This window comes from Echeneis naucrates, chromosome 2 (genome assembly GCF_900963305.1).
Source record: "Echeneis naucrates chromosome 2, fEcheNa1.1, whole genome shotgun sequence".
Classification (NCBI taxonomy): Eukaryota; Metazoa; Chordata; class Actinopteri; order Carangiformes; family Echeneidae; genus Echeneis; species Echeneis naucrates.
In genome coordinates, this window is record NC_042512.1 from 12,385,453 (window position 1) to 12,438,184 (window position 52,732).

The following is a 52,732-nucleotide window of genomic DNA, read 5'->3' on the forward strand; positions in this document are numbered from 1 at the left end:
AATCAGATAAAGCTCGGCCAAAAGATATCTGTAAATAAGGATTTTTAGCAGATTTAAAGGTTGATTTGAGGATTAACATTTCACCCCACAGTTTTCAGAATCATAATACAGATCAAATGTGACATTATTGACCGGAGACTCAGAGTAAATGTTCGATTTGACCAGTTCGTGTCAGTCAATGGTGCCCCATCCTCTTTAAGCATTAATAAAATTTGAACCTATTTAAATTTAGAAAAATTCACCCCTGCAGTTGAATCAGGAGCGACTAACAAGAGGGAGAAAATGAAATTTGCACCTAAAACGTGGCAGGAAGTCAATCGTAATGGAAGGTGGCGGTGGTGTGAATGAAAAGGAAACCTTTGATCGGAGATGGTGAACAGCTTACATGTTATTGGCTGGAGGCCGCAGCATTCGAAGGCATGTGCAAGCTGAGAGTCCTCTGGAGCTACATTTATCATGAAATAGGTAAATTAGCAATAGAGATGCAAAACCATTTTTACAGTCATGCCCCCCCCCTCAAAAAAAAAAAAAAAAAATCATCTGCTGAGGAAGTTTTGGAAACTACAAATAAGTCGCACCTCTTTTCTCCCAAATTCAAAAGTCCTTTTGTTTCACTTGTTCAGTAACTCCCCCCCAAAAAAAAGGAAATGTAACTTATTTCCTTTCACTTCTGCGCGAATAAACATCACTGCTGAAGGAGCAGCGTCATGGTACTTTGTCCAAAGATGTAATTAAAATATTGATCACGGATCCAGGTATTGGTTTGCAGTCACTTTTCATTAGTTGCAGTTGTTTTCACTGCTGTGACTGCAGCTCCCTTCAGCTTCGAGCTGAAAATGAACATAACCACCATATTGTAAACAGATAAAAGGTAGAAGATAGAAGGTAAATGCACCACAGAAATAAGTCATTATCAGCACGGGCACATCACGCTGCGTCCTCTCTCATATATTGTTGGGCAGTTGAGCGGCCTTGCTGGAATTGTACCCCTGGCTTTACCAGAGGATGTTGCACTCCACCATCCACAGTGATGCACAATTACTCCTTCAATATGATGCCACACAAAGACGATTTGGAGAGATGGAGAATCTGATGAAAGGCATTGAACAGGAATTAAATCATGTTTTCCACACCATAGGTTCAGAAAATGGTGCTTGAGACACTGGAGAGCCCAGTGGCAGATTCCAATCTGTGGGCTGAAATTGGAAATGAACAGCAGTCCCGTCTCCATTCTGACAGCCTCGTGTCAATAAAAGTCAGTTTCCCTCCATTGCTTCCCATCGCTGACCACAAAGGGACTTTTTGTCGGCTGCAGCCAAGAGCCACCGGACAGCTAATGTACTAACATGGAGAAAGGGGTGATTGCATTTACAAGGAGGAAGATTTGAACGATTAATCCGAGCATACAGACGGAGGGAGGAAAACAAAATCTTTCCAACCTCCACCTGTGCCCATAAGTGCTATATTATAGCGCAGTGAATTGGTCGTTTTCTGCTTTGAGAGTGAACAGCACACGCCAGCTCCCCGTGCAGAGCAGATCATATAGTGTGATTTATGGTTCTGGAGTGAATTATGGAAACACTGACCTTCCCTTTACATCCCATCAAACAGATAACTGGCCAGTAAGTTGCTGTTATGATAGGAGGGGGGGGGGGCAGATGAGGAGGGGGGGGGCACACTGTCACGCCTGTTTACATGTCCTGTTGCAGCTGAATGGCAAATAGGACTAGATTCGTATCGGCCGCTGCCTTGATATATGAATAGGAGTCAGAGATTTGAGTTTCTGGTGCGTGACGTTTTCCAACATGCCCACACGTTTGCAGCTGCGCCACTCACTCCCCCGGCCTTGGCCGTACAAAATAACATTAATGGTCGTAGCTCCCATTTTTCTTTTCCAACAGAATGTCATGACAATACCATCTCTGAGATTTTTTTTTTTTTTTTTGGTTAAAAAAAGAAAAAAAAAAAAAAACCTTCATCTCCCCCACCTTTGTTTGCACTTACAATTTGCATATCAAAGAAATCCCATTGGGACCTGCTTTGCATATTTACATCTGATTAGTAACTTTAAATGAACATGTCAAAAATGGTCGAGTTTTCTTTTTTGAATGTGCGAGGACTACCTAGCTTGTATAATTAGTGCCAGCACATGTAACATAGCCAAAAAACAAAACAAGCTGATTTCAAACAGCACAAGAGGCACCTTTTATATTGCCTTTCATTAGGCATACTCAAATATTCCTGTCTCACCTTGGACCTCCAGGCTTGCTAAATGATAACTCCCTTCGAATGATAAAGACAAAAATATGTATTGTATGTTTGTGGTAATATTTCTTTGCAATGACATTAGGTCTTGTAAATTCTATCAGTTTGCTTCTGATGGGAATATTTTTAGATGTACGGAGGAAGAGCTTGAAAAGAGAACGGCTGGGTTCAAGGTCAGTTAGTTCTGTGACAAAAACAATCTGTCTGCTTACCGTCATATAGTTCAAAGTCACAATAGGGTAAAGTGATATTCTGTCTTCTTCCCTGACAGCAGACTATGTCTCAATGCTGACATGTTATTCGTCTCGTTCTGGAGACCAGGAGTGAGATCTAAAACCAAATTTAAACATTTTATTTTCCCTGCTTTGTCACATGTGGGAGAAATGGGAGGGACAGACTCGGGGGCCTGTGTCTTCTTATTTCCACCAAGTTAAAACTTGACATGTTTGACGTCTTGTCCATATGTGTGTGTGTGTGTGTTTGTGCGTGGCAGTATGAGGAATTTAAACCAAACTTTGTCCCTGCTGAAACTTCTTAGATGGATGAGCTCACCTGCAGGCGAGTGTGTGCACATGGTGAGCTGAAAAATGATCTGAGTGTGTGATTATTAATTGGAGTCTATTTTGATTCAGTATTCCACGCTGCATATCGTCATGGGTCCCTCAGTGGGATTGTGTCTGCGTAGCGGTGTGTTAGGGTGGTGGTGGGGGCAGAGGCGGGCGGAGGGGGGGGCAGTCTGGAAGGCTGTGCCGTTTGGAGCAAGGCTCGCCAGCCGCACATCGGCATACCAATGAGTGGGGTTAAGAAGGCACGGCTCCTCGTGGAGACGCCGTTCCTTCTGCAGACCCAATCCGCCAAGTCTCCACAGACCTATTTCCAAAAGCTGCTCCTAATGTGGGCCCGTGTCAATCACCCCCACAGACACCCCCCCCCCCCCACCTTAACCACTCTCCTGTCCATATGAAATAGTCCGACATTAGGAACCAGGGGAGAGCACCTCACTGTCAAGGAGTCCTCATGTATTCTAATGCAATTCAAAAGCGACGGGTAGTTAAGAGGAGGACAGTTGCCGGTTGTTACGCCCGCTTACTGGAAGCACTTCCTCCTTGTCTTTCAAAGAGTTGGATTTCGACATGTAAGAATTCGGCTTTCTTTTGTCTCCGTTTGTTTGTTTAGGAAGAGTCATACTGTGCAGGCAGGGAGAGGCTTTAACAGAGGAAGCGTTGTTCTGTCAGCGAGTGGACGGGGGCTAGATATTGGATCTCGCAGTGACATGTTTACGTGACAACATCATTTGACAGCTTTGACACTCCATAGACAAACACCTTCAAAAGAGTCAACAGTATACCCGCTCAAAAAATATAGGGATGCCTTTCTGCTGTACACTAAGCTGACGGGCTAATTTTTGTTGTTGTTCTTCCAGACTTTGAGCTTTGAGTGTATTTCAAACATCATCAGGGCGTTATTTGGCAGCTCCATCTGCAACACTTCCACTTCTGCTTTTTGACTCCTGGTGGAAGCCACATGATTAATATTGATTGTAGCCAAAAAGAGAAAGTTGTGGTATTTACAAAGACAAATGAGCAAAAATTCAAATGAAAATTGCTCTTCCTTTTCATTTAACCTTCATCAAGGAGTTAGAATTTCTATCTATTGTTTTGTGGATATATGCAAAGTTATGCAAGCATTAAATGCCAGATTAGCACTGATTACCCAAACGCCTCGTAAACACAACAAGAAATCAGATCTGGTGGCAGAATAAAAACTTTTTCAACCTTTTTAAAAGAAAGGCATGTGGATGTTTTATCTCATGTCTCAATGCTTTCCAACTTCCTCACAAGTTGAAAGTGAAGCTGTAAGGGGCTGTGAAAGCGCCCCCACCATCACCTCCCCCCAGAATGGAGAGTTTTCTGCCTTTTTTTTTTTTTAAATTTCAGGTATAGAGATTTATTTATTTTGTCTCAAGCTGAATTTTTATGTTCCTGTTGGATTGAGTCTCTTGTTTGCTGAAATCTTCTCAGTCTTTAACTTGGCCGATAAAAATTGGATTATTTCTGAGTCAAGGAAGGAAGGAAGTGCAAGGAAATATTTGTACAGCTGTTTTTTGTTTTTGTTTATTTATTTATTTATTTATTTTTTTTATCTGAAGGTTCAGGGAGTTTTTAGACATCACTCAAAGAGCAGGAAACTGTGTATTTATTATCGACTTTGTTAGCCATGAGCTCAAGAGTATATAAAGCAACAGGACAGTGTATTTGGGATTGAGGCCAAATGAAGCAGTCACCCATTGCAGCAGGCGTATTGATATGTTTTCATAGTTTCCGGACAACAATGGCGTTTATGGAAGTGAGAAATAAACCATATCAGGCTCCCAGTGCGTATTATTGACTCTCCTAAAAATCTAAAATATCACCAGACTAAACCTTTGCTGTTAATGTTGGAGGATCATCCTTTCTGTCCTCTATCGACTCCAAATTTATTGCAGCCAGTCTCATTCTGCAACTAACGCATTATCCCGCAGTAAGGAGTCATGCTGCGATGCCACGGAAGCATGCGGCACTGAAGATGACCAAGGATCCAATCTCCTCAGGGGTCAGAGTACATGAAGCCTCCACGGCTGGCCCAATAGCACCATGCTTGGCTGAGTGCGGCCCATGCTGGGCCCGAGGTGTAGTAGCAAGTCCACGGGACGTGAGGCAGGATGAGTAAACCACAGGGATCTGAGTGGATTTACTCTCCTGTCAGCATCCCCTTTTTTGGTCAACAGTGGTGCTATTGTGTGCTCAATGTTTTATCAGCAACACGGAGACAAAAGGGGGATGAGGGGAGACAAAAAAATGAAGACGCGTAGAGAAAGGTGCTCACAGATAGGAAGCAACAAGGACACACTTCTAAAAAAAAGACTGGCTCTTTGTCACATGGAAAACATTAAATTCAAAGCCATTAAGAAAAAAAAATGATCAAGTCTCTCAAGTGCAGTTTTTCGTTAATTTAAACTGATGTACAATTCTTCTCCAAACTTAATTTAGTCAATGTGAAAAGAAGCCGATAACCCAATTAATTGTGAAGATGTATGTTTATGTAGAGAGTGTGGATTTCTTTCAAATCAATTCATTTAAGGTGCAAAATGTTGAAGGCTGTCCCTTAGAAAGTGTCTCTCTGCTCTGAAAATTACTGCGAGAATATGCAGTCACAATATTTATTGTCCTAAACAAGACGTTTGAGAGCGTTCACAGCTAAATAAAACATCGCATTAGCACTAATCTATCTGGTCTGCACCAGAGTCTTTGAGAATTTTTGTGGACGGGTCACGGGAAGATCAAGATTTTCCCTTTGAGGACACGGCTTTGAAAATGCTACTTCTTTATGGTGGCAAAACCTGAAATACTCTCACAGTGTCTGGAGAAACTGTGCTGCAGCTCAACAGTGACAGCTGTAATGAACAATTCAGATAGTTGTTTGTGCCTGCTGCTGGTGTATGATTTATTGAGAAGCATCTGACTTGGACTACCTTTTTGTCCTCACCTTTATTGGCTCATTCGGAGTTACATCATTCATTTCCAGTGAATTAAAGTCACTATGTTTCTATGGTTGTTTTCCTTTAGATGCTTTTTTTTTTTTTTTTTCTTTTGGATACAAATCTTTCAGAAAGTGCCTGTCAGGTACTAAATCAGCCGTAAGAGATGCAAATACATCTCAAACAGGCTTTGTTTCACTGTTTAAAGCAGACACAGAGCGGCTGTTATTTCTCCTTTGACATAAACTGGTGGAATCAGACTGCTCGTACTGTTTTCTCCTGATAATGAACCAATTAAAGTTGGGATACAGTACAATGCACTACTGTTCCACGGCCTTTATTTTATTAATTATCATAGTAACTGGCTAAGAAGACGTTGATTAGTAAAAAGTTTAAATACGGGACTATTCAAAAATTATTGGGGGTCAAGAAAGAGGGAAGTTGTGTATTTTCTTTTTTGCCAAACAACACCTCAGATTTATGTTTCATCAACAGTGTCGAGTTCATTTAGTTAGCAAGGGGAGTTTATGTTGTTGTTGTTCTATATGGGAGTCATTGTCAAGTTGTCTTTGAGTCATTTCCAACATTCAGAGATCAGTTATTCTTGCAGCACCGTACACGCAGATGTGTGTAGACGCTGAAGGAAATTTGTTGTCGTTCCCACACAGTTAATGAAATGCCACCAAAATCCCAACAGGCCTGTGTGCAACATCCAAATTGCAGGAGCGCCATCACCGGCACCATCCATCAAAGATCACATCATAATCTTTCAGTTTTTTATTTTTTTTTCTTCAATGAGAGTAGAATGCAAACGAAAAATCACAATATTGGCCAAAATTATAAACGTTATTTTGAAAATCCTGCAGTCGTTAATGAGCTAATGGCACTTGTATTTAAATGCTGCAGAGATCGAGTCGTAGGATTGTTAGTGTGTGTGTGTGTGTGTGTGTGAGAGAGGCTGCTGACTGGAGTGGAGTTAGCAGAAGAGCTGTGAATATAGCAGTACAATGTGGAGCACTTGAGGCTGTTTGTCAGTAAATAAATGCAACGACTCCTCAGGACCCGAGTCGTCTCCCTCGTGCTTCTCAACCACAGTCGTGACGGCGAGCCAGACACTATTAACAATGCTGAGGCAGAGCAGCAGGACGCAGGAAAGAGATTTTCAGCAGCACAAAATTGCGAGACAAGTCAGGACCTGAATTTATTTTCATGAAAAGTCTGAGCCATATTCTTGTTGCGCAGTAAAAGTCACCACATGCTACGCCAACAGTGGAAATGTTTTATTTTATTTATTTAGCATCAGCCACCCTCCCAGCCGCAGCAAATTTTCCACCACTCCCTCATTTCACCTTACAGACAACTATTTTTCAATTGTGGACATTTTGAAGAAGTTCATTCTCACATGACGGGACCTTGAATTTCACTTAATTCACTTAAGCTAACGCCTTTTTTTTTTTTTTCTTCTTCTTCTTCATTTTTTTTAAACATTGCATTTATCATTACTGTGGGAAGACTGACGGTATGTGTGCTTTTAAAATTAATGACAGAAGCACTCTGACTTTTAGTCCATCTAAAATTTTCATTAAATTTCATTATTCAGCTGTCTCTGTGGCCCTGAATTAATAAACTCCAGGTATCATATCATGAATTCATATTACATATGAGACAGATAGAGCAAGGTATGCTGCCTTTTCTCCTTTACAATATTCTAAAAAACATACAATTAAAACTAAGTTGAAAACAGTTTCTTGAGTGTGGAACTTTGGCCGTTGCCCTGAAAACAGACAGTGAGTAGAAGGGGAAGACGGCATCTGCTCGCGTGTTCGGGTGCCGTTTGTGTAGCTGGTGTTATCAACATGTATCACTCAATTTAGATGGAAATGTGCATGTTTATATAGAAGAGTGCATGTGTGATGGTCTAAACATTTGTCCTCAGGGGCTGAACACCCATGAAAAACAGTTTTGTTTTTTTTTTTTTTTTATGATGATGTTTGGGCTCAAAACTTGTTCCAAAAGAAAGTGTCAGGCTCTCCATTGCAGCTGGTAGTCTCTCTCTCCCCCTCCCTCTCTACAATGGCAGGATTGGAGCCGAGTGTGTTGGTGGTGGGAGGTCAGGTGTTTTTTATTATTTTATTATTTATTTATTAGTCCCTGATCGCCATCAGTCACATTCAAGCTGCTGTTGTGTACCGCTGTGTGTCTGTGTGTTAGCTCAGGTAGCATTGATACTGTTTTGTTTTTTTCCCTCCAACATCTCTGGTCTGCCGAGCAGATCTGACTCAGGGCTCACCAGTCAGCCATTACCTTCCCCAGCCGTGAGCGTCCCCTGTACCAGTCTCAAATCCGCGTCCCCCGGCCCCAGCTCTGACCTTATTATGGGTAAACTCCCTTTGATTCACACTCCTTAAGTTGGACGTTTCTCTGACTTAGCCCCAGAACAGACAGTTGCACAGAGAAGAGTGAAAAGATTTTTACAAACAAAAAAGAAAACCTTGACTTTACCTTGAGTGTGTGTGTGTGTGTGTGTGTGTCTGCGCGTGCGACCCACTTCCTCTCTCCAACTCGCTCACCTTCATACCTGACGTGACTCCCACTGATTCCACTCTTTACCAGCTCCTTCCAGGCGCTCCCAGGTCCAGGCCCTGTCTCTGATCCTCCATCTGTTGACGACACCCCTACCCCAGCTTTCCCTCCACCTCAGTCCAATCCAGATACCAGAACTACAGACCAGAACCTGTTTGTGTTTCAGCCTTAGCATGGCCAACACAAGTCAACCACAAATTGCGGTACTAATTAGATGCCAAATGATAATGTGGGGGGGGTCAGGACCCTGTGAAAATGGAAAAAAAATAAGCGCTACGGTTAACTATATTCTTTCACTTTGCTGCGTTTGTTTTGTTCTGTTGTTTTGGTTTTTTTTTTCCCCTGCAGTACAAAAACGGTTGTGGTTATATTCCCTCGACTTAACGTGCTTAAATTCCATCCTTTTCATTTGTGCCAGTGCAGTGCGATAACACCGTGCAAATGCCAGTAATGTTGCAATTAAGTGAAACCACTTGAATTTAAGATTTGATAAGCAGCAGCAGCTGCTGAACTTGAGAATTTATGTATTTATTTATTTATTTGTCTTCGCTAAAGTTAAGTTTGAACGAAGAGGCGCGTTCAGGCTCAGCAGACTAAAACAAAGTGGGACTCAGACCAAATTATTTCTGGCATACTGTCAAAAAGGAAAAAAAAAAAGAACACCTTGTTTGCTGTGTTTCTTTCTTTCTCTCTTTTTTTTTTTTTTTAAACATAAAACATCTGTATTGTTAAAAGGTTTTTAGATGCTATTGCATATTGGACGGAAAGAGCTGCGATGTTTTGCCAGAACTCTAAAAGCATTCGCAGACAAAAATGGGCAATTTGCGCTGAATACTGTTCTTTCTCTGTGATAATTTTGCAGCGGAGGAAAAAAGATTTTGAAAGGCAGATTCCTGCTGCGTGTCGGGTTCATGTTTGTTTACCCTAAGTGTGATGGTGCCGGGGTTAAAGCTACTTTTAGGCTGCCTGGAGAACCATGGCTGAACACCTGTTAATAGCGCCACGCTTTACTTTAAAGTGAGGTTTTACATCGGAGAGAATCATGTCTGAGGAAACACTTCCTTTCACTGCATCTCTCCCAGACTAGGAACTTTCCACCCGAAACCCGTGACAGCCGAGATGGATGTAAAATTTGTGCAAGATAAAGAAGAAGCAAGAGAGCAAAGTCGAAGCTTTTTTTTGTTGTTGTTGTTTTTTGATCTAGACACTGTTTTGGACAGTTTTTTTTTTGTTTTTTGTTTTTTTTTTTTGCTGTGGGGAGAGGCAAACTCAGGAAACATCCTCCACACAGACAGGTGAAAAAAGTCATTAACTGCATTCAGAGAAAGCCTTTTATCTTTCTGCTCTGAATGTAAACGGACTCTGCGCTCTGCCTGGCCTTCAAATGGATTGCTGCCAAATCTGACGCTGATCGCTGCGTCTCTTCTACTTTTCCTACCGCGCTCATTTCACCAGGAGATAAATGCAGTACTGACAGATGTGCTTACTGTAATTCATGCCGACGATTTTTCAACTTTTGTTGTCCTGCCGGTGAGCAGCAACGTGCGAGCCTGGGAATTCGGTGAAGTTCAGGTCCTTCTTTAACGTCACAAGACAAACTTTCTTACGAGCTGTTTCTCTGTACGGTTTCATGGTCTTTTTATAGCTGCCCTCAGGTTCCTCCTGATGCCCCCGATCTGGGCAGGAAGGACTTAAAACCTCCAGTGCCAGCTTTACAAGGGGCGCGGGGTCATAGGAGGAGTTGGTGCCCTAATTATTTCTGTTTGTGTTGTTTTAGAGTTGTCTTGTTAGTGCAACAGTAAATCAAACTACATCATATGGAGTTTGGCTCAAACAGGGAGTCCTGTTTGAGTAAATATTTGAACATTGTCTGTTTAAGCTCCAAAACCTAGATTACAAGTGTAATTATTTGTGTCGAATTTGCAAAGTTCTCTCGAAGGATGATCATTGGAAATCTGAAACTCCAGTTCAAACGGTCTGTGCTTGTCGCAGAGAAGAGGACAAACATGAAGATAATGGAGGCAAATGTAACTAATTGTCATATAACCTCAGACTTGGGAGGGGCGGGCGTGAAAGTGTCTCAATAATGGCAGCTAATTTGCCTCGTATTGTGCTTTCTTGATGGGTTCAAATTGAATGAGTCAGGATCCATTCTGGCGTAATGTGAAAGCTGGGGCAGCGGTTCACACCCGAGACATTCAAGGTCGAGCCTTCCCAAATGAAGGGTTGACGGCCGAGTGCAGAGATTTAAAGTAAGGCGGCTGAGTCAATGGATGGTGGCGTTTCAGATTTGGCACCGTATACACGTAACCTTGAATTATTGTCGTTGTTTTGTTTTGTTTTTTCTCTCCCCATATCTGCATCGGAAGCTTTTCAGCCCTTCTCAAAAAAAATATATTCTTCTTTTTGTCAGCCACATTAATGGCACAATCAGCCTGAAAGAAATTGCAGTCACAAATTATTCATTGTAATCCTCCATTTTAGGACTCTGATGCCTCTAATTGGGCTTTTATGATTTACAAACTCTATCTTCCTTTCTCTTGGTTTTTATTTTTTCTATTTTTTTTCCCCCTCTGGCGTTTGTTTTTCTTCCTTCCCGCCATGGTGCGGAGTGACATTGAGCCTCTCCCTGTCGGGGTGCTCTCTTGTCTCACTCCAGTGCACATTTTCACTGTCCCCTCTCCTCCTCCCCCAGACAATGAGCTTTTGACTGAATACATTATCTGAGCTGTTGTCTTGTTTGTTGTTGCTTTAGCATCCAAGAAAAAGAGATGAATTATTAATGACGACAGACAAAAAAAAAAAAAAAGAGAGAGAGAGAGAGAGAGGAGCATTTAAAAAAAAATAAAACAAACTCCTGTATTTTTTTGGAATGCTGCTGTGAGCTGAGGCTCCGTCAAGAGGCCTCCGAGTACAACTATAAAATATTTTATAACGCAACCTGATTTACAGTGCAATATCTCTGTATGCATCACAAGCCAATAAAGCACGTGGCGCTTCCTCCAATATAGGTACAGTGAAATAAACCGAAGCTATACAAGGACGTAACCAGAATGAGTTGAATCAGCTCTGGATGAGCTCTGTGTATTTTAAGACTGGGGAAAAATAGACAGCCGTTCACATTCTTGTTGCTGTTGATTGATTATAAGAGTAAAAAGCAGTCTGGACATCATTTACATTCTCACCATCCACGTATTCTACAGCTACTGTCGTATTTAAACCACACAAAAGTCATTATTCCTCATTTAAGATGCGATTCAATATGTTAATGTCAGTTTTACCTCCTTGGGTGACAAAAGCCTGAAATAAATGTTTATTTTTAACTCCAGACCGTTGAATATTCAGCCATAATCACCAAACTGAGGCCACGATAGGTGGAGTGCAGTTGTATGATAAAACAGAAATCAGACCTCAAAGTAGGAAGAATAAATAAACGCATTCCTGGACACATCAGTAAAAACTGAAACTACAAATTATGATGTGTTGTGTTGTGTATATAAAACCTTTTTTGAAATATGCATAATAATTTTTTTGTCACATAAAATATTTTTTAGCTGCATCCTCTATTTAATTGTACATTATCTGTAATTATAAGGAGCAGGAGATGGACTGTGTTAGGTCTGAGCAAGTTTACTTTAAGTATGTGTCTATAATCAAGTCTGACATGAGTTCAAGATTTATCATCCTCTGCTTCCCTAAAACTAAATTTTTAACAAAATTAAAAAAAAAAATGCGTTCCCTAATTTACGCTGATTCATAGTCCAATTTATATTTCCTTCCCCTTTTAAAATGCTCTTTCACATGCTCCTGATCCTTAACGGGAATCAATCAGTGTGTCATCACCCTTGAAAATAGTAAGCTTTATTTTGAAGTAAATGAGAGTTTGACATACAGAAAATATAAGGTGCAATTTCACATCTTCGCATCTTTCACACCTCAATATAAAAAGACTTGACGACGTGTGAAAAATTTATTCGCAGCACAATTAAAATCTGCATAGAGATGCCGAAATAAAAGCAACAACCTGAGCAGGCTTCGACTGTTCTGGACTTATGTCTTAATTACCGCCATCAAAGTTGGTGTGCTTCTCCAGCCCGTCTTCATCGGGCTGCTCTTAAACAGGGATGACTGTGCCCCCTCTTGGTTACACATCAGCACTGCATTGCTATTCAAAGGCTCCATCGTGAGCAAGTTCTCAGAGGGACTACAGCCAACCGGTGTGGTCATTAGAGTGATTAGGCCCGAGCAGCGAGAGTCAAACGTATTCGGGTGTCAGGTTGGCAGATCGCAGACAGGAAACGCATTATTTAGCATTAAAGCTGCTTGTTTGTTGCGGTTCAGATCAAAGCAGCAGCCCAAGCGGTGACAAATGAAGCACGGTGATTGTGTCAGTTTGTCATCACGTTGAGTCAGAGATGTTGGAACATTCATCACAGAGAAAAGCTGCACTTTTTCTTTTTGCCCCCCTCTCTCTCTCTCTCTCAGGATTCAGTGATAAGGGATGAATGAAGAAAAATGACAGCGAGATAGGGTCTGTCCACTATCTATCACAGAGCAACAGGGACCGTCGACTGCATGTTCCACCGACAGACGCTGCCTCGGCTTTTGTTCCTCGCTGCTTATTTTATATAGCGCCGCTGAGCGCCATGAATCAAACTGGCTTGACTTTGCGGTTTGTGTCAAAAAGGTTGAACTGTGTCCTTTAACGTACCAGCAACGGTGAATCATGATTTAAAAGGCTTCGGCTCAAGTACAGAATCCGGATACGTGATTGATTTTAACGCGGCAGCTCAGTTTTGGATATCTATTTTTTCCTGCAGTTGGTATTTATAGCTCCTCTTTTAGTCCTTCTTCCCTCAACCGGGGAAAAGAAAGGCCTCCCCGTTTGGAGTTTACAGGATCAAAGAAGAGGTAAATATCATTTCCATAACATTTGAACCAGTTAACCACCAGCACAATGCAGAGAAACACTACTGTAAGCGCCTGACAACGCCAATGAGGCAGGAACTGTGTGATTTGCCGCTCCGCCAAAGAGGATGGAAACTAGCGCAAACATGGAGGGGGTGAAGGGGTCACCTGTGCTCTCCTTGCATCACTTTCCAAGAAGCCCCTCCAGCGCTGGTGGTGTTTTAGGCAGCCGTAGCTCACTTTGGGGGGAGGCCCGGTGGATGCCATTCCCCAAGGTGAATGGAAAGAATAGCATTAAGCTGCACCACTCTGCCTGGGGACGATTACATCGCTTTTGGTGATTCATCTATTGATTATTTCTGCCCAAGCATTGAGGTGCCATGTAAACACACATATATTAGTGGTTTGCGATGCACATGTGCGCCCCCCAACACACATGCGGACGCGGTGGATGCAGCGAAGCCCCCCCCAGCTCCGGGCCTTCTTGCCGTTTTATAATCATAATCCTGACTTCTGCCAGCTTGTGGGCATCTTCTCACCTCCAGGCAGATACATCTGATGGATTACTAAATAGAGATGAATGAAAAGATGAAGGAATAAATGAATGATAAATGTGCATTACCGCTGTTTGTGTGGGCCAGCTTTTGTGTTATTGATTCAAGCTTTTTCTTTGTGTGTGTGTGTGTGTGTGTGTGTGTGTGTTCAGTAGGCTGAAGCATGTGCAAAATCATATTGTTCTGCTTATTCTGTGCAAAAAGCCAAATCAGAATTTTTCTAATGGAGGATCTGAAGGCATCTCTGTACGATCAGATATTTGAGACAACAGAGGACTAAGTCTGTTCGGTGATGTAAATATATGTTAACATTTTGTGTGCTTTATCTTGATCTAACAGAAAGCTCTCAGGGACTTGATGTAAAAGGCCACTGGGAGAGATTATATGTCTCCAGTGTCTTCATATTCATCTTTAATCTTAATGCCAGTTATACATCCACCTCCCTCCAGGCCGGCTCCGAGCAGCTTTACATGGTAGCCTTGACTCATTATCGGAGGGGCTTGGAACACTTTTTTGGGGGTTAAGTAATAAGCGGAACCCTGGAAATGTACAGCACGCCAGGGAGGTCATCTCCACAATCTGACTGATGAGTTAGCAGAAGCACAGGAGATGAACATATTCTGTCAGTGAGACTGCCATGTTTTTACTTAAAAAAAAAAAAAAAGTCTCATTTCAGGCGGAAATGACAGAAAATGTGTGTAAATACCTTTATAGGAGAATGTCCTTCATCTCGTGGTCGAGGTCAACGTGATAAAAGTGCAGAGATGTTTATGGAGCAACATAGTTGCTGTGTGATTCCCATCTGAAAGGACAGTTAATGTTTCTTCTGTCCAAGACTAAATAAATGTAACCACATTAGTATAAATCACTGTAACCATGACAACAAAGGTGATCTGATGCTGAGAGAAAAAGCACCTATTTTAACCCGAACCATCTTGTCCTGAATCTAACCATGTAAACACAATCAAACCGTGATCACGTTATAGTCACCATGGTGACAAAGGTAGCTAAACCATCATCTTTACTACTGTAGCCATGGCAACCAAGATGCACTATGGCCAGAGAGTATGTCATTAATGTAACAACAAGAGGAATCGAAATGTATTTTTCAACGTTTATCTATGCTGTGTCATTTCTTAATTAATCTGGATTTATATATATATATATTATGGGATGGAACATTGTTGAGATTGGTTTGGGTTAGCTTCTCTTGTTCTTCATCTCACACAGTCAAAAGGCCCATTTGTCTGACTTTGTGCAGTTCCACTTTTCTTTTTTAAACATTAAATAAACATTAGCGTCAGCGGCCACACAGCCCATGTTTGCTCAGGGATGAGCGTTTTACCGGCAGTGACTCGCTGAGTGATCATGCATTCACGCCACGGCCGCCTCATTCATGTGTTTGAACCAGGATGTGCTCAGGTGACTGAAGTGTCCTCCAGGATTTCAGCTCCTGTTTGCTCGTTCGCGTCACTATCCAGCTCGTTTCCTGAGACCATAATCAACAAAAACCTCGCTTTGTGCCGACATCTGTTGTTATTCAAAGGTTCATCGGTGCTGAAAGCATTTCTGCGCCAGGTGCTGGATCATAAACGCACACGACAGAGTAGCATTTCAATGTAATGCTGCAGTACGAATCCGGCTCTCTTCTGTCTGTATAATCATGAACATTACTGCTCAGGTTGAAATTCAACCTTTCACTGCTCAGGAAGGATAATGCCAGAGTTGTCCCTTACATTGGATATCATTGCTTTGGGCAGGAAAAGAGCTTCTCTCCTGTGTGTGTGTGTGTTTCTTTTTCCACATGCTTTTTTTTTTTTTTTTTTTAATGTTAGATGTGCTTCTCTCCCTTAGGGGCGGTAATGGCATTCTCCATGACAACGGCAGTGTGACACGGCTGTGCCCTTGAGGGCCGGGCACCCCCTCTGGGGGGAGCGCTGCAGAAACACGACAGGGTCAACGGTCACCTCCCATCATCCACCAGCAAACCCGTCCTCCTCTCCCTCCCTCAGGTAGAGCAAGGAATGTTTGAGAGAGAGAGAGAGAAAGAAAAAGTCTTGAAGCGAGCCCACTCAGTCCAGGCCTGGCAAACAAGGAGGTTTAGCCACAGGCGGTTCTGGCTAGGTCTCTACCTCGCATAGCTCCTTGCAGTTTCTCCAAGGCCAGGGCTGGATCAATATGTATAGTAGTGCGGATTCTTTTGGCACCCAAGTATAGCTATGCAGTATTGCCTTGAGGTCTGGGTCCGTTAAAGACATAACAGTGTGTGCATGTGAGCAAAGTGGACTGAGTTTACTCAGGAAGGTATTGAAATGCTTGGCAAAAAACTGAAGCCTCCAACAAGGAGATTTTTCATTTTCTCTCAGGATATGCAGGAAATTTTCATGTCCCTTTTTAAATACTGCATTAAATGTTTTTTTATCCTGCCCTTCATATAGATATTGATTAGATACAGACAGAGATGGCCTTGAGGAAAAATCCTGAGACACTTTTGAAAGTTCAGCGTTGGAATCGTGTTTTATATGATATTATTCATGGCTTCCTAAGCAAATAAGAAATAGTTGTAGCTATTATTTCTTTAAAAATCCTGAAAAAGAAATTGTCACTTGTGATGAATCCAGAATCCGGAATTTATGGGATGAAAAAGCAGCTCAAACTGGTTTGATGTCAGTTTAAAGACAGTGCTCTTCTGCCACCTGGTGACAAAAAAGTAAACCAGTCGGAAATATTTTTAGGATTTTTACTGATTTTTCTTCATGTGTGAAACCATAAAAAGAAAAAAGTGCATACTCAGGGAGAAGATAAACTCCAGCACAAACATAGAATAAGCGTGTTGCTTTTGTGTTACATTTAACAGAAAAAAACAGCTCTGACGTCAGTGTTGTGTAGCCTTGGCACATGTTGAATGAAGAGTTCAAGGGAAGTATAGAAAAAACAGGACGCTGTCAGATCAACAACTCATGTCCTGTACATTTGGCCTCCTCCTCAACAGAAAATGTTTACGTTCAAACAGCGAACATAAAGTCAAAAACAGTGGCAAGTCAGTTGCTTCTTAGTTGAAGAAAGTGATTGAGATAAATATTTTGAGGTCCCGTGTTGAGGGTGATGTCCTCAGTCTTTCAGACGCAGAGGACACTCAGGCACCTACAGCAGGACAGAATCAGATATTTTTAATCTACAGGGAGGAGTTAACCAGTGACACAGTCAGATTAGTGTTAAAAACTGTGTCCCGTCGGAAAAATGTGATTATTAAGAGTCCAGAATCTAAATTTGAATCCTCTGCACTTACCGTACTGATATGTGGACCTGGGCGGCGAGGGGAGCGTGTTGTGTGGATCGCCGGGGCTCTGTGGGCCGAGGGCTTTCTGACTGCGGAGACGTGACCTCTGCACGGCCAGCGCCACCGCCTGAGCAAACCTGGAGGGCCCGATGCTCGTCTTGTCCCGAGGCGCCGGTGCCGCTGAAGCCGACTCGTCCTGATGGCCGAATCCATTGCAGGCGGGGCTTACTGGTTCAGAAGCCGGCAGAGAGGAAGTGTTGCCGTCTTCCTGAGCCTCCTCCCTGACCTCCACGTCCTCACTGAAGAAGACAGGTGGAGGAGGGGGAGGGAAACTGTCCTCTTCTTCCAACTCCTCCTCCTCAACCTCCTTGTGGTCAGTGTCCGGGCCACACTGGTCCACGTCTGTGGGCCTGTGGAGAAACTCTGAGTCGACCTGACCATCATCACTGCAGCCTGACAGTCCAGCTGCTGCCACCTCAGATCTGACTTCAGATTCATCTTCATCTTCTCTCTGCCCTTCATCAGTGTCTCTGTCCTCAGACAGAGGTGACTCTGGACAGGACCGACCTCTATCATGTGGCGGTGGTGGAGAGTCTGGTCCATCAGGAGCCTGGATCTCCTGACAGGGCAAAGGTGTTTCAGTCTCGGCTCCGTCTCCATCAGGGGGGTACGAATCCTCCTCTTCCTCAGGAGAAGCCTCAGTCTCTGGGTTTTTTTCTTCTGTTGCCCAGCACTGGTCGGGGACATCCTCACTGGGTTCTGGGTCATTGGACGTATACTTCTTAGAGGGAATCACTTTGAACGTGGTCATTCCTTTCTTCTGAAGAGGATCCTCCCACTCGGGGTCGGTGGGGAGGTTGGACTTCACAACAGACTCGAGTTCCACACAGAAGCCCCTGTTTTCTGGACTCTTTGGAGTCATGGACGCGAAGGGGACGCTGGATAACTTTGAGAAAGTGGCCGAGCTCCTCAAATGCCTGACCAGAGTTCCTTTGGAGATGGAGGATGTCAGGATTTTGGCAAGAGCACAGCGGGCGTCCGATAAGTCCTTCCCTCGAAACGAGGGTAGATACGGATCGAATGATGGACGTGAGGAGGATGAGGATGAAGGCGTTTGTGATGGATGAGGTGATGAAGATGAGGACACCGATAGGCTTCCAGAGTCTGACTCATCACTTTCTCTCAGCTCCTCCGGTGTGATCGGAGAGTCTGCCGTCCCTGGAGAGACAGGAGACAGTAAAATGGACACAGTTTTTCAAATTCAGGATCTATACAGAAAGACAGAAGAACAGAGGCAAATCTGTTGTATTAAATTATCTTTCAATTTATTTTTAATTTAAAGAGATGCAGAAAGATAGATCAAAGGCATTTAATATAAAAGTTAGTGTTACATTTAGATCCAATGAACATTTATTACAAAAAAGCTTGTAAACTTGTCATCTAGAGTTTTGCTTTTAAAGCATGAACATTAAAAGTTTAAATATAAACCAAAACATTAGTGTAAAATCAGTACAGTCACAGCTATAGATTATAAAAAAGGTGATTATGGGAAGAAAACATTTATTGTTGTATCCACCAAATGTGACGATTCATTTCTGAAATATGACTATTGAATCAAAGGCACAGCAATTAGGCTACAAGATCCGATCAATGGGAGGAAAAAGAGACAAGAAAAGCAGTGAAGCTGGACAAAACCTGTGACGAAGAGCAGAAAACTAATCAGACACAGGACACATAAATAGGATTAAAGTTCAGCAGGCCACAGTGAGACACATCCATAGAAGCAACTAAGACGGGAAGGAGGAAGAGGCCGACACAGGAGGAGGGAAGGAGGCAGCAGCAGCAGCCCTCAGTCAGAGTCTGTAAGCAGGGAGGAGAGAGAGCTCGGCTTTAGGGCAGCGACTGTCACTCAGAAACTTTCCTTATCAAAAAAAAAAAAAACAAAACTTCCCGTTTAAAATGGAAGCTTTTACATTTTCCAACTTTGGCACATGCTGACTGTGGAAGTGTAGGAGGAGCAGGGGTGTGTTTAATGATCAGCAACTCTTGGCTGGGAGTTGTTTTTCCAGCCTGGAAGTGACAACGACTCAGCAGGGAGTGAACTAAGACACCAACACTGCCGAGGGCATCTAAATCAGATAATCACATCCCTCTCAGAAAAGAGAAAGTGCTTTCAAACTTCATTTTCTTTTAAGGCATTTTGCAACGAAGCATTCTTCACATAATTATGGTTTCCTAATAACCTGAGTCTTATAACAGAATGACCATAGTCCTTTCAGCCGATCAGTGAAAAGGAGCCCCACTCAGAGAGAAGCTGAGTCCAGGAGATAAAAGCATGTCAGACAGACTCGTACAGGCGAATGAGAGCTTGCACAATAAAAGGATTTATCTTCGAACACACTGAAGCCAATCTGTTGTATGAACAAGACTGTGGGTCACTTTAATTGCCCTGAACAGGGTTAAATTGTTCGTGCTGATAAAGGCGGTGTTTTGTGCTGGATTTAACTGCTAAACCTAATATGTGATGGTATTCGCTTTGACATTTTAATCTTGATTTAACTTCAATCTCCTGACCCTGACTGAGGCTGGAAGGATCGGCAGATAAAAGAATCCCCCCCCCCCACCCGCCTCCCTTTCCACTCCAAACCCGTTTGATTTGAACTGAAATACTGTAAAAGGTCAATTGGGATTATTCTACAAGCAATTTTTCATCTGCCGCTTCAACTGCGGCCACCAGATGGCAAACTAAGCAGGAAGTGGGATCGGGCAGCATTTATTCAGCTCATCTTATTATCAATAAAAAGGTCATCGATGAAGACTTTACCTTTCACCTGCGTGTCTTCCAGCAGCTCCGGGTGTGTGTTCACACAGGGAGGCGGGGGAGGGGCCCTCTTCTTCGTAGTCTTTAAGGTCAAGTCTGCCGAGGTCTCCTGAGACAGAGTTATCCTGTTATTTTCCACGTTTCGTTGGGGGAAGAACAGGAAGGAAAAAGAAAGAAAAGTAGGAAAGAGGCTCGTACCTGCGGCCCTCTGAGAAGGCAGCTGCTGAGGTTGGCGGGGACGCTCTGTGAAGCACCCATGGGTGGCTGGGGGGCTCGTCTCTTCTTGGGCACATCAGCTGCCTGAGCGCTGGAGGAGCGAACATCCTGCAGCTTCATACCTGCTGCCTCCTGCTTATCCAGACCCGGAAACATCGGTCCACTTGTTGCTTCGCCCTACGAGGACAGAGATCTGATCAGACACGGGCAGACCGTATTTACCCGTCTTTGTTTACGTAAACCCGCCGCAAACGGGACGCAACAAACTTCCCACAGGCCGCGAACGCACCGTCTCGTGGCTTTTCTTCCTTCTTCTGAATAAGCAGAGTAACCCTGCGTTCTTCTTCTCCTTCTCCTTCTCTGGCAGGTCTAATGTAAAATGTGAAATACAGCAGTCAGTTCATGACAGCAGCGAAATCAGAAGAGAGGGTCCCCGTCCCCATGGCGTACCTGCATCGGGTGTCTTGCTTTGGGGCCGATGGTCAGCAGCGGTGTCTTTGGCGAACACTTCCCTCAGCCCGTGGTCGTTTAAGGTCTTGGTCAAGTCCAGTGGCTCTTTGGACTGAGGCTCTCTCAGTAAGACGGTCGTTTCTACTTTAAACTCACACTTGTCACACACCACTGGCAGGAGCAGCTCAAGGGGCACCCTGGGACTCACCCGCACCACGGCCTTATGGGATTTATTGTAGTTGATCAATAGACGCACAGTTGCCTGCAAAGACAAAAGACTTAAAGATGTATTCTTCGTAAAATGTTGTGTGTTCCAGTCTGATAGATAACAGAACCGTAAAATGTTTCTTATTTTTTAACCACCTCTGGCATGTACGGCCTCCTGTTCTTTTCCTCCACCCCTCTGGGCTTCAGCACAATCTTCTCAGCTTCCAGAGAGCCAATCGGAGAGTTCGGCTTGAAGCTGACGACGTTCTTGTTCGGTGAGAGAACCTCGACGGTGTAGTCTGATGGATTCAGGTGGTAAGTTGCACAAAGTGTCACCAGTAAATCCATCACTGGTTTGCTGGGGAAAGGAGAAGACCGATGCTCATTCCAGGGGGGGGGGGGACAAAAAGTACATGGACATGCTCAATAAAAGGAAAATATGGCCCACCTTCCAGGCACCAGGGTGTTTTTCTCCAGCCCCCCCGGCAGGACCACAGACAGAGAGCGATCCCTCTCCAGTGGATTCTCCTGCTCATCCATCTCAAAAGCACCTGAAGCGAGCTGAGGGACCAAACCAGGATCTGCGGCCGTTCCACTGTCAGGTGAACCTCCTGAGAGCAAACAAGCAAGAGATTTATATGTTATATGTCATACATTTGTTTGAAACATTGCAGAGGGCTGAAGGTCTGACGTTCACCCCCGTGCTGTAAAAATCTATGATTCACTGTGAGGCTGCAACTGCCGACAGATTATTTCCTCTATTAAACCGATAACATCAGAACAGTCCAGAGAAGAGTACTGGGATTTTTGTTTAAATGCAAATATATTCAGTCTCTTATCAGCGCAGATGGAAATATGACATTTATGAATGTGATTTACTAGAATTCTTCACTTTTGCATTAAAAGGTTAGACTTTTTTTTTTTAACGCAGCCTGTTTGAGGAATTTATCACTCGAATTAACTCAGATTTAGTCAAGCAGACGTTGAATGAGTTTAACTTTAAGGCATTTGTTGATTTCAAGCCTCTAAAATGCTAAAGTGTGACGAATCTAAAGTTTAGCGGAGGAGCCTCGGTCTCCAACGGGACACAAGACAACACAAATGCAACACAACTCTGACAAACGGATTTGCGATTCCAGATTAGTTGTTGTCCGGTTTTCTCGGGCTGGTGTCGGCCCTCACCTTTGACCCCCACCCCCCCCCGGTCCTTCTCACACTTTGATCCGTCGACGCCCTCCGTCTATTTTCGGCGGCGCGTCCCCGCGAAACAGCTGCGGGGATCTGCTTATCAACACGCGCGTGCGCGTGCCCGCCCCGGCGCGAGCGCGCACGTACAAACAAAACCTAAATTCACTTGTCAGTTTACCTGCAATCAGCCAAATGAAATTGGAAGAATGAATGTTACATGAACAAACTGCAATCAGAATGAAAATGTATTTAATGTGTATAAATGACTGCTGTTTAGCTGTGAAACCTTTTCACTTACTTTGGTAACACTAAATATTATGCAACATAAATCCATCTCCTCCTCCAGTAGATTGTCTATTAATTCCTACTGTCCTCTCATTTGTCCGGTTCAATAACAATATAATAAATGAATGATTTCTCGCTGCGCTGGTTGTCATACATTGGATGAACTCAATGATGGAAGCGTAAAACGTCGCCTTGGTGCAGGCCAGAGATCCGTCCAGGCAGTAATGCTCAGTCCCAAAGAAGCTTACAGTTTCTCCTGGAAGGGGGATTAGTCCCTCCATGTTCAGAGACGCTTCATCCAGTACACACTCAGGCATCTGTGGTTGTTGAATGTTGCACTGACCTGTGTCTGCAGACTGTTTCCATTCTCCTTCAGCTCTTCTCTGTTGGGCGGCGGGAGGAGAGGGGATGAGGAAGGAGGACTGAGGGTTCTTTCCTCTGCGATCCCTGTTTAGCAGAGCAGGCTGCCACACCTACAGGGCCTGCCCAGTCATGTGACCGCACTTTGCATCGCCTGTGTGTGTGTGTGTGTGTGTGTGTGTGTGCACTTTGTGGGTGGGGATCTACAAGGATATTAACATTGTAACCAGTCTGCAAAGTGAAACCTCCTCTCCAAACACATCCACGTGTAAATAATACACCAGTTAATTTGTACAGTTGAATGAAACTTGCACTCAGCGGTGGGTCCACATTTAAACTCATTCCTCTGCCCTGACAGCCACAGTTTGGCTCCAAAGGAACACCACTTTCTTTCCAACTACTGATCTCTCGCATCTTCTCGTGTAACCAGCCGAATGAAACAAGTTGAGGTCTTGACGCATTCAGCTTCACTTCAGTTCTTTTTTTTTTTTTTTTTTTTTTAGCGGATTTAGTGGCTTTTCAGAGATAACGTCTGGTGTCCCGTGAATGAATCAGATCGATGTTATCTGTGCAGCTCGGGATTCATCTGCATGCCGTCCGTGAGCAGAGACAGGCAGTTAGGTGGGAGTTTTAATCAAATGAAGCGCAGGGAACACGTGTCCACACCGACTGTAATCTTGTAATCTCATTGTGAAGTCTGTCAGCGGACACTCAACGAGCATAACTGTGTGGCTGTCTCGGTTAATGAACTTCTTTTGGTGACTAACCGATGAACAGAAAGCCTGTTAGTCACACACACACTTTGTGTTAGCACAGCTTGAACTCCAACATCAGATCAGCAGGTAGAAGGTGTTAAACGGAGGCAGATTCACTTCAGGCCTATATGGCACAGATTCCTCAGCTACAGCTGACGAGCTTCATGTTTCCCGTCGAAGGAAATTGAAATGGCAACAACGTGATTTCATTTCCCAGTGATATCCTCTGTTAACATTCACGCTGGCTCCTGTAAACCACGTTTTTGAATAGAATCACGTAAACTCAGGAAGTGTTGGGGTTTTTTGTTTTTTTTAATCACCTGGCACTGCATATTCTGAGAAATAACCCGTCCGGGTTTATCTGTGTTGCACAGCTTTTCTTCTGTTGTCCTGCAGGCTGAAGAAAGCTCCTAAATTCATCACCCATCTTCTAATGAAACACGCAGCTGCCAGAGAGGATGACGGCAGACCCGTTCACTCTGCGGAGGATCACCGAGGAGGCTGACCATTTTGTTTGAATCCTTCCCACAATAAACCCGAAAAATCCGGTAAATATAGTCAAGCAATCTCATTGTGATCATGGACTCTTACACTTGTGTTGACGTTGCATCTGCAGCTATGAAAAAAGAAAATTTTACAGATCTTTCTAAGGAAAAATATCCTATTTTGTTAATCCTTCAGACCTTTGTGTTGGATTCCTAATGAATAATATTTTATTAACATATATTGAAGCAGGTAAAGTTGAATTTCCAACATGGATAAAGTCAGTGAAACAAACTGAGAGTATTATCCATTACACACAGTATATACTGATCAAAAGCATAATTATGGTCTTTGTAGCTTATCAGGAAAATACAGTGAATAATAGCTATCATTTTCTGCCTAGGCGGAGGACATTGAAACTGAATCAAAATGCGAAGATGAACCTAATATTTTTGCATATCATCTGCAAATCGTGTGTAGATTAGTCAGTTTGCAACTCAAAGCTAAAGGGCGTTTACAGGCAGGTGTTATTCAGCACATCAAACCAACCAAAGGAGGCAGAGCTTGTGTTTCTCCTGGCCTTTGGGTGATATCGCTCTCTCTCATGTACAGTTCCGATGAAGAAACGAACAAACTTATGAGAAAGTTCAGCCTTTAAAAGTGTGTTTTCATCTGTGTTGGCATGTTGAAGTGAAACTTCCTGCGCTTGTGTGAGAGTGACATGCAACATTGAGCTCAAGGGTGTGTCTCTGACTCTCTCTGTGGTCAACTCTCATTTTCATTTCCCCCCCACAGAGTTTACTGAACCATTCAAATCGCATCCATAAATTTATAGGACGCACTTTTTACGACGCGCAAACTTCAGTTGGCTGTTGTGATGCTCGTTGTGATGACCTGTCGCCTGTTGTGTTACTGTGACTTCAGGGCTCAACCACAGAGGTAACAGTGCGTGGGTGTCATTTCAGCCTTTGTCCAGCAGATGGCATGAATTCACAAGAAAAACTGGGCACGGACTCTCCTCCAATGTGGTCTCCACGTGAGCTCAACTTCCTGTCACCTTAACGTCCACATGAACTAAATCCTGACTTTGACATTAATGTCATCCTTTTAAAAAATAAAAATAAAAAATCTCTAAGATAAAAGTATTAAACTTGCCCTTATGTTAAGTCAAGACCTGGCCTTTTATTAGTATGAACATGCATCTCATAGATTCAGAAATCTTACAGTCAGTAATAGATGAATTTAACTTCTAAAAATACAATAGACTATAGCTGGGGCTCCATTATTATCACCTTTAACTTGGATATCATTTAGGACCTAAAATAAGTTGAAGGTGAAGCCCATGTCGTGTATGTTCGAATAATCCCATTAGTCCAATAGAAAGTAAATAATTTACATTTAAACCGGACACAAATTCAGATTTCATTTGGATAAATACGATAGATTATTATATCAAAGGCGGAGCGGCTACCAAAATAACAGAGCTGTGAACTTTTAAATCAAAGCAGAGCTGTTTCAGGAGAACTCATGAGTGTGCCGTTTTCTTTGGAACAACAGGTTGGCTGTGTGTGATCCATCCAGGCCATCTTGCGACAGTCGCAGCTCTGAGGACATTCACTCCCAGCCTGCGATGCCTCACCAACCGGAAGCGCGGATTGATTTCTCCATGGCAATCACGGGCAGCTAAAAAAAAAAAAAAAAGGAAGGAGAAGAAGAAGAAGGGGGGGTAGAGGGAAAAAAAAAACCCTGAAGAAATTCAAAGTAGGCTTATTATGTGATAATCCGCCATCCGTCGGACGGGATTTTTCAGCCGGAGACGGTTTTAGACCTTGATCTGGCAGAGAGGCTGAGAATAAAGGATTGTTGTTCCGGAGATGAGATCTACCTTCAAGGTCTCCACCTGCTGAGCACCCCGATGGTGGTGAGTCTGAATCTTTTGGACAAGCTTCACATTTAACCAAACACACAGAGCAGCTGGAACCCAGTCATAGAAGTATTTTTGTTTTACACCAAAGCAGAACAACAAGGATCATTATATCTTCTTTTTTCTTTTTTTTTTTTTTTTTAAGTAATTTATCTCCGCTAATGGCGCGTAAAAGGCGCAGCGGGTCGTATTTTTGGACGTATTCGCCAAAATTGTTTGAACGGACAGAGCGCCGTTTCCCTTCATTTCCAAACAATCAAAAATACATAGAAATAACCTCAAATCAAATAGGATTTCTTTAGCCCCCCCCCCCATCCACTCCGACCCCCTTCGACCCCTTGGCAGGGAATAACCCTCATAATTACAGGCCTTTGGTGTGACATGTTCACTGAAATGACCAATTAAAAAGGGTTTGGAGTTAAACCAGGCGATCTGAGTAAATAAAAGATTTTATTCTGTTTGTAGGGGTGGTGTTCCCAGCAGAGACACACACATCTGGGGAGGACACGCCCAGACTCACTGAGACCCATTCACAGGTTTCTGTTGTGAACCTGTTACATCACTGAGCTTCGACACGCTTCTGGCGTCCTCATTAGAGTGTGTTGTTGCTCCAGGATTTGAAAGTGACTGCTAATCAAAGCGATGACGGTCCCGCACAGTTCGGGGACCAGAGGTTGAGCATCACTGGTTTCTAGGGGATGCAACTGGGAGGCTGTCTGTGTGCGTACGTGTGTGTGTGTTAATTTGGCTTCGCTGCCGATCAGCCAGTACGATGCGACAAGTGTCGATTGTCGGAGTCGTGGAGAAAAGGGGACATCATCATCAACATGGCGACAGCCCCGTCGGCTCTTTTTACGCAGGTAGCCTGCCGTCTTTCACCTGGAGACTCTTTATTTAGCGCTGATTTCTAATTAACATCGCCAGCTGGTGAGAAAACCAACATGGCAGCCTCAATAGAAAACACAGCGTGCCGTTGAAACGAATGCTGCTTCTCTGCCATTGCAGACAGGAGGTGAATAAAGTGCTTTCAGGTCACAGATGTGTATGGACATGGAATATGTGGCTGTAACTGTGTTATTATCAGGTGGCTTTCTGTGTGTCTTCCCAGGCAGCCATTGTTTCAGCACCATGGACAGCAGCGCCCCTTTGACACCATGTCAGCTCGGGTTTCAGTTATTCACATGTAATTTTGAGCAGCTGAGGTAGCCTCAGTGAGATCCACAGAACAAATGTCTCCAGAGAGATGCTGGGTGGCTGTTTGGTCTATTCAAAATGTCTGATACAGAGGTGGGCCTCCGTTTGTTTGTTTTCTGAAGCAGCTGCCCCCTTGTTTTTCCCCTGACGGTGGAAAAAGAGAAATGAACTGTTGTTTTATGCTGGTGGACACTCGGAGGAGGATATCATGCATTTAAAGACAAGTCCATGTTTTTAGTACTATCCTAAAACTCTTGTGAGCTGTTTTCTTTAAGCTGCGGTGGAGGAAGAGTAACCCAAAGATGGAGATCTGATTCAGATCTTTGCCTCAACTTTGGATGGCTTAATGTCAGCGGGGTCAGTTAACAGCTAAACCACCTCACGAAGCGTGATATAGATTGTGCATGAAGAATTGATGATATTGTTTGGACGGTGGACTGATGGCTCTTTTGCTTTTATCAGAAAAGGGACTGATTTTTTTATTTTTTTTGTTAGGATTAATTTTTTATTAGTGTTGTGTGAAAATACGTGGAGGGCTGAGATAATGTTTAAAAGCACTCTTGTATATGAGTTGAATTACTTAACACAGATAAAGTGCCAACTTTGCTGGCATCTTTCCAGTATGCCACATGATCTTTGACTCCAGGGTTGATAGCTGCAGCTCAGAGGTTGGTGTGGATGTTAGACCTACAGGGTCAATCAGCCTTCAGCACCCCCCCCCCCTCCACCCACCCTCATTCTAACACTAGACAAGCTGTCAGGTCTCACATCACAACAAGAGTCCCGGGGCAGTGTTTGAGACACAAGCAGATGGGTTTTATGTGACACCCCTATGGGAGAAGCTACAATTAATTCACACCTTATGGCTGAGTCTTTGAGCACAACGTTTGCTGGCTAGTGAGGCTAACCATTATATCACCCCTCCAGTGATATTTATACGTAGCTGTGATGTCTGCATCTTCTAATCCTTCTCCCAAACAGATGAAATGTCTGACAAGTCGTTTTTGAGACCAAGAGGTTTGTGCTTAAATTAAACTCTGTAGTTGCAGTTTTAATCACAAATGTTTGGAAAAGGTTGACCGCAAAATGATTTTCCTTTTCATAAAGCTGACTAATAAACTGCAGCATGAATTTTGACATCAACGTCGAGGAGAGTTAGTTGCTCTCATATGGTCATATGACATGAGACGGTGCTTCCTCAGTATATGGTGTTTACTCAGCTGTAAGGGAGCTATAGGTGTACAAACATCCCTTTATTCTGAGCATGTGGCAGCTCAAAAACATAATTAAACACACACTAAGATGAAAGCTCACCACTGAATTGAGAGCACTAAATGAACATTTTAGCTATTCTCTTTCCAAGAGTTAAATAAGAAGAGCGATACCTGTTTACCATGGATCTTAAAGCCAGTAGCTTAGCATCAAAGATTGCAGCCCAGCTCGCTGAGCTAAGCGCTTTAAACGGATTGATAGATATAGGTTTGTGTGACGGTGTCAAACTTCAACATAGGATCAAATTCCTTCTTTCCCTGCCGCTTCTTTTTTCCTCCATTTCCATTTGGAAGACACGAGAAAAAGTGCTGACTCAAGGAGACGTTTCTCTTGAGATTCTGCCAGAGGGGAGGCTCCTGTTTTCTGGGCCAGCCCAGAGTCTCCGGGGGACCGAGGTCCACCTGTGAGACCACAGAGGGCCGAGAGGCATCAAGGCTGCGCTGATAATGGCTCACCAGGGTTCTTTGGGCAGATCTTGTTTGTGTGCCTTCCATCTCCTCCCTGGGAGAACAGGATGGGCTTCTGGGTGTGAAGGGTGATGCAGGAGAGTGAGGCCTCACAGTGGGGAGCTGGCATTGCCGATAATTGGTGTTAGAAATAAAAATAAAAAAAAACAAACAAACCTACAAACAAACTAGATTAGTTTGTACTGAAAGCTGCTGTAAAAACAGTCAGCTCACTCATTTTTCTCTCACTTGAATTCATCCACTAATTAATTATGTAATAAAAAGGAAAGTGCTGCCTGTAAAAACTGCTTTCTCTGGGGAGAAAAATGTGCCAGTAAATAGACTGAAAAGGTTCTCATTGTTAAGTCTTGTTTGTCTTTTGCTCAGGCTGTCCACCTCAGCTGTTGTTGGCTATTTCTGTGTGTGTGTGTGAATCAACTGAAGGGGTGTCACCGACGTCAGACCCCATATTTATTGACTCTCTGAAGCCTTCGCTCTACCTGTGACCTCGCACTGCTTTGATTAAAACACTGATCCCAGAGGTCAGCACGGCACGCAGCGCATCGCTTTCATTTCTCCTCTGAAGATCAGAAAGGGGGAATAGGCCTTCTGCTCTGCTTCTGTTGCAAGAAGAAGGCGTATCCATATGTTAAACTTGTTGATTTGTCCTTTAATGATTCTGGACTGAGTCGGAGTCATCAGTCTTTGGTTATAAAACAGGCGCCATGTGCTCAAAGTGACATTAGTCACTCCATCAGCCATTTGCATGTGAAACATGACACCTTTCTTGTTTCCCCTCCAGCCTTTCAAACACATGTCTGTATCCTTGTGTTAGAACACACCTACCAGAGGAACGTTCAGGAAAATTGCTGGTTATATCCAGCCCCGGTTTGTGCCTCTCATCTATCAATACGATATTTGAGTCACATGTGATGCAAGTGAGCTTCAAAAACCGTGATGGTGCTGAACAAAGCTTAATTTAATGGAATGCATTTTATGCCTGACAGCAGCTTTAGAGTCCTTCCTTAATGTCACTTATCCATGCAAGGTTTAGGCTTAGGAAATGTCGACCTGACAAGGCAAAAGAACAGAATATTCTGATGACACCCTGACCCTCTCCCATCTCATTTCAGCTCCCCGCCCCAGCTGAGCCTCTCGATGCCCTTTGAAGAAGCAGGATGAGAAGATGGCACAACTGCTTGTACCGCCCGGACCTGACAGCTTCCGCCCCTTCACCCCCGAGTCGCTGGCCACCATCGAGAGGCGCATCGCCGAGGAGGAGGCCCGAAAACCACGGGTGGAGCGCCGCAGCGACAGCGATGATGAGAACGGTCCAAAGCCCAACAGTGACCTGGAGGCGGGGAAATCTCTCCCCTTCATCTATGGGGACACCCCTTCCCACCTGGTGTCCACCCCTCTGGAGGACCTGGACCCCTACTACAGCAATCAGAAGGTGTGCTCTGTGTTAGACATTAATATTCATCAGGCTGGAAGCTGGAATTCAAGTATAATTATGTATCCTGATTTATGAATTTCAATATATTGCCCATCAATCTTCAAAAGCTTGAAGTCAGTTGGACCCACTCTGTCAGGGAACTATTCTGGATGCATGTGTACAAATGCAGCAGTTTATTGCCACGTAAGATGAACTTGTACTGACACAGAGGCTTTAAAAGAGCCCGTTAATATTGCTAAATGTAGCATGTACTAGGTGAAAAATATTGACCTGAGCGCTCCATGACAAACTTTTGCTTGCAAGAAAGCAAACTGGAATCTCTGAATATGACTTCAACCAGCCCGGTCTGGTTCCTTTGAGGGTAGTAATATGTTCCAGTCAATCACATCTTGATATAGCACAGAGATAAATATAACTGGCTGGTTCTTCACATTTAATTTCAATAATTTTTGTAAAATTAACACTGGGTTTGTACTCAGCCAACACAGATCCTTAAAGGTGTGAGATGCCAAACGCTAATCTGAGCTGAACCGCATCCAACAACCACAGACTCCGTGCACGGACTGTTGTGACTGCACACATGCACAAAATCAGCATGATGAGCAAACACAATAGAGGATGTGCAGCCTGACATACCCAGCTTGTCTGAATGGCTATTTGTGCGCAGCCGCCCGGAGGATGGAATAAGGTGAACAGCAACAACACGTGTGTTACAGATTTTAATTCATTTTATTTTTTTTCCCTCTCTTTCAGACCTTCATAGTATTGAATCGTGGGAAGGCAATCTTCCGTTTCAACGCCACTCCTGCCTTGTACATCTTAAGCCCCTTCAACCCTCTTAGGAGGATAGCTATTAGAGTTTTAGTCCACTCATATCCTTTCAGAGTTTGCTGCGGTCGCAGCTTGATTTGGATTAAAAAGATTTATCGGACAAAAGAGGGATTTCACCGAGCTGATGTTGAAGACTGAATGTCATGATTGGTTTAGAAGCGCGTGAAGATTAAACATGATGCGGAACATACAGGATTTCGTTCATATTTCTTGTAGCGTTGCTGGACGGGAAAGTGTTCACGCACAAAAAGCACAAGTGTTGTACTGTGTTCCTTAACTTTTCAGTCTTTACGTTGTTCAGCATGCTGATCATGTTCACCATCCTGACCAACTGCGCTTTCATGACCCTGAGTAATCCCCCGGAATGGGCCAAGAATGTAGAGTAAGTCCTCTGCAGTTCATTTCTTCTTTTTTCTCAAATAAGCTTCATTCAGATGTTCATACTGATTATTCAAGTTGAAACTAATTATGTCAACGACGGCACATGTGCTTCTTAGATGTGACTTTAAATTGAGAAAGCAGAGCAATCAATATCAGTTTATGTGTGAAAAATCAATAACTATATCGAGACAATAACAATATATTTATAGATAAGCTATTTATCTGTTGAGTGTAGAGCACTGAATGATGGGATTGTTTTATTCCAACGTTGCTAATACAGCGCGTAAATTCATACTCCAGGCCAGTTCTCTCTATAAGTAATAGGGACTGATTGAGACATAATTATGGTTTTAAGAATTGTCAAAGTAATTATTTCATCTGATTTTAGATTCCCCAACTGTTATTATTAATGAGGCTTTGAAATAAAAACATGTAGACGCTCATGAGGAGATGCTGGATCAGGAAGCATCATAAATGGGACCAAATATCAGCTCCCTCAAGTCTGATGTTTGCTTCATGCGAGTCTTTGTCTCTAATAGACACTTGTGCAGTAAAACCAAACCGTCTCAGTAAGGTACACTGCAGCCTTTTCAGGAGATAATGTAATAAAGGAAGACGATGATTGACCAATAATATTGAAGATAAAACGAGACAGGTAGTTTAAAGAGCCAGTGCCGGGCTGCATTCAGGCCATTAATAGACATCATTGTTTGTCTGTGACTGTTTTCATTTCTCGCCTCACCAGGTACACATTCACAGGGATTTACACCTTCGAGTCCCTGATCAAAATCCTGGCCAGGGGCTTCTGTGTGGGGAAGTTCACTTTCCTCCGGGACCCGTGGAACTGGCTGGATTTCAGTGTTATCCTCATGGCGTAAGTATTATGACAAGCACGGTTACGATCATCTTAACGTGATCTGGCGTAGATTAAGAGGCCGAATGCTTCTAATGCTAATCAGCCCCGCAGCCTGTTTAGTCCCACTGAATGTGAGAAGAAGAGCGTTGTGATGATCTGCTGTGTGTTTTGAGAGCGTGGCCAGAAATCTCAGCTCTGCTCCGTTATCATGGATGCCTGCAGTATTCTAGCCTAGATTTGTCTCAGTGACTTCAGCTACTCGTCTTGAAAGTACACAACAAGGGCCGTGTGGCCGTAGTATGTGATGACATGGAGAATGACTCACGTTTTGTTTTTAATGATGCCATTTGACCAGAAGCAGATTGTCGTGTTTGTGTGATGGGTGTGTGCCTGTCCAATGCTGTGTAGTAACTGTGCATTTGATCCTGCAGGTATATAACAGAGTTTGTAAACCTAGGCAATGTTTCAGCTCTGCGCACATTCAGAGTATTGCGAGCTTTGAAAACTATCTCAGTAATACCAGGTAAGGCTGCCCGGGCCTGCTGTGAGCACTCCTGCCATCTGTCCTCTGTGCGTGACCGTTTGCCGTTCCCTCCTCTCCCACCTCCACCTTCCCACCACCGTCCCCTTGTCTCGTCTGTGCCGTGTGTGCGGGCGCCTGGTTTGCGCGTGTATGTGTGCGTGTGTTGTCCCAACCCCCTATTCCCCAAATGCCCCTCTGCCACACCCCTCCCTTCCCTCCTCCTCCTTCCTCTCCCCTCCCTTCCCTTACAGATATGTCACAGAGTTTGTGGACCTGGGCAATGTCTCAGCACTGCGAACCTTCAGGGTTCTGCGAGCCCTGAAAACTATATCAGTCATCCCAGGTGAGCGAGCCATCCAGGCCCGTAGAGCTAAACAAATGCTAACGGCTAACTGGCGTTTCACAAACATTCAAGCAACCCACCTCCCCCCTCCGCCCCCCATTTCACTGTAGCTAAGCCTGATGACGCCCGTTGCTCTCCCTCATGCTGCCTTTGCCCCAAGGCCAGTAAAAGCTGGAATCTGGCTCCAATCTGCACAGATTGACAGGATTCTTTGCTTTTAGATACATCCTTCAAGGCAGAATCCTTTTTGGTTGAAATCTATTCTTGCCTTGGGAGCCTTCAAAGTAGATTTTTGTGCACTATTTCTTTTTTCCTTTTTTGCATGAGACATTGCAAAAGCCGATTTTTCTGGTGGCAAGCACTTGTGTGTGTAGGGTTTCTCCTCACCTTGTTTTCCCGTGCATGTCTCGTTCGATGTTGTGTGTTTTCTTTGGAGAAGTTGTGATATGGTGAGTGGTGGTTGGGTTATGACGTTCTGAACACTAACACGATTCACATGACAAACTAACGAAAAGGTCATATGGGAACCACCCAGGAAATCTCTCATTGGCTCATTGTGTAAAAAGAATCATCTTGATCCACAACATGTAGAATTTATTCAAGCTGCTGTAGCTGCACATACAGACCGAGTTTAAACATGTTGGGCTCTGTTTTTGGAGCAGTGCAAAGCCAAGTGCAACCAAGTCCCTGGACACGCTGCTATTTTTCTGACTTTAAAAAACATTGTGATGCAAAGATTAAAAAATATCTATTGAGGTTGCCGGTGTCGAAAATTGAGATTCAGACATCGTGTACTTTTCTGGAAAGAATAATTCGACATCTTGTTCAAGGAGAAGCCTGACCCCACTTTACTTAGCTTAGCTTAAAAAAAGATTGAAAAAGGGAAAAGTAGCAATCAGGGCTAAATGTAAAGCTTAAAAATAAACAATGCCGTCACCTCTGAAGCGCAAATTAAGATCCTTTTCTTTTTGTCTGTTTTACTGTAAAAGTAATCCTTAAAATAATCAGTTTTGGACCCAAAGTGTTCAGAATGTTTAACTATTTGTTGAATAAGTCGTCGTGCTTTCATCAACAAGCAAAAACTAAATATGGGAGCCACAGTCAAACTGTCAGACCTTTCCTCACGTTGCCTCCCATACAACAATATTATTTTCTGACTTCGAAAAGCTGATGTGGATATTCTACTGACCTGGTGCTCCACTACAGCTGTCAGAGTGCCAGAGCAGAATACCAATTAACACGCAAAAACCACATGCTGGCTTTAATTCCACTCAACCGTCTAGTTTGTTGTCTTGTGGCCTGTGTGGAAGCAGCCTGTGCACATGGAGACGTCCTCGTTGACCTTGGGGGACTCGCCTGGTGCCGTGTGCTGGTCTTTGCAACTGCACTAAGAAAGAGCTCAGTTTAAGTGTTTCAGAAAAGAACGGCACAGATTTCTAGAGAATTCTGCGCGTTCTTCCTGGTAAGATCGTGTATTGATCTGGAAAGAACAGCAGCACGTGTTTCTGCAGTGGTCTATGGATGATTAGCAGCGATCTGAGCCAGCCTGGTTCCTGTATGACGGCGAGCGTTTCATACAGGAACCTCCGCTGCAGATCCCCCCCGGCTGCTTGCTGCTGTAAGCTCTTATTAGTGGCTTCTTTCTGTCCAAGCTTGTGGCTGTAATTAGGAGGCAGTAATCAGTCTGTGATGTCCCCTTCCTGGCCCCCTCGCCCTCTCTCCCGCTCAGGCCTGAAGACCATCGTTGGCGCGCTGATCCAGTCGGTGAAAAAGCTGTCAGACGTGATGATCCTCACCGTGTTCTGCCTCAGCGTCTTCGCCCTCATAGGCCTGCAGCTCTTCATGGGCAACCTGAGGCAGAAGTGCGTGCGCATGCCCAACAGCACCGACAACGTCACCGCGCAGGATCTGATGTTGTTCAACAGCACCCTGATGGACGTCAACGCCACGTTCATGGAGAACGGCACAGAGAGCTTCTTCAACTGGACAGAGTACATCAGCGACGACAGTAAGCTCGGTGTCAACATGTCTGCCGGGCGCACGCAGGGGTTAACCAGGGTTAAGTTTGAGTCAGAAACTGGCTATTGCATACGCAGAGTTGGGTCAGGGCGGTGGCGGTGAGGTTGGTCAGACATGCTGCCGTGATAGAGAGTGACAGCAGTTTCTGGGAGCAGAGGCTGTGCTCTCGAACAAGGGCTGGTGGGAGAATGCAGCAAATGTGGCGGATAATCGCCCCGACGATAAAACCCTCGACTTTCACCCCCTGCCCCGACGTCCCTTCGTCATTCTCCCATAGCCCATCTGTGTGGCATGAGCAGCCTCGAGTGCTCAATGAGGGCGAGTCAATGACCGCCAGCAAGATAGGGAGGAGACAGCCATCAGCTACACGACAAGCCGAGGAGGAGAGAGACGGCTGATTAAAGTCCGGCAGCGTAATAGTTGAAAAATCTTGACGGGCGAGGAAGAAGCCGGAGCTCACAGAGGGGCCGTGACTCCTTTCAAAGCCACATGCACTAATGCCAAGGGTGACTCAGGGTGACTAATGCGCCTGGGTGTTAAAACCAAAAAAAAAACCAAATCAGCACCTTTCTCTCAGTCTCCCACCCACACCCCACAATGCAACAGCACACAGCAGAACTGATAAGCTCATATCTACCGCTTCTCCTCTAACTTCTCATCCCTCTGTCTTCTTCTCTCCTCCAGATAATTATTATTACCTCCCTGGCCGCAGGGATGCTCTGCTCTGTGGGAATGGCAGCGGCGCCGGGTAAGGCTTGACATGTTTTATTTATATGGCCAATTAGATGCACCACAAAGCTGAGCATACACAATTAGTGTCGACACTCGCCACCACGCTGAGGCATCGCAGGAATCCGGAACCGGTTAACCATGGCTGCATTTCATTTAATGCGTTTTAGTAAATGTTGAAACTCCTCCTGTGCTACGATGACCTTTGATTTAAGTTTGTTTTTCAACCATTTCTAAAAAGTGCAGCGTCCCTTCATGCGCGTAAACGGGGTCGTTGGGGTCATGTGATGCTCATTGTTTACACCAGCTGTGTGTCCCGGCAGGCTCTGTCCGGAGGGCTTTGTGTGTGTGAAAGCAGGCCGCAATCCTGATTATGGCTACACCAGCTTCGACACTTTCAGCTGGGCCTTCCTCTCCCTGTTCAGACTCATGACCCAGGACTTCTGGGAAAACCTCTATCAGCAGGTTGGCACAAACTACAATTTGGCAAAATATGCGAGCGAACGCTTCAGTAAGATGAACTCGTAACCATCCTTCTCTCTTCAGACTTTGCGTGCGGCGGGGAAACCCTACATGGTCTTCTTCGTGCTGGTGATCTTTCTGGGCTCTTTCTACTTGGTCAACCTGATCCTGGCCGTGGTGGCCATGGCTTATGACGAGCAGAACCAGGCCACCATCGAGGAGGCCCAGCAGAAGGAGGAGGAGTTCCAGGCCATGCTGGAGCAGCTGAAGAGACAGCAGGAGGAAGCACAGGCAGGACATTCATCTTTGTCTTTGCAAGAACAAGTCAGAATTCAATTAGAGCGCATCCACTTCATCTTAAGCATTTCATATCGAGAGGGTTCATTGGAAAGGTTCAGTGTGTCTGGGGTAATCTGTTTTTAACTGGGAACACTGTTGATTCTTTTAGCCAGCTGGTAAACAGAGTGGGCCTCTCTTGGATGACTGGCACCCAACTGTTGCACCCACAGGGTTCAGGAGTTTGGCCTCCAGTGAAATAATGAATAATGGAAATGTACTCACTCTTGGTTTAACAAGCCGCCTGTCATCTGTCTAAGAGGGGCACGATCAAGGGATAGCACCGCTCTGATGCTCAACTTTTATTTAGAATTTTATGGCAACAAATAGAGTCTGTTTCTATCAACAGCTCACCGCAACAGGTTCATGCTTGTGGTCAAAGGCTGATTGTGACTGATAAGAGATATATTTAATATGTTCATATTTTACCGCTTATCCGTTTTTCTTGGTTGCGGGAGGTGCAGGCAAGGGCGGGGCCACCCTGGACAGGTCACCAGTCCATCGCAGGGCCAGCAGACAGAGACAGACAGAGACCAACAACCACTCAGGGAGGGAGATGATGAAAACTCCACACAGAAAGGCCAGAAACCGAACCCACAGATATATTTATTTCTGAAATCATGTTAGATTAAGGTTATGGATAAATGTTTGAGTACAGACTGACGGATTTCATAAGGATTTAAAAGTAAAGGAGAAACACAATAGTCGGCCAAAAGTAGAGAGTAAATGGTTGACGTGTTCATCTTCTGACAATATCCGCGTTTATTTAGTGTTACTAAACAGCCACTTTAAAGACAGCTGAAACTGAAGAGGCAGGGTGGGTGAAGAGCTGCTTGAACTCATCAGAAAAGCCACGAGGGGTTATGGCAGTTTGTTTGTAATAGTTAAGACGCTTTTATGTTCTAATGCAATAAAACATACAATTTCCTCCTCATCATCAGATATCTTCTCCATTGCTGCCTTGCTTTGTGTTTCACTATCAGATTTCCAGATGTCTTTTCTTCTAGGCTGTTTTAACACACTTTAGAAATTAGAGCACAGAAATAGAAAAGTCTGACATTTAAGGAAATCTTGTGCCCAACACAGATTTGTACAGTTTTCTGTGCTTTAACTTTACTACCCAGTCTGCTACCTCAGCTGGCGGCCGCACAGTAAGATGAGCATTGTAAATGCAAAGATTCATAGCAGTTTTATTTCCATTAAAAACAATAAGGCGTCCATTTTTAGAAGGCATCTGAGGTTTATTTGGCTCTTCATGCTGCTGCTGCTCTCAGCTGCCAGGCTCTCCGTTCCACAAGAGCCTTTTGAGACAGGCGCTGTGTCGCCATGACAACTGTGTGTTTGCGCTCCGATTGGCTGGCAGGTTGCCGCAGCAGCAGCCACGGAGAACGGAGAGTACAGCGGGAGAGGGGGCCCCACCTCCGAGTCCTCATCGGGGACGTCGAAGCTGAGCTCCAAGAGCGCCAAAGAGCGACGCAACAGGCGGAAGAAGAGGAAGCAGAGGGAGGAGGAGGAGGAGCGGGAGGGCAGGAAGTTCCACATATCTGAGTCCGAGGACAGCATCAAGAGACCCAGCTTCCGCTTCTCTATTGATGCCAACCGGCTGTCTTATGAGAAGAGATGCTCCTCACCCAATCAGGTAAATGTCACAAGTATTAACAGATATGGATCCCAGCCAGCTATTCAATGGAACTTCATTTCCACTATCTAAATGTGTAAATTGAAGGACTGTCAGTTTATGACATTTACAGGTGCTGGTGGGTGAATCAGAAGGCCACGCCACTAAAAGGAAGTCAGATTACATTGACGTTTTAGGGAAAATGTCCCTGACTTCCTGATTTATTTACTTTCAGAATGAGTTCATGATCTCACACTTTAGTTTCAAGCTTTCTTAAATCCATCATGTTTAACTTTTAAGTGAAGGGACCTATTTAGAGGAAAACATGGATGAAAAAGGGACATGGCGTCCATGTGACTGACAGACTACCAGATCCAGCCCTCAGGTCAAGCTTCTCCTCCACATGGCTGGAAACCAAAGTATGACTCACATCAGTGTGACACTCGTCTTTAGGTGACCAGTTAGACCAGTTAGAGAGTGACTGTCTTTCCTTTTCCCTGTTTTCCATCCTTCCCTGCTTGCTCTGCTTTAGCCTCATACCTGTCCTCTCCTTCATTTCTCAGCACGGCCCAGATGTAACTTTACAATCATCTCCAGATTATTCCAGGGTTCCCTCTAACACTCTCTCCCACTCTCAGTCTCTCCTCAGCATCCGCGGATCCCTCCTCTCACCCCGGAGGAACAGCCGCGCCAGCCTGTTCAGCTTCCGTGGCCGAGCCCGCGACATGGGCTCCGAGAACGACTTCGCCGACGACGAGCACAGCACCTTCGAGGAGAGCGACAGCCGGCGGGGTTCCTTGTTCTTGCCACGACACCTCGAGCGCCGCTCCAGCGCCGTCAGCCAAACAAGTCTCGGGGCGCCACGGGTCGTGCTGCCCGCCAACGGCAAGATGCACTGCACTGTCGACTGCAATGGCGTGGTTTCCCTGGTTGGTGGAACATCTGTCACAACCTCCCCTGTAGGTCTCCAGCTGCCTGAGGTGACTTCATTGTTTCATGCTTTATTTTCTCATTGACCTTCCTCAACTTTACATGTCTCACATCCCTTTATTCTGTGAGAATAGATTCATTTAATGTTGGTTTGTGATATTCCATATGTTGTGTTTGTGGTTGTCAAGCCGCCTAGTTCCTCCTCAAGACTGGCATTCCTTTTACGGCCCATTATTTTAGGTTCTTGACTCTTCAGAATAAGAAGAATCAAAAATGTAAAATGATCAGGCTCGGCATTTAGAGCCCTTCCACACTTTCGCGGTTGCTTTAATACCCAAATGTGCATGAAGCAACATTAAACTGCCGCGTATTTTCATAGTAAGAGAAGATTATAAATTATATTAATATGGATTCACAGTCAGAAAATCATATGAATACTTTATTAAGAAGTTAAATAATATAAAAGTTATAGGCACTTAAAGATTGTCCGAGATACACAATTAAAAAGGAGAAAGTAAACAAATAAATACAGACAAAATGGGTTGATAAATGTGTATTAATAAGACAAAAAAGATGAATCCTTGTTTGAAAGCATAGGATATCTTTTATTTTACCTCCTCTTGTGCGTTCACTTAATCCTGATCAGGCAAATAATTCATCTGGAACTATTTAATGGGAATTTTTTCTTTTTTTTTTTTCTTTCTTTCTTTCTTTCCTTTTTTCTCAGGGGACAACAACAGATACTGATCTGAAGAAACGTCGCTCGGGTTTTCACCGGCCGTCCATGGATTATTTAGAGGAGCCGGGGGGCCGGCAGAGAGCCATGAGTGTGGCCAGCATCCTCACCAACACCATGGAAGGTCAGGATCAAACTTCGTCTCTCTGATTTCCCTTTTGAACTTCGACAGTCATTTCATCCCTTTTCTTCTTTCGCAGAACTTGAAGAGTCGAGGCAGAAGTGCCCGCCCTGCTGGTACAGATTTGCCAACACCTGTCTGATCTGGGATTGTTGGCCCGCGTGGCTGAAAATCAAAGAGGTGGTCAACATGGTGGTCATGGACCCGTTTGTGGATCTGGCCATCACAATTTGCATCGTCCTCAACACTCTTTTCATGGCCATGGAGCATTACCCCATGACGAAAGAGTTTAATACTGTCCTGTCCGTCGGAAACCTGGCAAGTGACACCAATCAGTGAAATATCTATCACAAAGCAGATTCTGGTGTGAAGGTAACCCCCCCCCCTCCGTTTTTAGGTGTTCACAGGGATCTTCACTGCAGAGATGTGCTTCAAGATCATCGCCCTGGACCCCTACTACTACTTCCAGGAGGGCTGGAACATCTTTGACGGCATCATTGTCAGTCTCAGTTTGATGGAGCTTGGCTTGGCCAACGTGGAGGGCCTGTCTGTGCTCAGGTCCTTCAGATTGGTAAGAATTTATCTGCTCTTTCTATCAGAAAACTAAGACCAGCCTGTAAGGGACACAATGGCTTCTCAATGACATTATTAATGAGGTAAAGATGAAATGAGGGCACGAAACCCCACTGAGAGTTGCTGTGGAGGATTATGTGTTCTGTCCTGTTCACCTGCGTGGCTTTTTAAAGGCGCTAGATTCTGAAATATGTAATTATAACTGTTTATGAAACATGGAACAAAAACCTACTTCCATTTGCTGCATAATTAATATATATTATACTCTACATTGATTCTCTTGATTTGATGGACATTTCCCAAGCATCCGACATTAAACATCCATTTTCCTTTTCTTTCCAAAACAGTTGAGAGTCTTCAAACTGGCCAAGTCCTGGCCTACTTTGAACATGCTGATCAAGATCATCGGGAACTCAGTGGGCGCTCTGGGGAATCTGACTCTGGTGCTGGCCATCATCGTCTTCATCTTCGCCGTGGTGGGCATGCAGCTGTTCGGCAAGAGCTACAAGGAGTGCGTGTGTAAGATTTCTGATGATTGCCAGCTGCCCCGCTGGCACATGCACGATTTCTTCCACTCCTTTCTCATTGTGTTCCGGGTGCTGTGCGGCGAGTGGATCGAGACCATGTGGGACTGCATGGAGGTGGCGGGACAGACGATGTGCCTGATCGTCTTCATGATGGTGATGGTCATCGGAAACCTGGTGGTATGGTCTTTATGGTGTCCGTTAACAGTATGTTGCAGTATTCCTGGCTGAAACGGCTGGAGCGCTGAAAGATGCATGTCTTCTCAGGTTCTGAACCTGTTCCTGGCTCTCCTCCTGAGCTCATTCAGCGCTGACAACTTGGCAGCGACCGACGACGACAGCGAGATGAACAACCTGCAGATCGCTGTGGGTCGGATCCAGCGAGGTATCGCATTTGTCAAGGCCATGATGCGGCAGTTCCTCCAGAGCCTCTGCTTTGGCGGAGCCGCTAAGGCAGCCGTTCTGGCCGAGGAGAGCAAACCCTTAGACGAACTGCACAGCAACAACAAAGGCAACTGCATCTCCAATCACACCTCGGTGGAGATCACCAAAGAGCCCAGTGGGGTGTACATGACAGAGGGCAACGGGCGGCCAGGAGGAGGGCTGGTGGTGGGGGTCAGGGCTGGTGGGGACAATACAGTGAAGTACCCCGCAGAGGAATGTGACTACATGTCATTCATTCACAACCCCAGCCTGACGGTCACGGTGCCCATCGCCGTGGGTGAGTCGGACTTTGAGAACCTCAACACTGAAGATTTCAGCAGTGATTCGTCGGATGTCGAGGGCAGCAAAGAGGTAAGATTTGGACTTTGACTGGACGACCAAAGTCTCCGTCAGCTTGTAGGATGCAGCTGATTAGCTCTTTCACATGTGTAGTGGTTAACACCTAACTTGAGTCAGTTGAAAAACGTGTCAAGATTTGAAACTCTTTGAAAACAACCTGCTGACTCACTTGTGCAAGTGTCACACTGTGCTACTGAAGGAATCATCTGGAGAAGCAGGAGAATAAGAGACACCCATGACAGAGAACAATGAGAGTGTGTGTGTGAGTGTGATGTGCGTCAAAGATGACTTTATGGGGCAGCGATTCGACAATCATTTTGTAGAAACGGATGCGGCAAGCTCAGATCACCCTCTCTAAACTATACCAACAAAGCAAAAAATCGAATGGTCTGGTGTTCGGAGAATATCGAATGCCGCACCATTTCCATGACAGTCTGCTTAGCTCTTCTGAGAGAGAGCAGACGGCAGGTACGGAGTTAAGTGTTGCCAGGCTGCCAGAGCAGTGGAGCCATGCTCCCTGGTGATGTCAACCTGCCACTGTGGGTGTGGTGCCAGTTCAGTGGGATTCAAAACAACCCAGGAGACTATTCCTGGCACCACAGCACACACCATAGACGGCTCCTCTCACAGCACTCTGCAACCAGGAGCTGCTGAATTAAGCACAAGTTAAATTACAGATAGTCACGATCAATTGATGCATTCAGAGCATCGCTGTTTGCTTTTGCGTGCTTGAAACGAATGTGACGTGTCATTGCCAGGATTAAAATGGGCAACCTGATCGTTCTGTGTTGCATCTATTCAGGAGAAGGCCTTCAGGGCCGTCTGTGGCGAACTCGTTCCCACACTGCACCTTGTGGCCGAGCAGCGAAAGCAGACTTGAGGTTGTATGCTGGCTTGTTTTGGTGTGTATGACTTACTTTGTTTAACCCCCCCGTTTGTTATTGCAGCTGTGTCACAGGCGCTCTCAAGGTTTTCAGTGAGAGGAGACTTGTAAGACCACTTTATTGTACCATAGCACTGACCATGAGGACTGCCTATGCCATTTTACAGACAAACAACATATTTTTTCTCATATCTTCAACGGATTGCCCATTGTCGTTCTTCGCCTGGTCTGCCCTCCGCCCCTCCCACCCCCATCCCAGCCCCGCCCCCTTTTCTCTCCTCTTTCCTCCCCCGCCTCCCATACAGCAGCACATTCTGTGCTGTGCCTTCTCCCTTTACTCCCCCTCCACCACCACCACTCCACCCATTCCCTTTCATAACTTCTCTCCAATCATCAGGCTGTATTGCAGTGACAAAACCATTAGGAATGAGCAACACCACCTTCTTCCATTGATGTATAAACTCATCTAACATGACCTTTGCGTTTGATTTCATTGCTTGGATTTTTGACATGATTTTGGGTCTTGATTGGCATCCAACACTCCCAGCTTGAGAATGAAGGAAGAGAGGAGCTGGAGGAGAATGAGGGAAAAAAAAAAAAAAAAAAGACCGAATGCAGGAATGAATTTTGCAATGGTTTGACAAAATTCATTTGTCTGGTTCATAGCCCATGCAGACACACATGAAATACTTACATATTTGTTTTCTCTGATACTCAAATATTAACGGAATGATGAAAGATTTTTTCCGACGGAAATCTTTCAAAAGATCATCGATCGATACCGATATTTGCAGAGCGGCAAAACAGATAACACATGGCACTTTATACATCACCTCAGTGATAAATTTTCCTTTCTCCTCAAATCTATTCAAAACAGCCCTGAAGCCTAAAAAATATGGTCCCACACAATTATTTGTATTGTTCCATGTGCTTTAATGCCTGTGTTATCCACTTTCGTTTCACTGCAACTGTCTATCACCCAACGATAACTACAGTAAAATTTACCAACAAAATCTGACAATTCTTATGCAGATAAAAGATGGCAGGAAAACAGAGACAGTCCGATATAATCCACGTCCAGAAGATGTAACGGTTCTCTGGCTGGAGGAGAGAAAGAGCAGAAAACGATGCACTTGCGAGCAGCATGCTTCCATCATTCCCATGCCGTATTAGCTGGGTCCCACGGCAATCAGGGCTGCTGCACTGTCTAGGATGACATGTTCTCTACCCTCCACACACTAGACAGATCCAACATGAGGCTGCACAACACCATGTGTGCCCAAAGAAAAACAGACAGGAAGTCTCACAACTCCCCCAAAACGTCTCACGCTCTGCAGATAGATGATGTTTTTAATAAACGTTACTCCAGAAACAAAGATGCTCTTAGGGCTCAGAGGAGTGTCATCAGGATGCAAAATTCAGACGGACAACTTAACAGCAGCAGCACCACTTGCCCTTATTTGTGTTTTTAATATCACCGAGAAGAGCACCAAGAATCATTGAGCAGCACATTTAGTCCTGTGTGTTTTCTGGGTATGCATGGGTGCTAATTAAAAAAAAAAAAAAAAACTGCCAGACCACATGCTGTCTTATAAACAGTGCACAGTACTGGTTTTTGCTGGTAAGCTAATGTGGTTATCCGTCTACTTCAGCACCAACAGAAGGAGCTTGTACACTGCTTTCAAGGAATGGAAATAACGTGTTTTCATGTCACTGAGGAAAATGTTTCTCTGTCGCTCTCTGGGTGGATTCTAGGTATGAGGGTGGGGAGATCATTACGCTGGAAAGCACATTTCGGGGGAAATGGGATAAATTCTGGAAAAAAAAAACAATAGATTTAGAATATTCTTTCAGTGGACATGAAAACACTTAGCACATGTTCTGCTTGGTACTATTTCAGGCTTGGATTGATAATGCACTGGAATACTGCATGTACTCTTCCTCAAACTGAGGTCACATCAAACGTACCCACAGCGCATTTCTGTAAGGCCAACCTCCCCGTGTCACGTGGCGCCACATAATCGGATTCGAGCCATCAGATATAATTAACATCAAAGCCTGTAGGTACATTTGATCGATGCTGCATGTTGATGATACAATGAAAATGACCTTAAAGAGCCCAACTCTGTGAGCTATTACAGTGCCTAGTCTCCACACTAAGGTATGCAGTTGTGGCACTGGAGTACATGTGAACGGAGAATCACAATGATCCAGCTCAGAAGTTTGGCTCCTATAACTGCCGTTCAGTGTTGCGGCCGCATAACTTTGTGCTCTCATCTTCTTCCCGTGCCCATGCAGAAGCTCGATGTAGAGCCCCAGCATCTGAGCTCGTCGGAAGGGAGCACGGTTGATATCCGACCCCCGGGAGACGGGGTCGATTCGGTGGAGCTCGAGCCAGAGGAGTCGCTGGACCCAGAGGCCTGCTTCACCGAGGGTGAGGGGGATGTGATGGGGAGGGAGGATGATGGGTAGAAGGAAAAGTGGGCCAGAGCGACAAAGGTGGGAGATGAAAATGCTTCTGCAGCACATTTCAAGACAAAGAGTAAATCGCATTAACTGCTTGTGCTTGGCCCCGGTGTGTTCGACCCATGGCTGAATGACAGAGAATACGAATGCTCAGCAGGACAGAAAGGGAAGTAGTCTGTGGCACTTTCTGTGTTTGTTATGTGACCTGACATTTTGTCGCACGGCCCTGCAAATATCTTTCCAGTCCTTCATGAGGGCGGAATAAGGAGGGAATTTTTCCCATTATGTTTATGTGTCGATAAAAGAACAGCACAAAAAAAAATCTTGAACTTCGCAAGGCAACTTTATTTGCACCATGTTTTAATGGCACCCGATAAAATGACTATCCCATTCAGCGTCTCTTTCTTTGGCCTGCAGGTTGTGTGCGCAGGTTCCAGTGCTGCCAGATCAACGAAGAGAGCAGCAACTATAAGAGCTGGTGGACGCTCAGGAAGACCTGCTTCATCATCGTGGAGCACAACTGGTTTGAATCCTTCATCATATTCATGATCCTGCTCAGCAGTGGAGCACTGGTAGGTGAAGGTTATAAAGAAAGAAAAATAGGAGGTGAAACATGTTTGATTTTTTTTTTTTTTTTTTTCGTCTGCTTCGCTGCATCTGCAAGACTTTCCTTGTAGCCTGTAAGGTTTCTGACTGAATGACTGACTGATCTGCTAGTTTCTGGCACAATCAAAATAAACATTAAACATCAGTAAAGATGAAACTGTCATGGCTCCAAACGCAGACTGCGAGCTTAGTGAGGGAGAAACTAATTCAGATTATTGTGCAACATCTAACTTTTGAGCTCATCTTGCTCACATGGCTTTCCTTCAGGACTGAACAGTGTAAAAAGAGCCAGCTTGGTGTGTTAATCTGTCTGGAAGGTTCAGTAATTTCATGATGATGATTGCGTCTTAATTTATGTTGTGCACAGGCCTTTGAGGACATTTACATCGAGCAGCGGAGGACCATCAAAACAGTGCTGGAGTACGCAGACAAGGTCTTCACTTACGTCTTCATTCTGGAGATGCTGTTGAAGTGGGTGGCGTACGGCTTTGTCAAATACTTCACCAACGCCTGGTGCTGGCTAGACTTCCTTATTGTGGACGTATGTATATTTTTGACTCTGTTCATGCAGTCGGAAACTCCTTCAGTTACCTGATACTGTGAAAATAAAGCTTCAGAGATCGAAGCTTTGAGAAGAAAAGATAAGATGACACCCTTTGAGCTCTGGACAGACCCAGACTATGGTTAGGGTTAGGTTAACCCGATTTTCATTGCAGGGATTACCGCATTAGAGATAGTTTATTTATCCTAAAGGAAATGTCTGAGTTTTAGCCATGTGTCCACTAAGTCATTGTTCAGTGTTGTCACATCTCTTTGTCTGAAATTCACCGAATCTTTTGTGATTAATTTTTAAGCACTGTTAATACTTTATTACCTCTTGAGTGTCGAGACAGATCATGAATGGCCAATGAAGCATCGTCCTCAAACACTTGAAGTGGCTTTCTCGTTCGTCGCTCACCTTCTCACCCTCCTTGTCTCTGACGTTGTCCTCTCAGGTGTCGCTGGTCAGCCTTGTAGCCAACGCACTCGGCTACTCTGAGCTTAGCGCTATCAAATCTCTGAGGACGCTGCGAGCCCTGCGGCCCCTGAGGGCCCTGTCTCGGTTTGAGGGCATGAGGGTAAGGACACGGGAAGGACAGCCGTACCTGTAAATGATTACTCTTCCCCCGGCAACCTGGAGGCATTGAAACATGTACACTTTATTGGATGAGTTTGAACAGACTCTGTACATTGGAAACATTAGATGAAAGTTTCACATTTGAAGATTGATCCAAAACTCTTTTAAGGTAAATGTGAAGCTGCCGCATATTTTAAGATTATCAACCCACTGAGCTGCAGCCGGCTGTTTTCAGTGAGCCCCTGACACATATATGTAGTTTTCTCTTGGGCAAAAAGTTCTTTTCTTGTCATATTACTATCGTTTTCACTCGCAATATTAAACCTGTAGAGACGCGTCCTCAGTGTTTGCTTGCCCTCTGGAAAACTCCACAGTCTCACTTATATTTCTGTTTCTACAATGTTGCATTGTTCTGGGTTAATATTTGAAGACAAGACTGTTGTCAGATTGTTTTAGATCATCAGAGGGTCTGGCTGCTTCTGTAATTTTCTCTTTTCCTTGCGATTCAACACTGTACTACTTCTATCTGCATGAGTTTCTTCACATTGTGTGATTACTGTATATAGCTGTTCTCAGGCATTGTTTTCAGACTGTTGCTTGTGTGGTGCCTTTGACCTGTAATTTTTTTCTTTGTTGTTTGTCTTTTTTCATTTACAGTCAAACAAAATGTTGTGACTTCATCCCGCCTCTCTAAGGTTTTTTTCTGTTTTGCTTTTTTACCTATCAAATGTTAACTTTTTCGCCTATCCACCTTCTTCTTTCCAACTGTCACGTTGTTAAATTCTCTTTGTAGATATGCATGGTGGCAAGAGCTCTCTGTGTGCACACATGGCATTAAATACAGCTTAATAATTTAGGGACATTGTATATTCCTAAATCAGAGTTGTCTCTCCTTCTAAAAGTCAGATCAGGTGTCCACATGAGTTTTTTTTTTTTTTTGTTTTTTTTTTATTATTAATTTTATATTATTTTTCTGAAGGGCTAGGTGTGTAGACAATCAGTGCTGAGTTTGTGTTTGCGCTTCGGGCCTCTGCAGGTGGTGGTGAACGCACTGCTGGGGGCCATCCCCTCCATCATGAACGTGCTGCTGGTCTGCCTCATCTTCTGGCTCATCTTCAGCATCATGGGCGTCAACCTGTTCGCTGGGAAGTACTACTACTGCGTCAACACCACCGACGACAAGATCTTCCCCATCAACGTGGTCAACAACAGGAGCGACTGCATGAGCTTGGCCAACGACAGCGCCCGCTGGAAGAACGTTAAAATCAACTTTGACAACGTCGGGGCTGGCTACCTGGCTCTGCTGCAAGTGGTGAGTTTAACTTCAGCGTGAAAAGGAAGCACACGTCTGATGTGCAAAGCGTACACAGTGATCATAACTAAAACTCACCTTCGGCTTTGCTAAATTAAGTTTGGTGTGAAAATGAGCTTTTCTTCGGCATCTCGGTGAAATGCCTTTTTCCTGTCTCTTTCATTGTGACTGTGGCTGTGTTAAGACACAGCAGAGAATCATTGAAAAATTATTAAAATTGAAGTGCCTCCACTTTTATTTCTGCCTGTACAGTTCTGCCTGTACAATTGAGAATCATTCTGCTCCCCAGCAGTCTGTGTTGTGGAAACAAGTCTTAGCATGTTGTATCATCATCTGAATATGGCACCGATGTAAGGACGGAAATAAAAAAACTCCCCCAACCCTTCTCTGCATGACAGGGAAGCATCCCCCAGCGTGCCATGCAGATTTTAACACCGCCTCTTTTCTCATCTGCTCTCAGGCAACCTTTAAAGGTTGGATGGACATCATGTACGCAGCCGTGGACTCTCGGAACGTAAGATGAATCAAACCCATCCACTTCCATTTTACACCTGGTTGCACAATCATCTCTTTGCCTGTAACAAGGGATCGACTGGCAAAACTAACATTTTGTATTTATCCTGCTCGCTCCAGGTGGAAGATCAGCCTCAGTATGAAGTGAACTTGTACATGTACCTCTACTTTGTCATCTTCATCATCTTTGGCTCCTTCTTCACCCTCAACCTCTTCATTGGTGTCATCATTGACAATTTCAACCAGCAGAAGAAAAAGATAAGTAGCATTTAGTAACATTTCAATCGGATCGAATAACATTTTCTCAGTAGAAGTGTGAAATTTCTACCTTTAACGCACACAGCCCAGTTACTGTAACATGTTCAATTCAGGCAGTCCAAATAAAGCAAGTGGAGAACAGGTGGAGAAGATCTTCTTTAGTATTCCACAGCAATTTCAACTCAGTCTAAATTTCATTTCTGGAGTAAAACCATCACACACAGATACATCAGCATGCGTCCACACATTCTGACCTACCCACATTACACATGACATTTAACAGACCTTTTATCCCTTACAGTAATGATGTGAAACATCTTCAGGTGAACAACCTCACAATTTTATATCAGCATCTTACAGCGACATTAAACAACATACTGTGAAAGGTTTGCATACAAAAGCCACAGTGCAACAGATGGCATACATCCTGCAGCAACAGCAAATGAAATTAGCTTTGTTTAAAGCAATGTATTGGCCAGCCAGGACTGGAGCATCAGCTCCTACAGACGCAGTAATATTTCAAAGTCAAAATGACACCCGTGGCAAAATGTTGAGGAAAAACACAGCTGTGTGTTGCTGCCCTTAAAATAGAAGACCCAATAGGTACCAGTTCTGTTGCTGCATGCGAAGAAAGGACTGGGCTCCAGACTAATGATTATCCGGCGCACGGTGAGGACCGCTGAGGATTAGTGCGGGGGGCCATGACTCACTGAGAAACACCCTGCCAGCACACACACACAGTCTGGAACTGTGGCCTCTTTTCAACCAAGCACTACAGAGTCAAAGCGGCAACGCCCAAGAGAGGGAGCACTCGGGGGGGGGGGGATGATAAGCAGAGTAGAGAGCGGGGGAGGGGGTTTCAGACTAACTGACTGAGACGCCACATCAGTCGGCAGACGGTTGTTCGCTGTTGACACCAGTCTTCCCTTCAGGCACGTCTCACCCACTCACCCAGCAGCTCTCAGTGTGCTGCGAGCCTGGGATTCAGAGCCTGGCTCTGATTAATGACGACACAGCAATGTTTTGGCTGCAATGAGACCAAAAAAAAATATTTGTTCTGCTTCATAATTATGGAACTTTGATTTAAATGTAAAAGAAAACGTCCTTTAAAAAAAACTGTTGATTTTGAAGAAAGTATGTCAGTGTGGAGGAAAAATGACCATAAAGCAGGACAGGCTGTACCACTCTCCAGCTTTGGAGAAAGATGGCTGATTTAAAATGTTTTTACGTGGTTATAACCAGGATTTGTTTGCGTGTCCTTTACTTTGGAGGTCAGGACATCTTCATGACGGAGGAGCAGAAGAAATATTACAACGCCATGAAGAAGCTGGGTTCCAAAAAACCACAGAAGCCCATACCTCGGCCAACAGTAATGCCCCGCACGCTCAGACAAACCTGCTTTGCTCCAAGCGGAGGTGTACATTATTTAACACTTCCCTGTTCCTTGTCCCCCATTTCCCCCAGAATGCATTTCAAGGCTGCATATTCGACTGTATCACAAAGCAGGCTTTTGACATCGTCATCATGATCCTCATCTGCCTTAACATGGTGACAATGATGGTGGAGACGGACGACCAGACTCCAGACATGGACAAAATCCTGTACTGGATCAACCTGGTGTTCATCGTGCTGTTCACTGGGGAGTGTGTGCTGAAGATGATCTCACTGCGTCACTATTACTTCACCATTGGCTGGAACATATTCGACTTTGTGGTTGTGATCCTGTCCATCGTAGGTAAGGGGACATTTTCATCTGTCTTAGCTTGCGGGAAGGATTTGGGTGAATTTGCAACTCTAATTCAACGCTCTTTTTCTTTTGCAGGGATGTTTTTGTCGGGAGTTATCGAGAAATACTTTGTGTCCCCAACGCTATTCCGAGTGATCCGTCTGGCCAGAATAGGCCGAATCCTCCGTCTTATTAAAGGTGCCAAGGGCATCCGGACGCTTCTGTTCGCCTTGATGATGTCGCTCCCTGCTCTATTCAACATTGGCCTGCTTCTCTTTCTGGTCATGTTCATCTACGCCATCTTCGGCATGTCAAACTTCGCCTACGTCAAACGTGAGGCAGGAATCGATGACATGTTCAATTTCGAAACCTTTGGGAACAGTATGATCTGTCTGTTCCAGATCACCACGTCAGCCGGGTGGGACACCCTGCTGGCACCCATACTGAACAAGAGGGAGCCGGACTGCGACAGCCAGATTGAGCACCCGGGCAACTACTACAAAGGCAACTGTGGGAACCCATCAGTGGGCATCTTCTTCTTCGTCAGCTACATCATCATCTGCTTCCTCATTGTGGTCAACATGTACATCGCCGTCATCCTGGAGAACTTCAGCGTGGCCACGGAGGAGAGCGCCGAGCCGCTGAGCGAGGACGACTTTGAGATGTTCTACGAAGTGTGGGAGCGCTTCGATCCAGACGCCACTCAGTTCATGGAGTACAGCAAACTGTCTGACTTTGCAGACGCTCTAGATCCGCCGCTGCGCATGCCCAAGCCGAACATGATCCAGCTCATCTCCATGGACCTGCCCATGGTCAGCGGCGAGCGCATCCACTGCCTCGACATCCTGTTCGCCTTCACCAAGCGAGTGTTGGGTGAAGGCGGCGAGATGGACGTGTTGCGCGGGCAGATGGAGGAGCGTTTCATGGCCTCGAACCCCTCGAAAGTGTCTTACGAGCCCATCACCACAACCCTCCGCCGCAAACAGGAGGACATGTCAGCCGTGGTCATCCAGAGGGCCTTCCGCCGCTACATGATCCGCCAGGCCATGAAGAAGGCCTCCGCCCTCTACAAGGAGCAGCTGAAGGAGGGAATCCACGACCCGGACAAGGACGTGATGGTCATCAGCAAGTTCACTGAGAACTCCACGTCGGAGAAAACGGACGTGACCCCCTCCACAGCCTCCCCGCCCTCGTACAACAGCGTGACAAAATCAGACAAGGACAAATACGAGAAAGAAAATAGGGAAAAGGAAAACAAAGGCAAAGACTCGAAAGAACGAAAGAAATAAACTTTTTAAATAGGAACAAAAAATAAAATGCTTTAGAGACATGAGGGAAATTTGTTTACAGCTTCTAAGGGGGGGTGGGCTAGATACAGTAGATGTACGCTTGTGTGCTGATTGTCAAGAGTTGAGGAATGTTGAGTCTAAAATTAGAGCGCGGTTATGCCATTGATGGACACGCGGGGTCTTCTCAGAGGGACAGTATAAAAACAAGTTATCCAGCAGACACTGCCAGAGACGGAGTAGAACACGGAAAAGCCTCTCTGCAAAACGCTTGTGATTTACCTATTGGTTGTTGTTACTATCTGACACACTGTATTGTGTGTACTGTTAAGTTGTCTGTAGCTAGTGCTGCTGCTACTCATAGAAATCCAGTGTCTTGAATTTAACAATCAGCTCTATCACTTCACAAATACTCAGCATTTTCTCTTTCTTCACAAGATGTCTATCTTATTTTTACTATTTCTTTTTTTTTTTTTAAGAAGGAATGTTTTCTGTTGTTTTTGTGTCATCATCGTGTGAACATGCCAGCTGCTTTCACTGTGGTAAAATCACAGAGGGCCGACAAAGTTAGTGCTGGACACAACAACAATAACAACAACAACAGCCATTCAGTGCTCTTTGGGTCATACAGTGTAA

At 44.6% G+C, this 52,732-nt stretch overlaps 2 protein-coding genes across 2 annotated transcripts; one reads left to right on the forward strand and one right to left on the reverse strand.

Annotated features, from left to right (window-relative positions):
* Positions 1-16,358: 16,358 nt before the first annotated feature.
* Positions 16,359-28,838, reverse strand: LOC115050485 (cordon-bleu protein-like 1). The gene is made up of 11 exons (XM_029513322.1): positions 28,718-28,838; positions 28,576-28,663; positions 22,618-22,721; positions 21,250-21,412; positions 20,958-21,159; positions 20,595-20,856; positions 20,434-20,513; positions 20,127-20,321; positions 19,932-20,037; positions 17,117-18,325; positions 16,359-16,971 (listed from the first exon to the last, which is right to left on the reverse strand). The coding sequence occupies exons 1-11, from the start codon at positions 28,836-28,838 to the stop codon at positions 16,964-16,966; spliced, it is 2,538 nt and encodes an 845-aa protein (XP_029369182.1). The 3' UTR covers positions 16,359-16,963.
* Positions 26,534-52,508, forward strand: LOC115055250 (sodium channel protein type 2 subunit alpha-like). Its single transcript, XM_029520919.1, has 27 exons — positions 26,534-26,656; positions 29,842-30,161; positions 30,918-31,036; positions 31,288-31,377; positions 32,122-32,250; positions 33,007-33,098; positions 34,828-35,106; positions 35,802-35,865; positions 36,170-36,311; positions 36,393-36,599; positions 38,008-38,283; positions 38,901-39,242; positions 39,920-40,052; positions 40,129-40,367; positions 40,447-40,620; positions 40,970-41,326; positions 41,414-41,941; positions 45,111-45,246; positions 45,696-45,850; positions 46,252-46,425; positions 46,880-47,002; positions 48,038-48,313; positions 48,774-48,827; positions 48,947-49,084; positions 50,349-50,453; positions 50,549-50,819; positions 50,907-52,508. Exons 2-27 carry the CDS (start codon positions 29,895-29,897, stop codon positions 52,097-52,099), a joined length of 6,063 nt encoding a protein of 2,020 aa, XP_029376779.1. The 5' UTR covers positions 26,534-26,656; positions 29,842-29,894; the 3' UTR covers positions 52,100-52,508.
* The last annotated feature ends 224 nt before the right edge of the window (positions 52,509-52,732 follow it).

Coding starts and splice junctions, on each gene's coding strand:
- LOC115050485 (XM_029513322.1), bottom strand. CDS start 28,838: ATGCCAGCTCCCCACTGTGAGGCCTCACTCTCCTGCATCACCCTTCAC. Junction 21,160..21,249: donor AACACCCTGGTGCCTGGAAG/GTGGGCCATATT, acceptor TCCTTTCCCCAG/CAAACCAGTGATGGATTTAC. Junction 20,514..20,594: donor AAGCAAGACACCCGATGCAG/GTACGCCATGGG, acceptor ATTTTACATTAG/ACCTGCCAGAGAAGGAGAAG.
- LOC115055250 (XM_029520919.1), top strand. CDS start 29,895: ATGGCACAACTGCTTGTACCGCCCGGACCTGACAGCTTCCGCCCCTTC. Junction 31,378..32,121: donor GAATGGGCCAAGAATGTAGA/GTAAGTCCTCTG, acceptor TCGCCTCACCAG/GTACACATTCACAGGGATTT. Junction 40,368..40,446: donor TCCTGTCCGTCGGAAACCTG/GCAAGTGACACC, acceptor CTCCGTTTTTAG/GTGTTCACAGGGATCTTCAC.